A 72,089-nucleotide genomic window follows, 5' to 3' on the forward strand; every position below is an offset into this window, starting at 1 on the left:
GGGATGTTTCCCAGACCGTCGCCAATAGCCCATTGTGCAGCTTTAGTGCGACGTAAATGAACAAAACAAACAAATAATTTTGAATTTATGATTTTGATATTTTAGGAAAAATTTTTGTTGGAAAGAATATTATTTTAGCCAAATTGGCAGTATATTAATAAATTCCATTTGCGAACATAAATTTCTACGTTATTTGATTTTTATCCCCTTAATAAATAATGATTGAATGGTGAAAAAAAAAGTTCCACTGAAACTGGGGAATAATTAAGAAAAATATTGATTTGATCTGGATTTCATTATATTGTTTAAATGAGGTAAATTCACTTGAATATGTTACATCAGAAAATAATATTTTCTTTTTCTTCCATAACTTATTTTAATTATTTCATTTTTTATGTATTTTCTGTGTGAGAAATTCTGCTTTTACCTGTCGTTCATGAAGGTAAATCATGACGTTTTAAATCTATGTTAGACAGACGTACTTCCGGGTCAGGATGATATAAAAGCAGATAGTAGTTGATTTTTTCTTTGTGGTTTTGGATTTTACATCGAATTACTGAGTACATCAAATCTTTTCAACTTTTGAGTTGAATCCGTTCTTTTGTAAATAAATAGAGTTTTTCAACAATTTACGAATGGCTTAACCTTGGTTCTACTTTCTTGAATGCATGTTATTTTTACCGTTACGTCACTTTAACTGTACTCATTCAGAAATACATGTTTACGTAATATCGTGGAGTGCGCCTACTTTCAATGGTGAAATCTTTTCTGTTAAGTTAACCTCTTAATTGAAATAAGAGGAGCAATCTCATTTGAAAGTAAAGCTTCGTTTCGTTTTACAATCCTATGTTATTTCGAAATAAATTATTGAAAAATGGCTCCTATTAATGATCCAAAACAATTATTGCCGGACATTGATAACTACATAAACAATAACGATGTTATGATGTTTAGTAAAACTTATTGCCAGTACTGTCAAAAGGTATTGTTATTTATATGTCTTCATAATTTCAATTACTATAATAAACTGCTTTTTATCTATATTTCAATGTTATTATGTGTTTGTTTTGTCTTCATTTTCATGCTCTTATAATTACTCTAAAAATAATTTTTGGGCAATTAAAACTTGTGTCCTACTTAAAATTTAGATAAGTTCTACGCAGTGAAAACTTTATGTAGAAGTTATTTATTTGCTACACTATAAATTGTCAAGCTCCCTATACATTTAAATTCAAACTTTAATGATATGAGCCTACTTTTTCACATAAAACCAGTGAGGTAGTTATGAAATTTCTTAACATTAACTATTCCTTACATTAACTATTTGGTGCATTTTCAATAGCTCTGATGTTAATGAATTATAGAGGAATTTCTTTAAATAAAGTTTTTATTTTGGTTGTACATTACTATCTTGGAAATTATTACTGAATACATAAATTGGTATACTTCAAATAATGCATTAGTCAGTATTTTTCCCTAGTGTATTGTAAGGTCAGCCTAGCCTGCTTTTACTTTCATCCAAATAAATGGTCCCTTTTTATAAAAATAAGCTTCCAACCCTTAAAAACATTCTTTTTATTCATATTCCATTTTGAAAAAAAAATTATTCATTGCATAAATAATAATGACATACTGGTAATATTTATAGATTTAATTCTGATTACTAATACAAATATTTACTTTGTTGGGATTATTCTCAACTGGTTAAAATTTTATAAGTTACTTTTCTGGGAGGGGGGAAGATATTAATTTTATAGGTGATTTAGAAACTATTTTTTAAATAAATATCTTCTTTCTTTTTTTCTTTTTTTTAAATTGTCATCTAAATGTTTATTTTCTTTTAATTTTCAATTTAAATTAGAAAAAAAGCTTTCAAGATCAGTTAATCATTTTTGGTTAGTTGACTTATTATGAAGAAAAAAAAAGTGCAAAGAGATTGCATTTTAGCATGCTCTTAATTATTTTTAAAAACAAGGGGGGATTGGCCACAAAAGAATCCTCTTGGACTAAGTTTTGTCTCATTTAAAGTCTGAATACAGCCGTCAAATAAAAAAAAAAGAAAGCCAGAACTATTCTATTGTTTAAACATTTTGCTTTTTATCTATTGTAATTTTTTCCTTTATATTGTATCAAAATTGTTAATTATTTTTTTTATGAATATTGGTTACCTTGAGTTGAATAATCACATTTTTAATTGATTATCTGGATTCTTAGTTAAGGAATAGGTTTTCTAGTTTATAATCTCAATAGTTTAAATTTGGCTTTCAAATAAATTATACTTGGAAGGGTGGTATTCTACTTCTGCAGCATCTCATTAAAGCAACTAATGATTTTTAAACACTTGAAGTTATTTTATGTTTTTTGTTATAGTTTTTATTTGGTATCTAAAACAATGTATTAACTTTTACTCAACTCAAATGATATGTTTTTTACTAGTGTTCTGTTCCACTTGTGTTTTTGCTGCTATATTATATTTTATTTACATTACAGATTAAGCAATTGTTCAATTCTTTAGGAGTTAAATACTTTGCCTTGGAGTTGGACACTTTAGGTAATTCATTTGAACTATTTTTTAAAAGAAACAAATATTTTTGTGGTTAACATTATTATACATAAAAAACTTCTTTTTATGTACAATTTGTTTGTTTTTATAAATTTTAACTGGTCTATAAAATTATGAAAATGAAAATTAACATTATATTTTGATTTTTTTATAAATTAATTAAAATCCTTTTTTTAAACAGTTTTTTACTGTTGATAAGGTCAATTTTCTTTTTCAATAGACGCTAAAAATCAATCTTTTATTTTTTATAACATAAGTAAAATTGTATGTAATTTATATTTTTGAGTTTTATTGTATTTTAATCGCATAATTCTTACTTGTTCTGGTTCAGTTTGAGTTGCATAATGATAATTTAGTTTTGCAAAAACAAAAAAAGATTGCAAAAGCTTTATAGTATTCTACACTTTAAATAAAGAGGCATTGCAACAATGTTATTAAAAGTTATAGTTCATTTTACATTACTTTTTGCTTGTGAACTTTTTCCTTGAAATTTATTTCACTAATAATACTATATGAAACTTTTTCAATAAGTTTTTTTAGGAACATCCGAAGTTTTTTTGTTTTTTTATGTGATGAACTGTTTTACAAAAAGTTTGTACTTTCATGTTTTGTATTAGACGTAATTAATACAGCCAAAAAAGAAATATGTCATTCTTATTAGGAGAACAGATCTAATATTTTAGTAAGTATAGTTTTCCTTTGAAGAGGATCATAATTAGTTTAACAACTGGTCATGTGATGCAGCACTCTCAAAAATTGTCTCATAACATCTTACATTTAAAACTTTTAATACATAATAACTATGCTGGTTTTTCAGAGTTTAGTTTTTCTTGGAGCTGGAGTTCTAAATTTTCTCAATCTCTAGGGCTCCAGCAATTTCATTATATCCTGCATTCGAGACTCTTGATGCATTGTTCGTTAGTCAAGTTGCTCTAGAAAGATTATTCTCCTCATTAAAATACATTACATGATTTAACAGCAATTGCTAAATTCAATTTTTTAAGGATTAACTAATAATTCAACTCTGTATTAAATTAAATTTATATTCTGTGTAAGCTAATACTATATTTTTTTTAATGTTTCTTTCAAGAAGGAAGATTTCAAATTAAAATCTGACACTCAAAAGCTCTCATAAATGTGTGGTATAATTGTTGAGAAGCTTAAGCTTTATTATTTCACAGAGAAACTAAAGCATTCAAAATTTTTCTGCTGCGGGTCTCTGTAATAAATAAAATATTATATTAATGAAGCTCATCTAAATATTGTGGTTTTCAAGCTGTTTTTTTTTTAAATTTTTTTTTATCTATAAATGTATAATTGTTTGAGACATTAAATTTACTTCTATAATACATTAAGGTACCAAATAATGCAATTTACTGTAAAACTTTATAGTCCTCTTGTAAATATGCATCGAAAATTGCCATACATACTAGTCATTATATGTTGTATTGTTATTCATTTTATATTATTATATTGTATATTTCAGCAAAAGGTGAAAGTATGTAAATATTATTTTTTTGAAAATTACCTTTTTTTTCCAAATCAATAATTTTTAAGTTGTTAAAATATTATATTTCTTCATTACAACAAGTTTTGAATAATTATTTCAAGATTACTTTAGTTTTCACAGCAAATTAATTTTATAACAAAAGGATAAATATTTTTTGACATTTATTATTATAAAAAATAAATTTCTATTAAAAAACAACTTCATTTACTTTTTGAAATAAAAGTACAATTTGTCATTTAAAATGTATTAACAATTATCATTTTTTTACAACGTTTATCCTTTGATTAACGAAGTTCTTAGCTAACCAGTAAATTATGTCAGGAAAAGTTTGAAAAAATTAAATATTAACTTAATTGAATAATTTTTTTTAATGTTTTAAACATTGGCTTTTTTGATTTTATAGTGTAAATGAGGATTCTTATGATACTAGAAATGATAAAGTTCACAAGAAAAAAAATTCTTGCAATAGTATGCAGTTTGACTTTAAATATTTTAAGTAAGTTGACTTATCAACGTTTAACATAAGTGAGCACAACTGTAAAAAAGAATTTTTTTTTTTAAATTTTTGCAGGTGATTATTATTATTATTATTTTACTAATTAGCAGAATTTTGGGAATTTCAAGATTGTTGACACATGGGTTTCGGTGAATCAAAAATTTAAATTTCAGCAAAATTTTCTCAGATTTCTGTTATTCTATAGTAAGTTTAGTAATTAATAAACTGCCATTAACATGAAAATTATTCCTTCCCTAGTTGCAAGCCTTTTTTTTTTCTTCCAGAATTTTTGTTCCTGTAAGACATAAATTGTTTTTTTACGCAGATTTGTTGGCTTTGAACTCTATTTCTGACAAAGCTCTATATTTTTGAATTCTTCTAAAGTTTGTAACTGTTACTTTTGTGTAATCAGAAATCATTATCTGAGAATCATTATAATAAAGAATCATTATCTATTATTTAATATTTTTCATTTAATTGAAAAGAAATAATCTATGTACAAGAAAGTTCTTTTTTTGTTAATTACATTGTGAAAAAAAACTTATCTTTATGAAAATATCTAACCATGAGTTTCAAAAAGTTTCTTCTTCCAGCAATCACATCTGAAATAATATTTTTTAAACTGTTGTTAATCTTCATTCGTGTTGAATTGATTTAAGATTGATACATATCATTTTTGTATTTTTATTTTAATAATGCTGAATAGAAAATTTATTCACAAATGTTTCTTGTCAGCTTCGAAAAATATATAATTTTACAATCTATTTTCTTAAAAAAATAGTTATTTCTTATTATTTATAATTTTTTGTTTTCACTTTCATTTTAACCTAAAATTTTATGTTCGAAAAGTTTAATTTGTTTATCTTCATATGTTAAGAAGTATGATTTTTCCAAGGGGACAGAATATATCCCATAGTGCAAATGAGTTTCTATTGAAAATTCAGTTAGAAGTGTGAAAACTTTTGGTTTGGTTTAAGAGAGAAAAGAAAAATGCTAATAAATTTTTTAATTACAAAAATTTTCCCTGTAAGGAGAAAAACTTGTCAATTTGTTTTATATCATTTAGTTTATAGGGATAGCATAAATCAATATTTAAAATGAATTATTATTACTATAGGCTATATAGATTTTAAAATTCTGTATAAAAACTAAAATTAACAATGTGAAAATAAATATTTTTGGAAGAAAAAAATTATATACTATTAAATTTTATTTATTAATTCTTTTTTTTTTTAAATTTCATTTATTAATTATAATTATGCTATTTTATAGGACAATTTTATTAGTCAATTTAGTTTATCACCATTTTCTTTGGGTTTTTCCCGCTTTCTCCCAGTGCTCTGGAAGGAATGGGTTCCTTTTAATGGAAATCAAAACCATTAGCAATTTCTTCCTTTAAATATGCCAAATATACTTAAAAACCATTAAATTATTATAATTGTAATTAGAAGGAAAAAGTTTGTGAGCCTTTACAAAGAAAATAAATTTACCTCCATTAAACTCTTGGACAGGTGTGTGTGAGATATGTTAGTATGACTAGTGAATCTGCTATGCTTTACGGCACAATGAATCAAACTTTAGGATTTGGTTTGACGCAATCCATCACATTTTGCCTTTGACAATTATTTTTCAAACAGTACTTATTCTTATTAATAGCAACTTATAAAAATACAATTAATCCATATGTAAAATCTGTTTAATATTGGGAACACCCATAGGTTTTGAAATGGGTGTTTCTATTTTTAAAAATAATAAAAATTTTGCAAAGTATTGATAAAAGGGATTTAATTTCACAGCCTTTCATGGTGCTGTGGCATAAAGTTTTGGAACTTCTTGCATAGCATAATAAACCTGCTAAGAAAATAACTACCATGTTTATTATTACATAAAATTGTTATAGAATTTTTTCTCAAACAAATTTGTTATAATTTTTTTTCAACCTTCAATTAAAAAAAAAAATCAATTGAACCAATAGACTTTGGTAGACTTAATTAATTTTGTTTGTTTAATCCATCCATTTTATGTAGGTTTATAGGATATTATTGATTTTGTCTCTCTTTTATAACAAGGTTGTTACCCTAGGTGACAAGAGCATGAAAGAAAAGAGAAAAATCAATAATTCATTTCTTGGTGGCTACTTTATTTCATAAAGACTTCTTCCTTTATATAAAATTCATTATATAGCAGCTTTTTCATTATACTTTTATTTTTGCTTTTTCACCAAAAAATCAAATAGCAATGGAATTCTTTAGATTACCCTGTTGTAACATTGATGTAATAGGTTGTTAATTATAGATATTATTTTCATTAGTTATAATATATTCCTAAAAAGTTTATTGTTAGTATAGTGCTAATTATGATTTTTTTATACTTTGAGTTTTGTAAATTATACTATTTTACAAAAAGCTATAATGCAGTTTTCCCTTTCACTTCTGGTGTTGCCACTTAAAATTGTGTAATTATTCACATTTTTTTATCTTAAGATCTAAAACATCCATTGAATTAAAAAAAAAATTTTTTTTTTCATCTATATGTATGCATATTCCAGTTTTTAAAAATTTTTTTAAGTATTTACTTGGGGTTTTTATGACTTTTAAAAATGTTTTAATTTATAATGCTGGGCATAATGCTGCAAGTGCTATTTTTTTTTTTTTAAAAAAAAAAAGGTTTAATTTAGTTAAAAAAAAATTTTAAAATTTAAATTTTTTTTTTATTACTTTAGTTTTACAGTTCATCGTTTGAAAGAAATAAAAATTCTATCTTATTTTATTATGCTAATTAAACGGAAGTTATTTCTTAATTGAAGAACATGCTAAGTACTATTGTAATAAATTCAATGAAAGCATTTAAATGTATCAAAATATCCAAATGTAACTCTCAAAGCATCATTTCCCATTGAAACCATCTTATTTAAAGATAAGGCTTTTTTAAAAAAAATTTTTCACTTGCATTGGTCTCTGACCCCATAAAGATATGGCAAAAGAAAGAGAATGTTTTGAATTTACATTGAACCTCAATGCACCCCATTTTAAAGATATAAAGGGGGAAAAAATATTGAAACAAATGTTTCAAAATGTGACAGTGTTTATTTTTCTATTCTGCTAAGCTTTTCTATAATTATTTCAATTAGTTTGAAATAAGCATAAATTTTTTTTGTTTAGAATTCTTTAGATTACTCCAACAGCATTTATTTTTTTTTTTTTTCAAATTGGATATAAATTTTATTTTAAAAGATTTTTATTTGTTTTGGCTACTTTCATATTTGAACTGTGCATTATATTTATTTTATTTGCAGAGCATGGATCCCAAATGCAGCAAGCTATGGCCTTGAGAACAGGCCGGAGTTCTGTTCCTCAAGTATTTATAAAGCGAGAGCACATAGGGGGATGTGATGATACTATGGCAGCTCACAGCAGCGGAAAACTCGAGCAGTGTTTAGCCAAGGACATCACTGACGAGAAATATGATTACGACTTAATTGTAATCGGGGGAGGATCCGGAGGACTAGCTGCATCTAAAGTATACCTTATTCTACTTTATTTCAATGATCACTTTTGATTTTAATTATAATTGATTGTTTAGGACTTGCTACTTATTAAATATATTATCTTCCTCATTTATTGTTGCATCAAATTTAAAACTTTTAGATTATCTGATTTAAAGAAATAATTGTTAAATATTTATCATAAGAAAAATATTTCAAAAAAATTATCCAAGTTCACCTTCTGAGTGATAGTAAACCTCCTAAAAAAAACTTATTATATTAAAGATTAAAGATATATAATCAGAAAGATAACCAAGAAAAAAAAATGCTAAATGATATTATTTGATCATATATTATTTAATCAAATCATCAAATATGCTTTATTTAATCATAATTTTCTGATGATTCAATTCTTTACATTTATCTAATTTGTTTTGGTAGTTATGTTTAATTTTGAAATTCATTTAGAATAACAACTAACTCCTGTATCTTTAAATAATGGAACAACAAACTAACCCCTTTCTTTCTTGTTTATTTTTTTATTCCAATGAATTTTATTTTTGCTTCAGGCAAAGCTTATACTAATGTTTTATTTTGTAACTATGGGCATATAGCTGTGTTAAAGTAAAAGAAACTTGCTTCATATTTTCTGCCAGAAAAAAATGTTAAATTTCGAAATTTGAAATCATTTGAATTTTTTTGTTATTCATAAATATTAAATTAAAAGAATTAAATATTTAGAAAGATATTAAATTAGAAAACAAATTATTTTACTTCAATAGGCAGGTTGTTGTAAAGGAACTGGACAAATAATTTTTAATATAACTTTAAAATTAATTAACGAAATATAACAAATAATAATAAGAGTAGCCTCTTACTAATAAATAAGTTTAATTGGTTTCAAAAAAGCGAACTTTAGCGGCAAAGCAGAGGTGAAAATGCTTATTGAAATTTTTAAGCAATGATCATGACCGACTTTAGATTTTGCAATGTTCAATAATTTCTGAGATGCTCGAAGTATCTTCAAATCAGATTCTCTCGGAAGAAAAAAATTTGGCTGCATAACAACAGGCAATTATATATGTATATTGAGTATAATTTAATCTGAATTTGATGAAGATAATTTTTGAATAGTGTTCTAAAATTTATAATGTTTAACATATTGTTTTAAATGTATTTAACATATGTTATTTTAAATTAAAAATTGTTTGTTTTTTAGGAAGCTGCCAAATTAGGTAAAAAAGTTGCTGTTTTAGACTTTGTTAAGCCAACACCAATTGGAACAACTTGGGGTGGGTAAAGCTTCAGTTATTTTTTTTTTAATCAAAATTATATTTTGGTTTTTCGTTAATGTGTTATATTGATTCTTTTTGTTACAGGTCTTGGAGGAACCTGTGTTAATGTGGGATGCATTCCAAAAAAATTAATGCATCAAGCTGCTTTGTTAGGTGAGGATGACTTTAATGTTTTTATACATTAAATAAACTTTTTTAAATCATTTTTTTAAATACAATCTTGTACTTGGTATTATTAATTTTCATTGCAACACTAGCTTTTATATTTTTCAGGCCAATCTCTTAAGGATGCAAAGCATTTTGGATGGAATTATGGTGATAAAGGTATAAACTGTTAGACAATGTGTTTAATTTAAAATCATTACTTATATTAATACAAGATTTTACAGAAAATAATTAGATCAGTGTGCCTGCAGGAAAGAGTTTTATCAATCTAGAAAAATAAAGGATATATCAGAGAATTTTATTCAAAATAACCGAAAATCAGGATAAAATCTTAGTGTTTCAAATGTCCAGAAGTTTTTGAAAAAAAATTGTCAAAATCTTGAAAGAAATTTCTGGTGTCTAATTTTAGTTCCGTTTATACTAAAAATATTTATACTGATTTAGTTTTTTTCTTCTCTCCTTAATGTGTTAATATTTGGAAAATTACTTAACTATTTTATCAATGTTCAAAAATACATTCCTTCAACAGAGTGCATAGCATTTTTAAAAGGTACTTATTTTTGATTTTCGTTTTTTAAAAGCCCTTAAGAGTGCTTTTTTCATTGGGTGTTTTTAAAAAGTGCTTAATTTTCCCTTTTTCAAAATGAGATTTTTCCTTAACCATGTTGATTTTCGCTATGAATTATGCAAAAAGATGCATTGTTCTATTCAACGTTTTGACAATCAATTCAACCCCGATCTATTTTGGCATATTTTCAGTCCGTAGTGTATGAATATAGTCCGTAGTGTATTTTACATTATTCAAAATTGCATGATTTTTTACTATTGTCACAAACAATGCCAAAAGGTTTTTTTTTTTTTTTTTGACATGACAGTTAAAACAAGATAAAACCGTCAATTGTCAAAAACTATCCAATCCTGCCTAATTATGATAGTTTTTTGAAGTGCTTAAATATATTTTTTGAGTGCTTAAGAGGTGCTTATTTTTTATTGAATAATTTGGTTGCGCACCCTGTTCAATAATTAAAAAAAAAGTAATTCTTTATAGGCATTTATGTCAATTGGCATCAAAAGTTTTTCCACAGTTTTCTAGCTCTTTGTTACTGTTGCCTTTTTTTTTTTCTTCCTGCTGCTTAAAAAATGTGCGTGTCATCCTAATTTATATTTCTTTACTGCTCTTTGTGTGAATTTGTTCACATAATATTTTTGCCTTGTATATTCTTGCAATGATTTGTTTATTAAAAAAAATTGTTTTTAACTTCGCGAACAAGTAAAGTCAATCAACAATTTAATTATATGATTTAAACTGGTGACTGTAAAATAATATAAATGCTTTTTTTTTCCCATTTTTATTTTCGTAATTTATGTTGGATCTTTTTTTTGTGTGAATTACAATCGTCTCTTCTAAAATTGTATTGGAAACTCTTAAATGTGATGATTATAATGTGTCTTTCAGTGGAACATGTTTGGGCAACTATGCGAGAAAATGTGCAGAATCACATTGGATCCCTTAACTGGAATTATAAAGTGCAATTAAGAACTGAACAAGTAAAGTACTTGAATGCCTCAGGAGTCTTTGTTGAGGATCACAAAATTAAGGTAAATAAACTTTATCCGTGTCACATACAAAATAATGACACATATGACTTCCAAAAAAGAAAAAGTGAGGGTTTTGTGTTGTATATGAAAGTAAAGCTACAATATGCATGAACACTAGTTGTAAAAACAAACATCTACAGTTATGGTTCAATAACTAAGAATCATCCTCAGTATTGAAATGCAGAATAAAAAGGAAAACAAAGAGGTGCATAATAAAAGTTACAAACACGGATAAACTTCTTTAAGCAACAGGGAAAGGGTAACATGTTAGAAAAACATAATAAAACAAAGAGATGGGATATATCTGTTTTGTTTTTAAAATTGAAAAAGTCTGCAGAAATATTGCATAAATGGCAATCCTTATTTTTAACCTTACTTGTTTAAGTAATCAATGCATACATAACTTTGCTTGAAAACTTCTTGTTTTAATTTTTTTTCATAGATACTATTTGTTTAGCTGAAATTGTAACAAATTTTCACTCACTTTCTAACATACTAAGGCTCTGGAGTTTTCTAAATGATCCAAAGCAAGCAATTTTAATTCAAACTATATCCTCATATTAAATATGCAAAAGAAAAACTATGCAGTGCAATATTGCATTATTAATAATATGCATGCATTATTGATTATACAGTACAGAACCCGTTATCCAGAAATCGGAAAACCAAAAAACCGGAACGAAATTCGATAAATTTTCCTGCCATTTTTAAGAAAAAATTTTTTTTCCTCATAAGATTTTAGGATTTTTCTTTCTTTTTGGAAAGATGTTTACCTTAGCATCATTTTGAAAATAATCTTTAGTGTATTACTTCATCGTTTTTTCTTCTTTTTAAGATTATTTCCAAAATTTTTTTTTCAGTTGGATTTAACAATTAAAAAAAGGCATTTTGTAGCGATTCAGAAAACCGGAAAAATCAGTTATCCGGAATAGTGATGGTCCCGATCATTCTGGATAATCGGTTCCCTACTGTATTACATTATCTATAATGCATGCTCGTTGGAAATGATACGTTATTTTTTGTTTTAACAAGTTTTTTTTTTTTTAATGTCTCATAGGCACTTGTATTTTATTTAAATTATTAGTCATTATCTGTTGATTATTATTTTTTGAAAAAAATTTATTCTTTTTTTTGTTGTTAGGCTATTGACAAGAAAGGAAAGGAGACTCATATGTCTTCCAAGAATTTTATTATTGCCACTGGAGAGAGACCAAGGTATCCAGACATTGAAGGTGCCAAGGAATATGGCATCACAAGGTATATATTTGTGATTTGATCATTTATAATTATAATAGTGTCAGTTTAGCTTATTCAAGTAATTTCCTTATTGTATTCAAAAGTCAATTCAAAATTAATGTAGACATTCTTGGCAAACTTTTAATTGCATGTTTTACATTTGCTTGAATGCACATTGTTTAAAAAAAAAGAGATTTTCTCATTATATTGTGTATTAAATTTTAACTTCATCACAATGAAGCCAACCTATATAATTTTTAATATGAAAATATACTTATATGTTGAATAGAAATTTTTCCATGCTTAAAATAAAAATAAAAAATGCAAACATTTTAGAAAATAAAATTTATGACAGAAAACTAGGCAATCTTGATTATGTGGCACTTTTCTTTTGTCTAATTTAATTTTTAAACCTTTAATTTGTTTGTCAATACATTTCTTCAAATTATTTTGAATATTTTAATATCTAAAAATACACTGTTGCAATAGTGTTCTAGTTAGTACGCCAAATTATAGAATTTTTTTTCCTTTCCATTTTTGTTTGTCTATTAGCTATTATGCTCATTATGATATTAACATACTTATATGAAATGTTTATTGCTATTATTTTATTTCTTTGTTAGTGATGATCTTTTCTCTTTGGAGAAAAGTCCTGGAAAAACTTTAGTTATTGGAGCTTCATATGTTGCGTTGGAATGTGCTGGATTTATAGCAGGCATTGGGTTAGATGTCACTGTTATGGTCCGTTCTATCTTGCTTCGAGGCTTTGATCAAGACATGGCTGAAAGAATTGGCAACTACATGCAAGGGGAAGGCATAAAATTTCTTAGACCTTGTGTTCCTACAAAGGTATATACATACATTTCGATTTTAAAATTGCTTTTAAGCTTCAACAGTATTTGAAATTATTAAGTTTGTTATACAATTGTTCTGATACATTTATTCTTTTTGTTATTGATTTAATGGATTAATAAATTGATTTAATAAATTATGATTAAATGGTAATTTAGAGTGCGTACCGTTTTTAAAAAGTGCTTAAAGGTGCTTATTTTCTATTTTCACTTTTTAAAAGCCCTAAAGGATGCTTTTTTCCATTGGTGTTTTTAAAAAATGCTAAATTTTTCCTTTTTCGAAATTTGATATTTTTTTTTACCATCTTGATTTTTGCAACAAATTATGCAAAAAGACATTGTTCTATTTAGCGTTTTCATAATTAATTCAATCCCAATCTACTTCGGCTTACCACTGGTCTGTAGTGTATGAAAACATCATTTGTTTTACATGTTTGATGAAATACTTACGGGTCCGCACTTGCGTATACTGAGCTGGATTCAGTGGTAAAGATTTTTGAATCTCATGTGCAACCCTGCTGCATTTTGCAAGAGATTCTCTATTTCAGACTTTATTTTCTGACCTCTGTAATAAAATCAAAAAATCTCTTGAATTTTTCTGATTGCGAGGACCAACTAAACATTGTCAACTTTTTTTTTCTCTATCAGCGATAAGTGCTTAAAAATAATTTTTGAGTGCTTAAAAAGTGCTTATTTTAAGTTATTTTCATGTTCTTACTTCATGCTAGTATTTGATCCGTATCCATTGAATATCCGTATTTGTTTTGTTTTGACCCACATTTGTTTCATTTTCATTTGTCCGTTACGGACTAGAAAATGTTGCCTTAACAAGGTATTTGTCCATCTTACATTCAAGCTCAAAAAATTTAAACGTCTTACATGCAGAAACCTTACCTACGGTTAACACGTGGTTGAAGAGAAATGTGTTCTGAAAGCGTTTCGGGGGTGCATTGTGTTCAGCTGTTCGCACTGGTTCTAAACAATACTGATAAATAGGAAAGCTTGATAACAAGGACCGATGTTGAAAATAAGGAAGGATCAAGGAAGAAAAGTGAAACGGATTTCATTTAAAATAGCAGAAGACGAAATTTTTTCCAAAATTCGCGAGATTAGCTCATTTTGAAATTCATTAATAGAGTGCGAGAACTTCTCGCGTTAATCATTTTTTAATGCGAGAAAAGAAAAAAATATGCGAGATTCTTGCGCTGTAGTGAAAACAATGCATCATATTAAAATGGTATATAAAGCAACCATTTATTTTAGTTGAAATATTTTTATTATATTGTTAAAATATTTTCCTAAATTTGCTCCCTAGTTAAATCCTTAACAAGACTGTAATTTGATTGAAGCTGTAATTTTGTTGACTATAAGGATAAGGATCTGTTTCATTATCTGAACAAAATTTCATGTCCAAAGCTTAGTCTGCCAAATTCATAACTTTATGAAATACAGAGCAAGTCAAAACGAATGCCTGATTTCAGTGTTGTTGATTGAGCGACTAACTCCCAATTTTAATGAGGATCACCTAGAATTGTCAATGTTTCTCAGTCCAATTTTTCAAATGTTGCTTAGTAGGTCTACTATGCAACATGAAATAAATGTTTTCATAGACAATGTACATACATGGCGAAGTAATTTTGAATAGTGGCCAATAAATGGAAAGTCCAATCATCTTTAACAATTACTATGTGACAACAAAAGGGGCTGAAAAACAACTACAGTACAGAACCCGTTATCCGGAAATCAGTAAACCGGAAAGCCAAAAAACCGGAACGAAATTTGATAAATTTTCCCGCCATTTTTTTTTTTAAAAAATGTTTTTTTCCTCATAAGATTTTTCTTTCTTTTTTGAAAGATGTTTACCCTACAATCATTTTAGAAACAATCACTAGTGTATTACTTCGTTTTTCAAGATTATTTCCAAATATTTTTTTTTTTAGTTGGGTTTAACAATAAAAAAAAACGGCTTTTTGTAGCGATTCAGAAAACCGGAAAAATCAGTTATCCGGAATAGCAATGGTCCCGATCGTTCCGGATAATCGGTTCCCTACTGTATTAATAACCTGTTAATACAGGGCAATTTCAGGGCATCAGCAGCAATTTCCAGCATCGTTGCAGTCATGGGGCCCAAAGTTTGGTAAGAAGGATGTTTCAGACTTGATGTGTATTGTATAAAACATTTTTTTTTTACGCTTTGTATCTTGTACCTATGAAATTAGGGCATTTTTTTAAAAATTTTTATTTAATCTTTATTTTATAGAAATATATATTGTTATTCTTTCGTGTCTTATAATTTGTTTTTAAATTCTTTTTTCATAAGTTCAATGTACTTGCTCTTAAAAATAAGGATCATTTGTATATGTACAAAATATCTTGTTTCTCACAATGTTTGTAATTGCTTTCTTTTATAGATTGAGAAAAATGAATCAGCTGAACACATGTTAAGAGTAACTGGAAAAATGGAATCAGGTGAAGAAATTGCTGATGAATATGATACAGTAAGTAATCATGCTTGATTTCTTGATACAATTATGCTTTATTTTGTTATGCTTTTTGTAAATTTATTGCCGACAAATTTTTCAGGTATTATTTGCTATTGGTCGTGATTCCTGTACTACTGGAATTGGATTAGAAACTGTTGGTGTAAAAGTTAATCCCAAGTATGTAATTTTTATTTATTTTCTATTTCATGGCTGTATTTTTTTTATTTTTTTAAGTCCTTACTTTTTAACCTTTTTTTTTTTAAAGTTCTTACATCATATAAAATGTTTTTCATTGAATAATATACTATTTTCGCAAATGTTTTGCAATCTGAAAAATTTGTAAGCATTATAAAATTTTTAGAATTTCAACTCAAAATTGATGGAGTTCATTAGACTGCCAAATATTAGCATGATTTTTCTAACTGAAGCTTTTTAATAGCAATAAATTTTAAAACTTTGAAAATTTTAGAATTTAAATTGATTAAAATTTAAATCATTTATTTATATTGGTATGTAAATTTTTTAACTAATTATTTTTTAAGCAATTGATTTAAATTACTGACATTTTTTTTAAATAAACTGATTTAAATCATGATTTCATTTATGAATTAAATAAGAATGCTAAATCAAGCAATGCTTTAAATAAAATACTAAAAATGAATTTTAGTTCTAATGCTTTAATAATCATTAACATTTTACATTATACTTATTAACATAATGCTGCATTAACTTAAATAGTATATAATGAAAATATATACTATTTTAATATTCCCATTAATATATTCCATTATAGTTCTGTACTATTATAATTCTCAAAAGGAGTGAGTATAAAGTACTAGTGTAAAAGTATTCGGTATTGCACTTCATTCCCATTTATGCTTTTGATTGTAGCAGTCATAATGTATCTTTATCTAGAAAAAAAAAAGTTTCTTTCACTTTTTGTCTCAATACTATTTTGTACAATTCAATAACTACATTATTTCGATTATTTTTAAAACTATCCGAATATTAATTTGGTGACACTCTATTTTTTTAAAGAAATTTTAGACATCTTCTGTTCTTACTAAAAGTATTTTAATTAAATAAATAATGAAAAATTAAATTTTTGAGAGGTTTTTTTTTAAAAAAAGCAAGCTTTGTTTCTTAAAAAATTGAAACTTATTCGGTTTAAATCAGCCATCCTTACCAGATTATAATGATTTGTATTAATTTTTTCAGAAATTTTTTACATTTATAACTTTCTATTTTAGAAATGGTAAAATTCCTGTCGTGAATGAACAAACTAATGTTCCATACATCTATGCAATTGGTGATATTTTGGAGGGAAAGCCAGAATTGACTCCTGTTGCAATAGAGGCAGGATTGCTGCTTGCTCGTCGATTGTATGGAGATAGTTCTACCCAGGTATATTATTTTTCTCAATCATCATTATTTTTTTAAGAAATTGTAATATCTCTGTCCAATGTTTAGCTAAACATTATTTTATTAAATTGTGACTATCCAATTTGTATATTTATTCAACAGATTGGTACTGGTAGTAAATAGAGCTCATGTCCTGCATTAAACAGAACTAGTGTCCCCTGCAATTTCCTTCAATACCAAATGAGTGCTCACTTCCATTACCCTCTCTTATAAGAATATAATTTTTTTAAATCATATATAGCAAATATGGCTTTTTTTTATTCCTGGTTAGTAATGTACGCAAACCAGGAAAATGATGGGCTTAATAAGAGAATAGACATTATTTTATATAATTCTGTTTTTCTTTTGATAATTTAAAGATTGAGAAAATTTTTGTTTGTTTCATAAGAAAATTTTCTCATACCTTTACATTTCATATTTTTATTCCATTTTGTTTTTTCATTTTGTTTGTCTACTGTTTATTGATTGCATATGTTGCTATAGTGCTGACATTTTTCATGAAAACAAACATATAGCAAATGCGGGCATTAAAAGTTATCGAATATACATTCCAGAAATTTATTTCTTATAATTATTTCTAAAATCTATTTAATTAAATTATTTGGTTTTATACATTGTTTATATTTTTTATAAATATGATTATTAATAACTTCGACAAATATCATGTCAAACATGGTAATTTTGTAACTTTGCAGATTGTAATTTATACTGTTTAACCGCTCCCTACTAAAACACAAATTTTTAGTTAAAATTTGAGACGTGCTTTATAAGTATTTTATAGTAGTTGATTTTTGTTAAGAATGATGTGATCTATGATTCAAAAAGCACCAATTAATAAAGGAAAAGTTGAATATTTCAGTAAATTTTTGATTTATAAGTATGGTAATATGCTTCTTATACTGTCCTTACAACACACTAATGAAATGTTAATTAAAGAGCAATTGCCTGATTTTCAAAAAAATCACTTATTTGGCAACCTTGATTTAGCTATTTTTTTATTTCTTGTCTGTTGTATTAATGTGTAATACAACACAACTAGGTAATTTTTATCTTTAACATGTTTTAACAAGCAGTTGTTTGTTTAAAATGAAAATGGAAAACAGATTAATTTTTAAGTAATAGAAACTTAAAATTGTAGTATTTTACAGGCCGTTTAGCATTTTTAAAAGGTGCATAAAGGTGTTTATTTTCGATTTTCATTTTTAAAAGTCTTAAATGTGCTTAATTTTTTTTCTTTTTAAAATAAGATTTTCCCTTTGCCAAGTAAATTTTTGATATGAATTACACAAGAAGCTTAATTTCTGCAATGTTCTATTCAAAGTTTTTACAATGCACTTCAGTCTTCTGTTGCATTTATCTGCACCGTACAAAAGGGCAAATCCTTTTACGCTTTAGCGGCTACGGGTCTACTAAACAGGATTTGAGAGAAATGATTCCTGCACTCAAGCATCAACTGCATTTTGCAAGAGATTTCTGATTTAAGGCTTCATATTCTGTAAGATCGAACCAAAAGTCTCTTGAATTTTTCCTGATTGTGGGGACTAACGAAACATTGCCAAAATATTTCCCCAATACATTTCTAAATGGCAAAATGAAATTTTATTTCTTTTGTTCATTTCTTTGCTGCCTTAAGTGTCTTCAAGACTGAGAAGTCTATTATGTTCTTACGCTATTTCTTGATCAGAATCCTTAAACTTGACTAAGGGATAATGCACAAATTATGTGTTTTCATAAGAGGCTTGAGCAGTCAGCAATCACGGAGCTTCACCACCCAAAAATTTTTGTCTACCTTTTATTAGTTTTGTTTAAAAAAATAGTACAATTTAAGATCTTTTAATCGGGAGAGTTTTACATTAGGACCATCCACCAGACAAAATTCAGGGACCATGCACTAATTTATATCTAAAATGAATTTATTAAGTTTTTCTCAGTTTGCTTAATTTTGTAAACATCTTTATCAATTTAGTATGATCTATAATAGTAATCGTTTAAATGTTTTATTGAGTATATTTATTTTAAAATAATTTTCATTTAAATCTAATTAACACATTTGATAACTTTTTCATATTCAAGTTTAACTAATTGTAATTTTGAATTGAAATAAATTTTTGTTAATGTGAGTAAAGTAATTATATAAAAAATAGAATTAGTAACACAATATTGAATATATTTAAAATTATGCATAAAATGTTTCATGATGGCTAATGTAACCAAGAATAGAGTTATTTGAAGCTAGTTATTGCACATTCTCATGTATGAAATGAACTTTTAACAATAAGGAGAAAAAATACTATTAATGGTATACTTACATTATTTTTGATATTTTTTTAAGTACTTAAAATTATTTTTGAGTTCTTAAAAGGTATTTTTTGATGAAAATTTAGCAATATACGCTGTTTTAATAATGAAAAGGGAATGGATTCAAAACAGTGCACTTTCTCCTGCTGGAAAATTATGTAAGGAAAAATGTTAATTTAGACACTATGAAATATTGAATGAATGAGGAATCCATGATTTTGCTAGTGATAACTTTTGATTTTTACCAAGGTTCTTTCTTTCAAGGTTCTTGCATTTGGAACTTCTCGATAAGCCCATAGTACAAATGGTATATGTCGATGCCAATTTCTTCCTACTTCTCTAATAATGTGATGTAGCATATTTTTGAAAGTTTGGTTCCATCTTTCAATCAATCCGTTCCCTTCCGGATGGTATGGCGTTGAAAATCGCGGACAAGCTCCTAAAACCTTCAAAAACTCTTGCGTTAAACTTGCCGTAAAATTTGTCGCATTATCCACCACGATTACTTCTGGAATTCCTGTCCTACAGAATATTTCGAGCAGTGCTTCACATGTATTCCTTGCCGTTAACGATTTGAGCGGGACTGCTTCAGGCCATCTTGAATGTTGGTCCATCAAACAAAGGATATATTTATGTCCTTGTGCTGATACTGGATCTAGAGGACCAATTAAATCTACGTTCACCACTTGGAATGGAAGTTCAGGACGTGACACAGGTGTTATCGGAATTTTGTCTACTGAACGAACAACTCTTCTACCTTGGCACCCATGACATGAGCTACAATAAGCTTTAATTTCCTTGACCATCCCTGGCCAATAAAAGGAAAATTTAATTCTTTGAATTGTTTTACGAGCTCCTAGATGTGCTCCGAATACTGACTCGTGGGCAATTTCTAGTATTTTACCTTTTCTAATTTCGGGAATTACTAATTGTTGTATTCTATTCCCGTCCAACAGCTCTTCATGGCATAGTATATTATTTTGTATCACATACCCTCCTTTATTTTGCTTCCCCAATTTCCATGCTTCTTGGAGAGTATCGCAACTTTGTTGTTGTATCTTGACTCGTTCGGTTTCATTTCCATTCTTTTTATCACCGCATTCACCTACTGTTGGCTCCTGCTGCTCTTCTCCGTCACTTGCACTCATATATAACTGCTCCTTTCGGGAATCTGATCTTAGCTTCATAGCAGCAGTAAAACTGGGATTGTATACTCTTTTTTGTTCTAATAATGCCTCATAAGTTTCAGCATCCAACAAAATGTCAGCATTTAACCCATTGACGGCTGCTATCATCGTTTTAATTATAGGCGTAATATATCCTTCCGTTACCAAAGCGATTTCCACTTCTTTTAATTCAGCTTTTAGACTTTCGCCAAACGCAGGTTGTAGTATTATATGTCCTTTGTAATCCACTTCCTTACCCACTATATCGTTTTTAAATACACTTATTTGTGCACCAGAATCTACTACAGCTTCGTATTCATTTCCATTATATGAAATTCTAACTTTCTTAAGGGCAGCTATTTTTGGTTGAACGCCTTTACATTTTTTGTTTCCTATCATGACTTCACCGTTAAATCTTGCAGTGACTACTTTGCTTTCGATATTTCCATTTCTGAGTACCTTAACTTCGGATACTTGCCCTTCCGATACTTGAACCTCGGCCACTTTGCCTTCAATGTTTCTTCTCCTCTCTTTATTATCTCGACAAAATCGTGCCAAGTGTCCTACTCGTCCACAATTAAAACATGTGACTGGATTTTGGGAAGAACTCCGCTTATCAATTCTGCCATGGTTGTTATGCTCATGTTTATATCCTTCACCAAATGTATGATATCTTCTACTAACCATGTTTGGTTTTTCCCGGTATAAGTTCCTATATGGTTGAGAAGCAATGAATTTAGTAGTTTGGTTATATTTCCTTGCATTCTCGTACTCATCTAACTTCTCAGCAAGTGTGTCAACTGAGCAAATTCTACTCCACTCATCAATAAAATGATTTTGTATGTCTCCAGGTACTCGTTCTTTTATCTGTTCGACAATGACAAGTTGTTTCAGGCTGTCGAAATCATTAATTTTTAGTCCCGAAACCCATTCGTTAAAATAGTTCGCCAATTCAAATCCAAAATCTCGCCAAGTGCTCTCAGCCGCTTTACAATGTCTCTTAAACTTTATTTTAAATGCTTCTGGGCTCAATTTAAACCTTTTCAATAACATACATTTTACATGTTTATAATCATTTGCTTTTTCTTCAGGCTCCCTTGCAATTAAATTCGCCATTTCTAGAGGCAATAATCCAACAAGATGCGTTACCCAATCTTCTTCTTTTATATGGACTCTTCGTGCTTGTCTTTCAAACAATATTAGATAAAAACTTATATCACCTTCTTTTGGATCAAAAGTACGCATTAATTTTTGCAATCCACCAGGTACATGTTCTCTTGTTTCTTCATTTCGAGAGCTGCTCGTCTCTCCTATAGTACCAGTATGTACCAATGAAGCTTCTATCTTCAACCTCTCCAATTCATATTCCTTTTCTTGCCGCTTTAATTCATCTTCCCTTTCCTGTTCTCGCCGCTTTAATTCACCTTCCCTTTCCTGTTCTCGCCTCTTTAATTCATCTTCCCTTTCCTGTTCTCGCCGCTTTAATTCGTCTTCCCTTTCCTGTTGCTTAATTTCATATTCTTGTCGCCTAATTTCATCTTCTTTTTGTTGGCGCTTTATTTCTTCTCTTCCACTAACTATTCTTTTTAATAATTCCTTCACAAACTCCTCTTCGTACTCCGTACTTGCCAATATAATCTTCTTTAATTCGGTAACTCTCATGTCTTCCGTTGCCGTTTCTCCTAACTCTTCCGCCAAACACTTCAAATCTACTTTTAAAGCTCTTCCTAAAAATGCCATTTTTCACCTACTACTTTCTAAACTGCACCTTCTTACAAAAAAAAATGCCACTTCCTAAACCAATTTCAAGACAATCTAAATAACTCACTATCTTCCATCAAACAACTTGAAATTCATAGAACAAACAACTACCAATCTTTTATTTCGAAATCCATTGGGGTTTCCCCGCACATTTGTCAGTCGTAACCTTTTACAAAAGAAATAACGCAAAATTCTACAAAAACTAATTCACCATTTTATTATTCTTTTTCATCCATTGTTCAAAAAAAAAACAAAAAAAAAATGATCCTATCTATAATATCAAGCTTTTAGCTCGCAACATCAGAAAATGCGTGTTATTACATCACGTGACCCTGACACCAAGGTTCTTTCTTTCAAGGTTTCTCTTCTTTTTTTCCTTTTTTCCCCCAAAGTTATGCGTAGGTAGTAGAATTTAAAAATTACTGTTTTATAAAATCGTAACATTGCAGCAAACCTTTTATCCTTAAATTTCAGTGGTTAATTTTTTATGTAAGTATATAAAGCAGTTGTAGAAAGATGTAGAATAAATTTGCTCTCTAATATATTTAAACTGAGAAAAATTTCATTGGTTGTATTTATCAAGAAGATGCTTAAATGTAATATTAATTAAATTTATAATTATAAAAAATACTTTATGATTATTTTTGTATGACAATCGTACATGACTTATAAACCCTTGTGAATATTTTCAGGGTAGATAAATATCTTGAACTTTTATTTCTATGGTTTTTCAATTTATTTTGGATCTAGTTTCTTGAAATTGTATAGAAATAGTTATAGCTGGGTTAGGCCAAATATTAGTCACACCAATATTAGTAGACTATCAATAGAATAGGAAATTAATCATTATTTATTTACCACACAGTCAAATTATAATGGTTTGCAATAGTATTCAATTATTTTCCCTGCGTTATTTAATTTATAGTGGTCAACATAGAAGATAAATCTTAACGGGTTAATGTTGCAAATAATTTCTGTCTATTTCTCCTTTTTCCTACTTAGACAATAAAAATCAATTTAGACAAATGTATATTATTTTACTACATGAAAATCATTTTTTTTTTAAAATTTTTCTTTGATTTTTGATAGATTTTACTTTAAATTCAAAATCAATGTGTAACAGACATGTGTCCATAAATTCTTAAATTTCTTAAAGTATGCTCCTGTATATGTATTATTTATTACAAAATTTTTATGATATGTTCTACATATATTTGATCATGATCATATCTAATGTATTATTCGGCAAAAGGTTAAGGTAACGTTAAAGAAATTATTATTTATTTAAGAAATAATTAAATAGTATTAAACTTAATGTGAGCAATTCAATGATAAAATTTGGACATTAATTCTCAATTCCGTCTTTAAAAGAATACCATTAATATTTTTTGTCTGGTTTAAATGTTTTTCTTACTTGATTGTAGTTCCTTAACTTTTTGCATTTATATTTTAGTGTGATTACAATAATATTGCAACTACTGTGTTCACTCCTTTGGAGTATGGATGTATTGGATTTTCTGAAGAAAAAGCAATAGACACCTATGGAGAAGAAAATATTGAGGTACATGCTTTACCATTAGCTATTTTATTAACCAGCATTTACAGAGATAATTTTTTTCTATGTTTTAATTGCTACTTCTTTATTTATCTATTGGCAGGGTTGCTCCTTTTCTGTCCACAAGATAGTTTTGTATGATAGTGCTAACTTCATGATTAACAAATGTTTATTTATTTTACACAGGTCTACCATTCCAACCTAACACCTCTCGAGTGGACTGTAGCACACAGAGAAGGAAATGTTTGTTATGCAAAACTAATATGCCTTAAAACTGATAATGTAAGTCTTTATATTTTATTTTATTATTATAGCTGCTAACTCCACTAGCATTGCCTTTTTATATTAATTTTCAATTTAAATCACTCATAGCTTTTGTTTATTTTAGAAGAAAGTCCCTGAAATTTAAAAAGTATCTTAAGAAAATCTTTTTTACGACATGCTTTTTTCCCCCCAGTTTTATTGCTTCTACAGAGCTGCCAACTTTCTACGCTTTTAAAATTTATTTTAGTGGTAGCTAAGTTTAAGTTTTAGTGTATTATTTTTTATTCACTTAAACTTATTTTCCACACCACTGTAAATAATTTAAAAATTCATCTGCTATGCCACTTTGTTCCAGCTCTTTCATGGTGTGGCTTTTAAAATGTTGGCAAAATTACTCAAAAATTCTGAAAGCTTTGCATTTAAATTTCTACTACTCCGTAAAATAGTTTGAAAATCAAGAATAAAAAAAGTTAAGATAATTTATTCAAGGGTATTCCAATGAAGAACACAAGAAAAACAATGAACACAATGAAAACTTATAAAACATAACATAAAGCTATTAATTTAAAGGCTCCAAACTGTGTCAGATTCAATAATGTTATGCATCTTTATTTAAAGGCAAATGTAACAGAGAGAACTATGAGAAATATTTTTTTAAATAATTTATTTCAATAATTTTTTAAGTATTTAATAATTAATTTCATATATATATATTTAAATTTAAAAAATTTACATATTTGGTTTATTTAGCTTACCTTTAGCTAACATACCAGAAATTTGTTATCTTGTAATAAAAAATAGGATGTTTACTTATACACCAAAATATATGGTAAATATAAAGTTCTTGCAGGCACAAACATCTTATTTCAAGATTTTTTAGTGAATGTTCATGCTATTTTATGAATATTCATAAACTATTAACAATAATGCTAAAATCATAGTAGTTGTTAGCCTTTTGTGAGATAATTTAAATGAGTATTATGCACTATAATGAAAAAAATTTATGCTGCAAACCTTGGACCTTGTATTATATAAATAATTTCTTTTTTAATTAATAACCTTTTGAAACTTCCCTCGATAACATAGCCCAATATATATAGAACAATTGAATATTAACGTTTTAATACAAATTAATGCATGCAAAATAAATAAAAAAATTAGTTGCACACTATTTACTTCTAAAAGGAAAATAATTAAAAGTTCATAAAGATGAGAAAAAAAAAAACTTTGACATAACAATAAGTAACTAACTTTAAGTTCATTCACATATCTGGCAGAAAGAAGCTCTTTTTATAAACATAAGCTAATTATCAATGGAGATGTGTGCATGCTCTGAATATTTTTAGCAGTATATCAGGGTATATACTTTTAAAGTAATTGTTTAATTTCCTATTTTTTTTATCCAGATTAGAATGTGTAACATCAAGTTTTTTTTAAAAAAATTTTGTTTATTTTTGTATGCATTTATTCTTTAGCCATTTATATATACTATATGCCTATTATATATATACCGTTTAGTTTTGAAGAAATTAATTGTCGCATGAAGATAACTATAATTATCAGTTTTCTTATAACTTATTTTGATCTATCTTTATATTGAAAAATCTCAGAAGTCAAGAAAGATCAGATTCTGAGATTTGTTACCATTTGTAAGCATTCCTGATATTGCACTGTTTTTTTTAAAGACATTTTTGATAATTTTTTTATTTGAAAGTGCTGATTGTTGCCTATTATTTCTTTTTTAATTTTGTGGGGAATTAAAGAAATATGCTGCACAAAACAAACATTTTAAAATTGATTGCACTATTTTTTTTTTTTTTTTTTTACCCTTCATATAAAAACAATTTAGTATGTATTGTATTAGAAACCGCTGTGAGTTTTTTAAAAATGTGACTTTATTTTAAATCACTACGAAACCTGAGATCTTCTAGCGTTTTAAATAACAAAAAATTCAGACTGATATTTAATAATATACTTTTAAACTTATTATAATTAGTTTGAAACCTTTCTATGATTTTAGACCATTTTTATTTTTATATTAATTCAAGAATATTTAAATTTTGTTTTGTGAGTTTCTAACCTATTTGTTATTCAAGAATATGTTTAACAACTATCAAAATTGAGTTTAATATATTCTGCAACTTGAAATTGTGAATGTAAGAATGCAGTAAACATGGTGGGGCACTTTAACTTACTGGGTACAATGTTGCATTATGGCAATAATACTGTGCATTGTCATATTTGCAGTTAAATTTATTGCATAATTATTATTATAATTATAACTGGTGGGAAGTAAACCTGAAACACTTCTAGGCCCTTAAGCGTTGAATTTCTAGTAGTTAGTGTAATACAATTTTGTATTTTATTTTCTCTATTAGTCATTAAAAATTTCTATTAATGGAATGTTTGATAAATTGTGAACTAATTGTTGTAAAATTTCCATATCATAAAAAGTATTGTCTTTTTTTGTTTTTGTTAGCTATGTATATTCTACATTGTTATCTATGTAATTGTATTTTTAGGAAAAGGTAATAGGATTTCATTACTTGGGACCAAATGCTGGAGAAGTCACTCAAGGATTTGCGTTAGGCATGAGATTAGGTGCTACAAAAGCTGACTTTGATGCAACAATAGGAATCCATCCAACATGTGCTGAAGTAAGACTTGACTATTTATTGCTGTGTACTCTTTGTAAACTTTTTAGAAATAAGTTCAGGTTTTTGTTGCACTGAACCTGAAGATTTGTATTTTGAGCAAGCCAGAAAAGATGCTAGTTTTTTTAAAAACTTACTTTGATCGAGTGAGAATTTACTTCATATACTTATTACTTTTGGATTAATTATTTTTTATAGTTAACTATTTATTAAATTCTATTATAACTTTTGATTACTTTTAAAAATAGGGTATCAAAAAATCAATGCACATTTCTAATTGTATTTTGATAAAAAAAAATTCCATTTTAAAGTGAGTTGGAAGATATAAAAAAATTGCCCTTTGGAACAAAAACAGACAAATAATTAAAAATTTGTCCCAAAATATTAATATTTATTTTTAAACTTAAAAATCACATGTTATTTATTTGATGTAAGTATATTAGTTTTCCCCCCTGTTACATAAACATAATTATGCATTTTTCCCTTTTTGTTTGTCTGTTCTTTTCAAAAGTTTTATCTTCAATATATTTTTTGACAGTATGCAGAGTATTTTGAAACTCACTTTCAAATATTTTAAAGGCAAATGTGATAAAAAACATCTAAACAAGCATTTTTCACCATACAATGCATTGACAAAAAGCAAGCAGTGGATCACTAGGTTACTGTCACATGGAATAAGGAAATACCAAATGAATGAAAGAGGTTCTAGATTAATTTTATTGACAACATTTGTTCGAACATTACAGAAACTGCAGAGTAGTAATGAAGATGTTACACCTGTGACGTTATTGGTGGCGCACATCATTTAATTTTCGTCCAGCTAATTAAGTATCTCCTCTATTCATTTGGTTTTTCTGTGACTGTAATGGATACATCCTAGTGTTTCACTGCTTGCTTTCCACATATTCATTGTATGGTAAAAATTGCTTGTTTAGTTGTTTTTTATTCTTTAAATTTTTGCCCATAAGTTGTGAAACACCCTATATGTATTTATATTTGTTCTTACAAATACATATATTGTCAAAAAGCTCAACAGCTAATAGCAATTAACATGCTATTAGCTGTTTAGTTAATTTCCATCCATCTTTAAGCAGCATCTACTGTTAATTAAAATGGTGCAAGATTTCCAAGTTAAAAAAAATCTACATATTTTAAAAAAGAAAAGCGTGTGATATCTAATAATAACATATGAAAAGTCTCTTCATCACTACTTAATTAAGACTGGTACAAACATATTGAGGATTATTTATTGGTTTTATTGATTTTTCTTCCAAGTGAAAAAAATCTTCTCATATTGGTAGTCTTTTTAAATGTTTAAAAAAGTTTTTGAAACTTTTGGATTCTTAGAGAAAAAAAAATAATGATTTATTTCTAGATGAAATTTCAATTAACTCCTCAAAAAACTGAGTTAATGTGTAAAAAAAATTGGGAAATAAATCTGGTTAAATGTAATTGAAACTTTCAAATATGCTGATCCCAAATAAAAATCTATCTAAACTATATATTGTTATATAAATTTGTATGCTCAATTATTATTATTAGTTTTTTTTTTTTTTTTTTTGAAGTAACATACTAAGTATTCTTTTTTCATTGATTAAATTCTAAGTAAGCAAAATTATTATTTTCTTTTTAGATATTTACTACAATGTCAGTGACCAAAAGCTCTGGGAAATCTTCTCTTCAAGCTGGTTGCTGAGGTTAAGTCCTACTGTTGCCTAAAGAAGGGTTTTTGTGGCTCAAAATTGTAGAATGTTTTTAACCGTGCGAGCATTCTCTTTTACGAGTGTATCAGCAAAACCCTTCGGCAGCAGTAGGTGATTAAGATGCTAACTTATAATGAATTAGGATTCTTAAAATGTTATGACGGCTCTTCTGCAAACCATTGCATTGGTGGGAAGATGCTTGATGTTCCCTAATTTCATTATTAGTTTAAAGATGTAAGTGATAAGTACCTGTTTGTGATGATTAGATGCAAGAAAATTTTTTGTCATTAAATGTGATACATCTATAACTTAATTCTTAAATTATTTAGTAATTTCCACCACTTTTTATTTAATTCTAGCATTTGTGTTGTCTTCTTGTTAAAAAGTTATTTTGTAAAATCAACCAAAGTTTCATATCTTTGTAATTGTTAGAACTCTTTGCAACCTTTTGAATTTTTGCTAAGATCATTGTTGATTAAATAAAATCTTTAGATTTTTACTTTGTATTTCATTTTTATAGTTTAATGTTTTTCTTTAAATTTTTGTTATCCAATTTTTTTTAACACAAGATATCTTATATACTGATAACATTTTGTGTGTAATAAAATAAATAATTTATGTTTTTACAAGCTTTCAACTTAACTATTTATAAAGAAGATCTTGTGAAGATAAGCGGTGCAGACAATAATTTACTCACTATGTCAAAATTTTGATATATTTTATGTGACTTAAGTAAATATCATTCAAAACAATAAACTTTCCTATTTAATAGCATGAAAATAAATGTATATGAATGTGACGATTTAAAAAAAATCAAAATCTCCATAAACCTAAATCTTTATTCGTGATCTAGAAAAACCTAAATCTTCAAGTTAAAACATTATTGTTTTTACCCAAGTTGCAAGCACTAATGTCTCATTCGATTACTTAATTGTAAAAAAAAAAAATTGTGGAAAAATTCATATACCTGTCCTATCATGTTGGTTTAAAGTCAGGTGATACTTTCACTTATGCACCCATCTCAAAATGAAGTCAGACATATTAGATATAAAGTTTATTTTTAGAAACTTCCTAAATTACATTCAGACAAAAATTAAGAATAAGAAAAGTTAAGATAATTTGGTCAAGAGTATTTCGAAATGTATAACGCAATGAAAACTTTTAAAACATGCCATATAACTATTAATTTAAAGACTCCAGAACATCATCAGTGTCGGATTCAATAACGTTATGCATCTTTATTTGAAGGTAAATTTAACCATACAAATATACAGTAACTATACAAATATAACTATACAAATATGACAATGTGAAATATTTTTAACTTAAAAAAATTTTGTAATATTTTTTTTAATCTGCAAGTACTTAATTTCGTTTTTATTTTAAATATTTTCTTATTTGGTTTCTTCAGTACATAATTTATACACCAGACAGTTGGCTATCTCATAATCTCAAATTGGGGGTTTACTTATATGCTGAAATATACATTAAATACCAAGATCCCACAGGCACAAACCTTTTATTTCAAGAAGATTTATTGGTAATTATATATTCATGGTATATCTGTTAAATATTCATAAACTATTACAAATGATACAAGAAATTTATTTGCATTATCTTTTAAATTAATTTTGTGACTAAGATGAATTAATTTGATTTTGAAATTAATAAATTGGGTGATAATTTATAAATATATCGGGTAATAATTTATTAATTTTTTCTTTTGAAATCAGTTTCATAGTTATCTGATTTTCAGTAATTTTTTTTTTTTTTTTGTCAACAGTTTAATGAAATATAAATTAAAAAAACTTTCTGAAGTTAAATTATTTTTGTTATAAAACGTAATTTTAAAAATTGTCATAATTAATTGAATAATGTTTTTGTTCCCTTACTCTTGACTTCACAAACCTGGATAAGTAATGAGACTTGACTTCACTCAAACATCTATCTACGTTCTGCTACCATCAGCATGAAGTTTAAAAAAGCAAATAAATTTAGAAAGTGATAAAGGTAAGGGGTGAGTTGCATTGAGTGACTACTGTATCATGCTCTTGGAAATTGGAACAATACTCTGTTTCACATTCATTACCTGTCTATGTTAATTTCGTTGTGATAAAAATCTTTTTTTGAATAACATCCTACCAATATCATTTGCTTCTGTTATTTTAAGTGTTTCAGAACTAAGTTTTAATGTTGGATAAAAAAGTCAGGCTTTTCTATGTTCATTTTTTTTTTCCTTCTCATTTTAGATTATAAATATGTTTGGTGATAAATATAAGCACAGACCCATTTTATAAAGAAAAAATATATTTTTTTTCTTCCCTCCCACGTGTTTCATAGTTCAATAACTCTTAGTTTTTCCGTTTCTTCTCTTATAGTCTTTCATGTTGGTTCTGATTGACTATACTGAGGAACAAATTTTTTTTCTCTGTGTCATGAGGATTTTTAACAGATCTTGCATACTTTCGTATCATTGATTTCAAATCTGCTATCTGGTTTTTCTCTCCAAGCTAAAGATTTTTTCCCTCTTAAATTACATTTTTGGTCTATTTTTCGTCGAAATGTAACGATTTAAAAACGATATCTATAAGAGGGAGTCACCTAAATGCTGAGCCAAACTTCTACGGGAACTTGGGCATACTATCTGGAAATAAACTGCATACGAATAAAATGTTATACATCACTAGAGGAGCTACCCTATTACGAACTCTTTCTTCCTGTGCTTCTTCACAGGTCACAAGAGAGAAGCGCCTGGGTGGAATGATATTTCCGATCCCCATTATATACAACGCTTTTGAACTTCTATTTTTTGAGAAAAAATAGAGGAGGCTGGAAGCCCACCACACGTTTTGATCAATGGATTCCAGATTTCAACTCTTTCTATGTTTTTGTGTTAAACTGATTTTTACTGCAACCATTGATTAACTTAGCTTGCTTTGAGTATGTACTGCCATTTATGCTTTGTATAGTCTAGTACGCTTCGTACGGGTTGATTTGAACTAACATTTTTTTCTTTAAATGAAACAAAAGACTGAAATCATTACTATAAATTTTAGCATATTTACAAGCTTGTGCAGTAAGTTGCACATCTTCGAAATCTTTCCCATACAGAACAGATATTCATAGTAACTGCCTACTACATTTGTTCTGATCTATGCCTATGTAAATTAGATATTTTAGTATCAGCCCCGCTAACTTCTTTGTCTGAGTGAGATTATTATATGAATCAATTGTATGTGGGAACTTTTTCTTATCTGAATATGAAACATCCTTTTATAACGCTAAGACATTGACGTCATATCTTCTGTTAGCTTCTTTTTTTACATCGAATGCTTATATATATATCTATATATATATATATTTTACATCGAATGAAGATATTTGCCACCAATGATGTCTGCTAGATCAAATGCGAGAGTAATTTTCTCATTGAAAACCTCGTTTTTTATTGAATATTCTTTTTGCTGTTGATAAAATTAACGTTATACTTATTAGCAATTAGGAAATAAAGTTGTAGTTTTAGGTCGCGCTATAGCTGCGTAATGGGCTATTTACTTCGGTCTGGAAAACATCAAAGAGGATGACATGAAGGCATGTCATATATAATTTTAATGCTCAGCGGAGGTGATTTTCCGCAGTAGACTGATCTTAAAAAAGACGGTCCACAGTAGAACACTGAAGTCAAGCATCATTGTTTGCGGTCAGTAAGCTAGTATCTGACCACTTTTATCAAACTGCGTAGTGACCGAGGGTGAGTGTTATCGGTCCTCGTTAAAATATTCTACCGTAAAATGCTCGCCATCGCACGCAGGTTATCGAAGCGAGGCCAACATCCCCCCTGCAGAGGATAATAATTGTGATGGCATGTCTTCAGATCATCCTTAGGGATGTTTTTCAGACTGTCGCCAATAACTCATTGTGCAGCTCTAGTACGATGTAAATAAAATACCTACCTGCACAGGTGCTGGCTGGGATTGGAGCCCTTTCCGGTAAAATAGTTTAAAGAGGACCGATATAACGCACAATTGGTCTCTTCGCAGGCTAATCATTTTAGTCACCCATTTGCTCCTTGACCGCCACCCAGAGCCGTTTTTATGTTTATAGGGGCCCTGGGCCTGTCATTATCTGGGGGCCCTTTATGAGTAAATTTAGAGAAAAAAAATTTATTTTGAATAATTTTTTTTTATTTTAAGAGTAAAAAACATATAAATTAATTATAAAAACTTATATACATTATTTTTTATCGAAAATTTAAGGTAACAATACTTTTCGCGCTTTTTGAGAGGCGAATCTTCTATCGCATCATCAAAATCAATTTCCTGTAAGACATACAGTTTGCTTTGCAGCTCAAAATCTGTAAGACTTAGAAACATCAAATTATGAAGGTGTGCAGAAAATATGCTAGGAGTTAGAAAGAATACAAAAAAATACAGTTTGATTATTAGTTTTTTTTTTATAATCGTTGAAAAACTGACTCAATTTTGAGCCAATGTTTAAAGCTACGTAATGCTACGTAGCCTTGAAATTTTAAAACCAATCCAGAAGACAAGGAAACTCCTGGATCTGTTCGCAGAGGTATTGAATTGTCATAAGAACTTGGAGGAGTTTATGACCCCGACAGATTTAACATGCACCAGTCACCATTTTATACATGGGTATTATTCGACCGGCTGAATTCGAACTTCCGTTCTCACGAGCAGGAGTCCATAGCCCTACCAACCAAGCTATCATGGCCAAGTTATTAGTTTATTTTATAACAGCCCAATCAATTTCGTGTTTACGACTACTAATGTTCAGCTCCGTAGCCTTGTAATTTTGAACCCAATCCATCATACAGGAGAACTCCAGGATAAAGTATTGGAAGAAATTTTTGCCTTCATGGAGGACGTTATGATGGAACTAACCCGCATTTACGGTACATAGAGTGGAAGAACACGAGTGCCTTTCACGGTTAGCCTGACGGTAAAGGGACTCTAACCCATGATCCGTCTATAACAGAGAATATTTCACGTCAGCACTGTGGTCGGTAAAAGTTGGGTGTGAAATTCATATCAACCAGCCATCACTGGGATTCGAACTCGGTGCACCTCATTCAGAGGAGAATGCTCTATTCCTTGAGTCCATCTTCATTGAGTAATAACTCTGCGGCAGGTGCCAATTTTCTAATTTTATTAATTGGTACCAATTTTATTGATTTGCCGAAATTTAGTCATCTTCAAAATATAAATGGTAATTCAATCGTAATTTTTGTAGGAAAAAAAATGGAAATAAACTGTTCTTATCCATCTGTTCTTAACTTCTTATTCTGCAATAAATGCAGAAGCAACTACGAGGGTTAATGAGCAAAATGAACAGGGAGCGGAGCCTTCTAGTTTTTCAAATAATTGTTAAATTATTAGTTTTTAGCATGCATACTTAAAAAAAAAATAAGAAAAACGTTTTTCAGTATTAATAAATTGTAATTAAAGACTGTCATCAGATGGAATAGAACCCACGATCTCACAGTTTTGTGTTAGATTTCATAATCATCAGCCCCAAATATACACACCTGCCTTGCGGATATTTTTTTAATAATTTTTTTTTAATTTAATAAATTAAGTCATTTGAATATTTGACATTCTGGAAAAATGCTTTCCAAATTACAATTTTTAACGTTTATAACAAGTATCTTCAGTTCATTTAAAAGTGAACCATAATTCGGCTTATCTTATTCATTTTTAGCTTATGTATATGCACCAAAAATAAATTCAAAACTAGACTAGATATAACACAAGGACTGCAAATTTAACTGTCGGATATAAAACCTTATTTAAGATTGATAATGATAAAAAGATGAAAAATCTACATTCCTCTAATTAAATATTTTAAAAATAGTCTGCTTTTAGGTTATAATATTAATTACCTTAATCGTAATGTCGGGGTTCCGCCGATAGAAGACATTTAATATATCAATGAAACACACTAAAGCTTTATATCAGTTAGCAATTAGTTTTAGAATTACAATTATAGAATAATTATTTTTACTATAGAATGAAAGGTTTTAAAAGACAAATATTTGTTAATATTTAATCAAAGAAAAAACATAACCCATATTGAAATCTAACGAATAGCCCCTGATAAATTTTGTGACTAAAAAATATTGAAACCTGATTGATTTCCGGATTTTAGAAACACCTTCTAGTTTTACTATTCAATCAAATTGGTTTCGATGTCTTTCATCTCACCTATCTCATTAGTGATTCAGCATATTTTGATATCATTTTTGTTTCGTTCTTACTTAATATTAATTTTTTTGTGACAATTATTTTTTAAACACATTTTTGCGAGAAGCTTAAAAATATAATATTGAGGGCATTAACTGAAATATTATTATTATTATTATTTTTTTTTGTATGCTTCTTTTACTTATATCATCCACACCGACAAGTAATTGTCTGCTCTAAATACTGTGATAATGTAAAATGATATAGCCAAGCAAAACGTATGGAGTTATTTAAATTCATGTTCAAAAGTATTAATTGTTTTTTTGAATTGACAATTTCAGTCATCTTTTAGGCATTTAAAACTGCAGCATATCACATGAAAGTATTAAATATATTACACAATAAAGTAAAATAAAAGAGAATTCTGATCCTTAGGAACAGATATTAAATAGTCTCATCATCGAATGATGGAGCACAATTACCTTTTAAACAAATTAAAAAAAATTTTACCTTTTAAACTAAAAATTTGCTTATTTTTAAATAATTTATTAATACTTAAATTGTTGAAAAGATGATATGATAACGAAGCTTTTTATTTTATTCAGGCATTTATTTATATTTTTTTCATTTATTTTTATTTTATTAAATTAAATGCACACGTTTAAAATTAAAACAAAGCTGTCAAAATTTCATATATAGTTTCGATTTACAATTTTAAGAAATTGTTTCGACCTTGATTTGGAAATTTAAAAGTCTTATTAATTAAAAATTTGAGAAGCCTTATTAACTTTAGACACATAATAACAACAAAAATCAGGGAGTTAAAAATAGAAACGAATATGATCAATAAACAATAAAATCATAAGCAAACTAAATAAATTAATTTTGTGTACGAAATATAATATTACAAATTAAACATATTTCATATTTAGGGGAAACGTGGAAAATTTGGTCATACAGGAGTTTTAAAAAGTTTTTTTCTCGTGTTTAAACATTTGTTTAGTTGATGATCATTTGATTTCATTGCTCGATTAAACAAAATCCTATGTCGTTTCTGTCTATTAGCAGTAAGTAAAATTTAAATAAAATTAAATTTTTTATCTCAATTTCATCCAGAACAGAACAAATCAAGAGTTTTGGCAGACAGGACAGTCAAAGAGGGAATTGAATATTGGCCGGCCATTTAAATAAATAAACAAAAAAATCACAACGTATATATAAAAAACTGCGCAAACCTTTCATGTTTTCCCTAACCACAACCAAAATTGATATAATAAAAACATTTGCTTACCTCCAACGTGAAAGATTTATGTCTTCTTAATATCCAACGAAAATTTGATGTAGAAATTCCAATTCATGGATTCTCTTACGATTAATTTGAAAAATAACAAAATAAAATCAACTAAGTTAAGCAAATAAAAGTATTAGGCTAGTTGAAATATTTAAGATGATTAAAAAAAAAAATGCTTTTATAAAAAAATATATACATTTTCTATGAAAGAAAATTTAGAATTGAACGAGGCCCAATTTAAAGGCACTATGGAAATCTCAAGACAGAGTGACCCAATGGAATTCTAAGAAGACTCTCCCCCTATTTACAGCCCAAGAAATTTTTCTTCCTAGAAATTTATGAGCAGAAATCAGACAAAGGGGTGTTTCTGTGGATATCTGATATTTTCGAAGTTAGGAAAAAAGAGCCCCGAGGCAATATAAAGAAGCTAAAGACATTTTCCCACAGTGTAAGGTGAGAAGGCTATTTGACAACTCTGTGGGTGGTAGCTATGAAAGTGGGGATATTTTCATTAGTGGAAAGAGCTTTTTATTGCTCTTTTAGTTAGAAAAGTGAAGAGTAACAATTTTATATTTATAAGCACTGCGATTAGATTTTGAAAAGAATCCAACAGTGTAAGAAAGAAAAAAATATGTATATTATGGGCTTCAGAGGGCCTCAGCTCTGAATAAAACTTTAAAAAAAAGAAGAAAAAAGTGGGGTTTGGGGGCCCTCTTAAGTTATAAATAATAATTGAGTTAGAATTTAAAAAAAACAAACAATTAATGCAATGAGATTTTAGACTTTTGGGGGCCCCATTAGAACTCGGGGCCCTGGGCCAGGGCCCACTTGGCCCATCCTTAAAAACGGCTCTGCCGCCAACAGAGACGTTTGAGCTAGTGGGAATCATGCGTTACGGGCCATTATCACTCTCACTGCATGCGGTGCATGCTATTCCGATTGCTTTTGAGGAGGAAAGAAAGCCTGATTGGGGAAAAACATTTTCCCGCTAAAACTTATCGCTAAAACTTATTGATCTTTCTCGACAACATTTAAAAGAGCAAAAGCTCTAGTGAAAATAGGCTTTTGAGGCTCCTTCCGAAATTTATTTAAAGTTTTTTGCTCTCTATAACCGCATTCATAAAACTGTCGTGTTCGTCGTCGTTCGTGTGTTGTTTGGGAAATCGAAAGTTAGGCAACGAATTCTTGATGGAAAAATAATCATATGGCGCCTTCTTAGAGGAAAATTGAATGTGGAATGCTAAAACTCTTATCAATCTTAGAAATTTCGGTAGAATTAATTTTCTTGGTAGAGTTGTGTTTAAATATTAACCAAAAAGTCAATTAAATCTTGTAGAGTAAATTATTGTCGGCATTTGTTGTGGTTGTTGAGCTGACAGCACTTCATGATAATTTTTATTTTCTTCATTTAAACTTGGATCATTTAACATGTTTTCTTTGAAATCTGAATATTTGGTCTAGCAATTTAAATTCTAATTTTGTTTCAGTGCTTCTATATGTTTATTTATTATCAATGTTTTGCAATCAAGTAAATGGTAGAGAAAATCGGTATTTGAACTTATAAACTATTAATTGCGTATTTTTTCTTTGAAAATTTAAAAAATAAAGAAACCTTGAATATTTTTAATTTTTCTGATTTTGTGTTATGCAATGCTGTTTCATAAGCAAAATCTTTACACTAATCGTCCTAATATAATATAAATATATGTCAAAATAAATTGCTGTGAAACAATTTTTGTTATTTAAATAATTTGTTTACTATATATTTGGTAAAGACTACCATATATTGATAATTTTGTTTAATATTTATAATTATCACTAATTCTAGATTCTTTTTAAGTAATTGTTTTAAGAAATATGATGAAATACATTTAATCAGTTACATGTTCTTCTCTTTCACCATTCCAACTACATCCAGTAGGTTCTTTAAAGAGTAAAAAACGTGAGTCTTCTTTTTTCTGTAGGTTCTTGCATTTCTACATAACAAGACAAAAAATTCATAATTTTTTAGTTAACCTAAAATATGGTCATAATTGCGAGTAAGTAAAAGCGAAAAAGTAATTCCGACCATATACTATCATGTAACAAATTTTAATTTAAACAGAAAATAATTGACCTCAGCTCTTTTTTCGATTGTTAGAATAATTGAATCAGCTTAGAACCAAAGTAGCTTTTACAATGTTTGCATACTTTTTTAGAACAAGCATTGGAAAATATTTATATCTAAGAACTATGTGGAGGAAATAAGTAGACTCGCTTCTTATTATAAAATATAATATATTAACAACTTTGAATAATAACAATAACGTACATATTAAAAACAGGAGAATTATCAAGCAGCAGCAGCAGAAAGAAAAACATTAGTATTCTTTTATTTGTGTTCCTCGTTGCTATGGGATACGAGACTCGCAGCGTTGAGTTGTAGTAGGCAGGTCACCACAAACTATTTAAATAAAATGTTTCTAAAGCAAAATTTATACGTGAAACTTGAGAGAACATAGTTTTTAAATTCTTGATCTGGACAAGTAGTTTTAAGAATGGCATTGGTTACAATTATCTTGTGGTTATAATTACCTCACTTGTCCTTTAATCTTGTTTTATTTATCTTGTTTATTTAGGGGTCTATCCAGGCAAATTCAACTTTAGGAAAAGCGGTAGTTTCACAAAATACTTTTTCTTAAAATTCCATTTTTGTATCCCGTAAGAAACAATAAATCCATATTTTTACCACATATTTGTGTTGATTTTTTTAATGTTTTTAATTTTCACAAATTATGTCTAAATTTTCACAAAATAGGTACCTCTCTGGAAAACTTAGATTTACCCCTGTTATTTAAAACTGTGAGCAACCATTATTTTCATCACATACATTCTTTAATGTTTTTTTGACTGAAAACAAATTGCAACAATTATTATATATTTGACTTTTTATATTTCTTTGAGTTACATGTTTAATTTGACCCATTAAATTTTTGCTTTTAGATACATTTAATTTCTTCATTAAGAGAAGTATTAGCCTAGATTCAAGATCCTTTTCTAGTCGAGAGACCTATTCCATAAGCTTGAGCGTCATGGAGGAAAATGGAAAAATCGAGTCACTCGCTTCAGACCCAAATAAAGTGTCTTATGCTAGTATATTGGCCAAAGGCACTCTTCATACTGATGATCAGTCCAATAATAATCCAGATTCAGAAGGAGGTAATGAAAACCACCAAAACTCCCCCACAAACTCTAGTGCCATATCGGAAGAAAACAAGAACAGTTTCACACCAGATTCTTTATCAGATAGCTTTGAAGATGCTGAGGAGGATCAGTCTAACTTTAATTCCTTTTCTGCCAGTGACAGTATCCTGTCTAATGGGACTCTAACTAAGGAAGACACACCATCATCTTTAGTGACGGAGTGCAGTAGTGAAAATCAGTGTAATGATCTGGACGTTCATTCTTCAAGCTCTGTTGGTGAGTTGAACAAGAGATTTGTTAAAATATCTTAGGTTTGCAACTCAGCCAGACTTGCTTATCATGATTTACAGAATACATTAATTGAACGAATATACTCTAACTATATGTTTAATAAGTTTAAAAGCATTTGTGTTAAAAAAAAAGCAATAGATATTATTAAAATATGTTTATTGCTAGCAAATTATTTTAGGTTAATGACAAATTATAATTTGTAAGTTTTATGTCATTCTATTAACATTGCTAATATTATTTAGTGAAATATAATAATTTACATACCAGGGGTCTGTCAAATCCGAATTTACTACCGTTTAGCGGTACCTTCACAAATTCAACTTTAGGAAAAACTGTAGTTTCACAAATTCAATTTTAAGAAAAACGGTAGTTTCACAAAATACTTTTTCTTAAAATTTTATTTTTGTATCCCTTAAGAAACGATAAATTCATAATTTTGTGTTGATTTTAAATATAATTTTTAATTTTTCACAAATTATGTCTAAATTTTCACAAAATAGATACCTCTCAGAAAAACCTAGACAGACCCCTGCATATATCTTAATTTGTATATTCTCATTATTTAGTTAGATAAAACCATCATTATCAATGAAATTGGACTTTAGACAAATCACTGCCCAAAGAATGTATTTGTAATTATAAAAATGTTTTCAACTTAATGATTTAGTTTCTTCAAGAAATCAATTATTTAAATGATTGATTTTTTCAACAAAAAAAAAAAAAAAAACACAGTTAATTTAGTTATTTTTTTGAAAATCAAGTAATTTAAAAAAAAAGTGGTTTATACTGTGCCAACCCTAACCACTCAGTCATATTATTTCTATACTTTTATTCTTTGAAAGTGGATTGTTTTGTTACCAGTAGTTATTATACTTTGGATTCTCAAGTTGTTCATAAATTTATTCCTTATTTATTTAGAAAACCCATAGAAAATGTAGTTTCCAGTGAATCACAACAATCCATTTCTGTACCTTTATTTGTGATTAATTTGCATTGTTTTTGCTTTATCCTATCGGATATTGATTTATATTTGACTATTATTAAATATTATATTAAAGAGCATTCAACATAGATTAATTTTAAAACTGTCCTCAAATTATTATAGTGAAAAACTTATTAGGTAACACTACTGACAAATCTTTCCTATGGGTTGAATTATTTATAATTTTTTGTTATTCAGGAGCAATAAATTTGCTAAGCACTTTAATTAGATTTATTTATTTTAATATTTTTGACAATCATATGACCATCTTTAAAAAAAATATAAAACTTAAGCATTTTAAATTCATGCGTTATTAAGCAATTGCTGATTAGCTTGAATTCTGATGTTTGCTCCCATTTCATGTCATTAAAATTGAATAACCTTTTAAGTCCCTATTTTTTTTTTAATTTTTCGTCTTTTTCTATATACTCAGCTTTGTGTGTGGAATATACAACAGTAAAAAAAAAAAATGCTGAGAGAAGCTTTAGTTTTTTTTATCATCTTCTAAAAATATCCAGATATTTCAAAATTATTTATTATTCTTGTGTAATTTTTCTGGAATGCCATTTTATGATTTGTCATTATGAAAAATGAGAATTCTAATTCATTAAGATGAAATAGCAGAATTTTGTCAACTTAAAATCGATATTTACTTATTTTTATTTCCAATTTATTTGTGATTTTTTGTTCCTTTTTCTATAAATAATCATCTAGATCTGTTTGCTTAATCTAGAAGAGATAATCTGGAATTTTTTTTTATGAGAATAGTTTTTATATAAAATAGGGTTGTAACGAATATTTGTCCACTATTGGTGTTCCGCCTTTTTGTGGAATATTCGATTGGTGAATAATATTTGTCGAAGTATTTTTCTACTAAGTTTTTTTCCTTCCTTTTTTTTTCTTTGGAATTTGAATAGATTTATTATAGAATAATTTAAAATCTTATTTTTTTTACTGTGCATTGTTAGAAATAATTTTTACACATATTTGTTAATTTCTAACACTTGCACATCTTGCAAATTTATGTTCTGAAAGACAAATAAATTAGAGGAATCGAAACTTTATACTGAATCACAAATTTTGAGGTTCTCATTTTTTTTAAAAATATATTCAGGCAAGTCAATTTTGTAAATTTCAAAATGTTTTGTTATAAAAATAGAGTACGTTTTTTTTCCCATTTTGGCTGGTTTTATTTTGTTTCGCATTTTATCTGATTATTTCTAATGGACTTCTTTCTTTTATTGTCACGGTAAGAACCAGAAACATAACAAATATTTTTTAATTTTTCAAGGAATATATAAAGTTGAATTCCGTTATAGTGAGCTGTCTGCAGACCCAGTTCACTATAAAGCGTGGTTCACTGTATCCAAATATTTGAAAAATCATTTTTTAGTCGAGGGTGGTGTATTGTTTAAAATTATGATTACAATGGTAACTAATTTTTTCTATAAATTTAATAATTGATTAACTAGATTATAAATCAAATATTAAAAGAAAAATAAATAATTTTTGCATTCAATAAAGAAATTGGCGATTTCGATTGACTTTACTTCATTTTTATGGAGAATCCACCAATTTTCAAATCAACTATTAGTAAAGAATCCAGTATTTTTTAGGCCTCATTTTCTGCAAAAAAAAAATTTACTTTCAGCATAAATTGTGGAAATTTCTTGATCGTTTTCAACATGTAGATGAGGAGCCAGAAAAAGGATTTGCTGTTTAACAGCTTGTTTGCCTTAGTTTGAAAGTGAAAAATAAAAGCAGAAACTAGAGAAATGAAATTAAGTGTCCACCATAAACAAACTACTTGTTTTCCATTATAAGCATATAAAACAGCTTTAGTACCTTGCATCAGAAAGGTTCTGGGTTCGAATCCCGGGCAAGGCATGGACGTTCTTTCCTTCTCTGTACTATCTGTCCTGACTGCGGGAGCGACGTTGGCCAACCTAATATGGTGCCCCTGAAAGAGAGGCCAACAAAATCGCCCTGTAAATGCCTGAATTGACGGATGTTAGCACAGGTGGGCATTGGAAAAGAAAAAAAACTTTAGTTTAATGGGAATTCAGAAGGGACCACTAAAAAAGTTCATTACAATCAAGTGTTCACCATATTCAGAGGTTCATTATAGTGTGGTCTGATGGTATATATGGGTCATTCTCACGAAAACTGTCATTTTTCAGTTCATAAAATCCCAAAAAAGTAAAGTGAATAAACAGCTCTGAAACTTTTCATATTAATAGAAATATGTAATGGCATTATAAAGAAAGTATATATCCTATAAATTATACCTAATATTTAAATTAATTAATTTTTTAAATAATTAATTTATAATTAATGAATTAATAATAATTAATAACTAATTAATTAATTTAATAAATAAATTAATTAATTTAATAAATTAATTTACTAATCTATAAATTAATTTTTTTTAATTAATAAATAAATTAATTAATTTCACTATTTAAAAAGTGAGGGAATGATATTTTATTTTAATACATGTTTTTATCTAAGTTACGTCCTAAAGTTTAAAAATGATAACATACTAAGTATATCTAATATTTATTATAATTTAGTTTTATATATTTAATAGTTTTTACAGGTTTGGGAAATAAAATTGGCTGGCACGATTGAACAAAAAAAAAAATTTAATATACTCATCTTGAATCATTCCCTCACTTTAGCGTCATTCTCTCACTTTATACACTAGTGAGGGAATGACAAATTTAATAAAATTTAAAAATAACAGTTAGGCCTAATTAATTCCTGAAGTCAATCACATACAATTATATTCATACAAGAAAGCAACATATAATTATTCACTTTCTTGATGAAGTTGTATTTTATTTTACTCTAAAAAATGACATGAGGGAATGACAAATGTAAAATTTTTTACCTGGTTTGATTCATTCAAATTTATTCCATAGTAAAGCTTCTTTAAGTTGAAGATGGAAACACACTACAATTTTATTCTATGATGCCAGTTGTTAACTGCAAAAGTTTTTATTAGAATATTTTTATTCTAAGAAGATTGCAGGTGATAAGAACATAGTTGTGAGGGAATGATGCGAAACACTGAGACAAAGTTTAAAATAGTGCTGGGTTAATATTTTTATCAGAAATTAAATTTAAAATTGATTTTCTGAATTCTATATTTCAATATTCTGAAATAAAAAACACGAATTTGAAAGAAGAAAAAAAATTATTTCAGAAACAATTTTTTTCTTTTTTTAAATCAGCAGTGGGGACAAGTGAGGGAATGACATATTGGTATATTTTAATTACCTAAAATAAATAAAAAATAAAAATTGATAATTTTATTTTTATTCTTTTGTTAGCATGCATTCAAGGATACTTTCCCTGAAATTTTTTTTTTTCGTAAGTTGTAAAACAAACATAAAATATACTGGGGACATGAAAATGACTGTTTTTGTGAGAATGACCCATATATAAAAAAAGGCTCTGAATCTGAATTCATATTCAAATGAGGGGTATATTCCTATATCTATCAACTTGGAACTTTTTTTTTCTTCTTTACAGTTGTGTTTTAGATTTATTAAAAATGTTTATTTGTATTTTCAACAGATGAAGAAGAGAGTGAGGATGAATCAGAAAATGACCGATCTGGTTTTGAAGATACGCTTTATCCCACTGCCATGAAATGGAAATTCCGTTCCACTCAGTCCATAGAAGATCTTCCAAACACAGTCACTGTCCTAGAGACGAAGAACGGATCAAAAGTGTTTGTGGTGGGGACTGCTCATTTCAGTTTAGAAAGCCAAGAAGATGTAGCAAAGGTTAGATAAAAATAATTTGTAAATTGTATCGAATTAAATTTTTTAAATAATATTCTTAAAAGTTTAAATAGTATCTAATTATAAAGTATCCATGTGTGCTCAATTAAAATTTCAGTTTGATTAAAGTAATTGATTTTAATTGTTTGAAAGTTTATCATGATCAGCTATCAGTGTAGAATATACTAACTTTTATAATTGTTCTTTGGACAAGGTAGTTTTGTAAAAAAAAACATATTCTATAAAGTTTTTTTTAAATTATTTTTTTTTTGTTATAGATTCTGAAAATGATTTTCTCAAATTCGTGCATTTGTTTTTATCAAGTTCATTAATACTTGCAGTAACATTGTGTTCCTTCTTTCTTATCTTTTTCCTTTTGTATGATTTTTCCGCTTTTTCTTGTGCTTAATTCTTATAATTAAAAATTCAGTACAATTCTTGGAAAATTATTTATTAAAAAATAATTATGAGTGAAAAAACTTTGTTCAATAAAATTAACTTTATTTTCTAAAAATAAATAGCATTAGTTTAATGCTTAGAATTATTTTTTTTTATCATCATCATCATTATAGTTGGCCAGACAGCCCGATGTGAGCCAATGCCTTCGTCTGAAGATTTTTCCACGACAACTTCCGATTTATCTTTGATCTCCAATTCTTTTCATTAATTGTGAGAAAATCAGGCTCCACTGAGTCAGCCCATCTCAACCGCGGCCTTCCCCGCTTTCTTTTTCCAGTGGGTCTAAAAAGCTGTATCTTTATTATTGTGTTGTCGTCACTCATTCGAATCACGTGGGCAATCCAATTCATTCTATTTATTTTTATGTATTTAATAATATGTTGTTTATAAATCTTGTACAGTTCAAAGTTAAATCTCCTTCTCCAGTTATTGTTTTAATTTATTATTCATTATTGTTTTCATTTTTATTATAATGAATGCATTAAAATTTTTTTTGGCTCTAATGTGTAAGTACAGTTTATCTATGTCAATCAAATATTTTTTTCTTGGCTATAATGTGAGTATGGCTTATCAGATGCCTTTTATTATTTATATTTTATCAATACCCATTATATATTCAGGGCTGATTGTGCTCCGGAAAAAATCTGGATTTCCGGATTTTTTGCTAACCGTGATCCGGAAGTTTCCGGAGATCGAAGGGCCAGATTTTTCAAAAAATCATTGATCACAAAAGTTTCCGGAAATCAAATTTTGAAAGGTGGAACTTAAAAACACAGTTTATTTTATTTGTTTGCAAGTGAGAGCCAGATACTTTATAAGCTTTATATTCAAGATTAATGTTAATTTTATGTGACTATAGTTATTATAATCATAAACTCAAGAAAGAAAGATTGTAAATTTCAATTACTTCTCCAGGTTATCATAGGTATGTATAAATGGTGTAAGTATGTGTAAAATTTTAACTATATTTTAAGTAAACTAAGAAAGATTGAGAAAAAGGGCAAAACCTTGTTTAAATTTTTCCCCCATTTAAACTGTTTTTTTTTTTTTTTTTTTTTACTCAGGAAATTTTCTGGAATTTTGACTTGGGCTCACAATCACCCCTGTATATTATAACATATGCCTATATTATAACTGTTATGATCAAAAACTACGAAAAGCTTTTTTTTTCTTTTTCTTCATTATTTCTTATCTTTCAATGAACGATTCTAAGACTTTAATCATTGTCTTGTTTGTAGACCATAAGAGCGGTGCAGCCAGACATAGTTGTGATTGAATTGTGCAAAAGTAGACTTAATGTTTTGTCGTTGGATGAAAATACTATCTTAGAAGAGGCCAAAACATTAAACTTCCAAAAAATTAAACAAACAATAGCTGAAGTAAGTATAGTATAATATTTAGTAAAATCTGAATTGTATAGATTATTTCTAAATATGATTGTCTCTCTTTTGTTAGAATGGTGTCCTACAAGGAGTGCTGTATTTCCTTCTTTTAAGTATGTCTGCTCATCTGACAAAGCAGCTGGGCATGGCACCTGGTGGAGAATTTCGAAGAGCTTATGAAGAGGCAAGTTTTATTTTTCCTTGATCTCTAGGCTTTTGAAAAACAATTTTTATTTAATTTATGAGATTATATTTTCCATTGGCTATTGTTTATTTACTGTCAGTTTGTGGTTTACAGGGATTTTGGAAACTTACAAAGCTTTTGAAACTTAGTTCTGCATGGAATAAAATAAATTTACAAACGATGTTTTAAAAATATTTAAAACCAAACAAATTTTTCTATCAATTATATTGGGTTGAGGATAAATTCTCTACCCCTTAAAAAAAAACATGCCTCAAAAAGGAACAGCAACGTAATTTTATACTCAGAATTATTTCTTTTTCTCCTTTTGATATTGAAACAGATTTTTTTTAAAGTTTTGTTTTTATTCTGTTGGTGCATAATTTTTTTGTTTTTCTGTTGTTGAATCATACATCCCTGAGGATGTGTTTATTATCTTTAACTGATAAGCAGATTAGCTACTTTTACATTATAGCTAATATTAGGTATTGGATAATATATGATAATTTATTTATTTATAAAGTGATTAAAGCAAGTATATAGAGTTATATATAAGCAAGTAATGATTGGCCTGTGTTAATTAGAATATGAAGATTTTCACTAACAGATAGACAATTAAAGATGGTTATTAATATTTATTACAAATAAAGATAAAAATATGTAATCTAAAGTTTGTTATTATCAAGTCTGACACTGACAATATATTAAAACACTAATATATTGTCTACTAATATAACTAATTATAATTTATTTTTGCCTAAAGTTAAATATTTCTATTTATTCATCAGTTTATGGCAGTGTTTGCCAAAGTGTGGTACTCGTACCACCAGGGGTACTGGAACAGTTTAGCGGGGGTACATGTTCTTATGCAAAATGTCGTGCGTGCAACAAACGAAAATTTCAAAATTTTTTATTTGAAATTAAAGCTAGCCATGAAAATTTACGGTTACGTATTTTTCTATTGGCTATTTTTTGCAGAGTTAACCGTTAATAATTGGTGGTATCAACAGCCAGTTGTGATTTTTAACTTTTATGCAATTTTTTTATAGTGAAAAATATATTCATTTTTTTATTAGTTGTACACAGCGTTACGAAAAATTTACTGAGGGTACACAAAAGTCATAAGTTTTGGAAACACTGGTTTTTGGCAAACATAATATAAAAATTTCCAAGCAAAAAATTTTCAGAACATTAGTTTAAAATGATCATATATACTTAAATACTTATAAAAATATTATAACAATGTTCCAGTTCTTTTTTTTTCTTAAAAAAAAGTGCCAAATTTTGTGCTATTTTTTGCTTCCTCTTTTTTTATGAAGACAAATGTTTACAAAATTACTAGATTTTTTAAGATTTTGTTATAAGATGAGACACTAAAATGGTGGGAAAAACATGTTCCTCCAAGATGATAAGTTATACCATATGAAATACCATTTTTTCTTAAAGCTACAAATATTGTTCTAACTTGTTCTATTTTTTTAAATAACAAAACTGCATTTTTGGCATCATTAGATTAAATAAGATTTTCATTTCTGTTTATGATTGTTTCTGAATTCATATCGATAATTTGATACCAAAGGACCAGAAAAGTTTTTTAATATATATGGGTACACCTTGTGACAAAATTTTGGTGTATCTGCCATATTGTCTATACTCCCGTGAGCCAAAAAGCATGGCAGTTCAATGAAGCAGTCAATTTTTTTAGGGTTTCTATTGCTGGTTTGTGATTTCTATTTGAAACAAATTTCCTTTTCGATCTTATTTTTCACATCGCATATAATTCCCACCTGTTTAGCTATTTAATGTTTCATTTCCATACTTAATATTATTTTTGTATATTATTTATGTTTTTTTTCTTCATTCAGGCCAAACAGATTCCTGGTTGTATTGTACACTTAGGTGATCGTCCTATCCATATAACTTTACAGAGAGCTTTAGCAAAGTTATCTATGTGGCAAAAAATTAGAATTGGCTGGCATATGCTGCGTTCCAAAGATCCTATAAGGTAATGAGTAATCCTCATAAATATGTGCAGTGTGTCTTGTCAACCGTCCTTTTTTAACCCCTAACTCTGTCCAGTAACAACCATGTTAGATCACAAAATACCATTTTTTTATCCATTTGTGCTGTTTAAGGGAAATAACGTGCTAAAAAAATGAACAAAAGGAAAAGTTTAGCATATATTTTTTCTTTTATGAAATCGTAATTGGTGGTATTTACTTATATTATTTTTTACTAAAAAAATTAATTGCATCTTTTATTTTTAAATAAATCCTTGAATTTATACTTTTTTATAAAGACATTTAATAATTTTAAATCTTTTGGCATTTTTTTTTGCTAAGGCAATTTTTTTTTCAGAATTTATTAATGTAAGTTTAAAAAAAATAGTACTTTTTTTTTGTAAATTATATTTTCAGTTTATTTTTGGCGAGAAAGTAAGGGCTGCACATTTTTACTTGTGAATTATATTTGTTTTTCTGACTGTTGAACCCTGTTCCTTATTTGGTCTTGTCAGGTTGCACACACCAGTACTGGCTTATATTGTATTATATTTATTTTTTGCCTTATTGTGACATCTTAAGACCTAATAGAAAAGTGTCTCGATTTTAAATAAATATTTTTTATAAACAGTGAACAGTATGATTAATCTATTTGCCTAACTCTGTGAAAACCCCCCAACTTGGCTACCTACAATGAATTGAGGAGTTTACCCTTTTTTCTCTGTTGGATAATTTTCTTTGGATAAACTGTTCTTCAAAAATCTTAAGGCACCTTTGTCATCCTTCCTTTCCTTTTCTGTTACTCTCTAATTTAGTTTATAACAGTTTTTTTTTGTTACCTCTCTTTGAGTATGTACTATTGTTTGTTTAGTGCATGGCTATTTATTGTGATATTAAACTTTACATTTCATCTATCACTACATGTTCTTTTTTATTTAAATGATTTTCAACGTTATTTGTTTTACAGTAAAGAGGAAGTTGAGCGTTGCAAGCAGAGAGATCTTTTAGAAGAGATGTTGGCAGAAATGACAGGAGAATTTCCTGAACTTAGTCAAGTATTTGTGAAAGAGAGAGATATCTATTTGACATACTCATTGCAGATGGCTGCCTCTCCCATAGTTGCTGCTGCTCAAAATAGTGATAGTTAGTTTCTACTTTCTACTTTTATTTTACTTTTATCTACTTTTACTTTTATTTTCCATGATCCAAGGGTTTTGTTTTAATTTTATGATTCTTTCTCTTGGGTTGGCAACTAAGTCCCCACCGTTTTTTTTCTCTTCTTTTTTTTAAAGTTTAAAAAACACTTAGTTTTTGTGGAAAAATTGGTTTAATCACTCTGCATTGAACGAAGTAAGTTTTTGCGATCAGGATTTCCATTTTTAAACTTGGCATACCAATTTCAAGAAATTCTTTCAGCTATGATTTTTGATGAAAATCTTGGTTAAAAGCAAAAAGAAAAAAAAAAGGATCATCATAAATGTTTTATCTCAATTTGACTTTCGATTTGAATTATCTAAAATTTAACAAAGTAAATAAATAAAAATTCCTGAAGAATAAAAAACTTTTCTTAAAATTATGTCAAAGAACATTTAATGACATTAAATGTTTTTGGCATAATTGTTAAAATTTAAACAAAATTGGAAAACCGGTTAGTTGCCGATCCATTATATATCTCCTGCGCTTTATTTATTTACAGCTTTTTCTGCAATAATATTTTAAAATTTTATGTTTTGTACGTAGGTGGAAGAGACATTTTTCTCTCCTTTGATGAGAAATTTGGTCACAATCATAAAATACAAAGTTTTGTTATTAAAAACACAGTGATATAAAGTTAAAAAAATACCTGTTTCGACTTTTGATTTGTTATTTTTGTAAAACTACCATATAATAACTTATCCAAGTATATTTTCTTTCCCATAATTTAAATGTTTCTCCTTTTCTTTGTTTATCAGATAGTGAACTAATGTAGTGCATTTAATTTAACTCACAAGTAAAACAAAATTTAAATTGAAGTAAGAAATTTTTTCCAGAATTTTAAAATATTAGGAATTTTTTGCTTTTATTTGTAATTTGGTACACATGGCATGAAAAATATTTTAACTTATTTATTGTAAAGTATCTATATTAATTAAAGATTACATAATAACCATTAATTTTTGTTGTTGTTGTTCAGATTATTTTTCATTATTGCCTTTGTGTGAAGTTATAGAGAAAGAAATCAACAAAAGTCTGCTCATTGTGTTTTACTGGAATTTGATAGTTAACAAATTAATTTACAGAGAAGGATTATTAGATTTTTGTATTTCAGGTTTTTGATTTGCTTATGTATAATTAATTAATAGTACAGTATCTGATAAAAATATCTTTTGATAATTATTAGCTTTATACAAATAAAAATATTTTAAAGCATATTATTTTTTTAAAATTGTATTACTATATAAAAAAACAATTAATTTTCATGAGATAATTATTAAGCAATATATATATAAAAGTTATCTGAATGAATGGATTTCTGAAAGAAACACTTTTAAATATATAAGTTGTATTATGATTAGTTATTTTTGAATTCTCCAAAAATGTTCAGTTCTTCTTTCTTTTCTTTTTTTGCAGCACTTAAGATTTTTTTTTTAGTTATTGTAAAATAGTTAAATATTTATTTTTCTGAAAAACTCACTTATTTTTTTCATCTGAGATTGGGCTATATTAGTTAAACTCTTGATTCTTTTTTTTTTTTTTTAAAATATTATGAATTTCAGAGTCTTAATATTTTAATTGTAAAATCTGAATTTTATTCAAAGTAGGACTTTGTACCTCTTTTTCAATTGTTCAGTTCTACTCTCCAGTTTATACAGGTTTTATGCTGTACTCTTCGTACATTATTCTGCTTCCTATGTCATTGTTTGATGGGCTATAAAAATAACATATTCCGATAATATTAAATTATCCCGTTTTTTACGTTACCATTTTGAGGAAAATTCCACTTAATATACTTTTTTAATTGATCAAAATGCAAAAACCGCACAAACTTTTTCGAATTTATTCATTTTTTTCCTAAGAAAGATCTGTTTATTAGCTTTTTTGAATCTGTTCTGGCATTTTTTCTATTCTTAACTTGTCCTTATGTCTGCGAAAGGTTTTTGACTCATATTCAAAAGGTTGGTGGCATAGACAAAGAGTACAGAAAGATTGGTTAAAGGAAGTATGTGAAAGAGCTTAAATTGTAAATTTTGTGAGTGGAATTTTTCATGGAAAACTTTTGAACGTTGGAGTAATCCAATTATTTAAGGAACATTACACTAAGCTATTGGTTAGGTAATGATTGTTTTTTTTGTTTTTGTTTTTAATAATGTGTAAGATGCTTCTAAAGCAAAAAGAAATGTTCTAAAAGCTTGGAATTTGATTTCAACAATGTTGAACAGTGTCAACTAAAATGGATTATGAATAGATTTCATAAAGCAGGCATCTCTGTATTCAATCTGGAACATTAGCCCTTCGGAATAAAATTTTGTGGTTGAAGATATTCTGAAGTCTATGATGTGAATAGTGACTGCAACACACATCCCATTACTTTTTAATTCTTTCAGTATCTGACTTAATGCCTGCTCCCAATGTTAGTAATGAAAACTATAAAGAGGTGTAAAAAAATGTCGGATATACCTCCAACTGATTAACAGTTGCAGATCATAGAACTCTAAAGCAATATTTATTTGCGGATGTTAAAACAAAAAGTAAATTTTCAAGCAATAGTAAGTATTGAGAAGAATATTTTTGAAATTGTATCTAAAAACAAACAAAAAACTGATAAAGATAACACATTTTTTTCTAATAGTCCATCTCATGTCAATCTTTGAAACATATATAATTCTCTATTTTGCTTTATTCAGAGAATAATCTTTACATTTTTAAATATTTCATTTCCTACATATTAATTTCAAAAGTTGACTTTTAATTATTTAATTCAGAATTAATTAATTTTAATTTTTGAATTTACTTAGTATAATGATTTTGTTTTGCTGATTGTGCCAACATGGTTATTATTCATTACCTTTTGTTTTGCAGTTCCTGGTCCAAGTTATGTTGTTGGTGTGGTTGGTATAGGCCATGTTCCTGGTATTCAAGAGCATTGGGGCAAAATTACAAATGAAGATATACCTCCTGTTTTGTGGTAAGTTTTTTGAATTGTTATTTGATCAGTTGGCACTATTTTGCATACATTAATATAAATTATAACTGATATTATCAGCATTGCTTATGTTTTCAACTTTTTAAAATACTAAAGTAATATATGTTGGTAATAAACAAAGGTAAACAACATAAATATGTAAATATTTTACTTAACCTTTTTAATAAGTTTTGTCGGAGTGCTTGGAAATGATTGCAGAAATATGCTAGATGTTCAAGTGTTTGTTTTTCGTTACAGTATTTACATTTATCGTCTTTGTTTTAAAAAAAAAAAGGAATTTTTTAACAAGGACAATAAATGTAAATACTGTAGCGCAAAACAAACACTTGAACATCTAGCATATTTCTGCAATCATTTCCAAGCACTCCGAAAAAACTTATTCAATGATAAAAATGACCAACAAATTTTTGCAAACAATAGATGTAGAGAAATAATCAAAACCGCTCTAGAGGATCTGCTGGCACAAGTTTTTAACAACTAATTAATATCTCCATTTCCAGATCAGCTTGAAATTTTTATATTATGGACCACGAACCAAGTTTTTAAAATGTATTTATACAATTTTAGACCCCCTTTTTACTCTGCATTTTTAATTGTTTTGATATTATCTTGCCTATTTTAAGCTTTAATGTTTTTTTAGTACAAATTTTTAACGTTCCTTCATTGTACTATTGTTTTATTGACCTCGTGTCTTTTAGTCAATGAATTTTAACAACTTTTTCTTATTAATGTTAATCTGTTTTTTACATGTTGACTATTTTATGTCAGTCTTTTGTGTTATTTTAACTGTACTTCTCTTAATCATTTTAGTGATCTCGATGTTTTTACTTTAAGTGCTATATTCATTTTAATGTTTTAAAATTTTTTTATGTCTTATTATATCAACTTTGAGAGTGCGTTCGATCTTTTACAAATTTTTATGTTGAATTTTTAGACCCTTTTGGTCAATTGTATAATTTTAGCCTTTAACTTCATGTTTTTTTCCTTTTATCAATTGTCCCTTATAATCTTTTTATAATTTTTCCTGTATTTTAAACTTTAAATTTTTAAACCACCAGTTTTCGGTCATGAGGTTTGACCAAAAATATTTTTCATGAAGCTTGTACAAATTCCATTATACTTTGACAGCTCTCACATGGTAAATTCTGGGTCTCACATGGTAGATATCGTTAATTTTATTAAATTTCAAATATTTATAAGGGTCCGTTGAACAATTTATAAACTTAAATTTAAATTTTTTTTACATATATTTTATTGTAAACATCAATCTTTAGATGTTTAATTTCACCTCATATCTGTCCACCTCCGGCTGTGCAGGAGACTCAAGGCGACAAGTTGAAAATTTATAACTGAAAATATACTGATATATAATTGAACTGATATATAATTGAAAATTTATATTTATAATCCTAATTAACTTTAACCTTTTTAATAAATACTTTATGAAGGAGGAATATTTTGTTAAAAATTTGCAAAGTGTTGTTAAAATATTTCGTCTTCTTATATCTATATTTTATATTTCAGCATTCCTGAACCCTCAAGGTCATCCAAGTTCATTCGCTATACAATACGTTACTCTCTGTATGGATTAGGATTGTACGGTATTTATAAAGTGTTTCCCCGATCATTGTTGTCCAGCAGGATCTTGGATGTTATAAAAGAGCCTTTCAGACGTTAAACATATTTATTTCTTCAAATAATAAGAGTTTTGGTTCATATCTGTGGTCCATATGGCAACATTTTTAGGGTGTCTGACTAGGTACTGTTCAGAGAGTTGAACTTTTGTCATGAATAGTCATAACTGTACCTGTATGTTATGAATGTTACATCTTTGAGCCTGTATTACTTTTTTTATAATTTGGCAAAATTTACATGAAAATTGTTTTATTGACTGGTATTACAAATAAATAGTTTACAGATTTTTTTAAATCTATTTTGTTTACTTTCAATATCTTAATAAAATAGCATTGTATACTCTCTTCAAAAGGTGAAAATATTGCATATAAAAATTAGAATTATTTAATTTGAGCATTCTTGGTGCATGCACTGTTATACTACTCAGTTCAGTTTAACCTTGGATCACAAATACTTATATGTCTCACTAAACCGGGTTTTATTGTTTTACTGAGCATTTATGATGCCTAAAGACATTCTCTATCTTTTTTTTTCTGCCAAGAAATCTGTTCCCCCACCTTTCATCCTCTTGTCATTTAATGAGAAAATTGTGCATTGAGGATAAATTTTTATACAAAAATGTGTGAATGTAAAATATTTGGTCTGTTTATTCCTAATTTTTTAAGTTTTTTATTATAAATAGTTCTATAAAATGTTTTTTGTTTAACTATTTTCATTTCTGAGGTTATCTAACCTATTATCTTACTTTTCAAATTACAGTAGTTTTTTGTCCTTTATAAATTATGATGGAACAAAAAATTTTCTTTTTAGATATTCGTTTATTCATTCCTAAAAATGATTAAAAGTAGCATTTTTTCTAAGTAGGGTATTTTTTTTCTGTAAGTGTTATAATGAAAGTACAAAAATATTTATCTCTCTTAAATTAATGTATGAAAATTTTCTTGAAGAATTTAAGGTAATTTTTAACATATTTTAAGCATAGAAATTTTATAAAATGTGGTATTCTTTTCATAAAAATATGCTTTAATTACATTCATCAAGACACACAAAAAGTTTCATGCAAAATACTTTATTTGAGAAATAAAATGGTGCATTTATATCCATTGGCAAATCATTTTGTTTCACTAGTTTTTTAATACATTTTTAAAAAAATATTGTTTACATAACTTGTAACTTTAATCCAATATAAAAACATATGATAAATCTCAAGTTTAATTGTAATCAAAAGTCGAATTTGACAACAACTATTTCAAGCTAAAAAACTAATGTAGTTTGAAGGTTTCTCAACAAAAATGTTTACCCCAATTCAATTACTTATTCAGACCCCTTTGAAGTGTCAGAAAAATAAAATTAGTAAAATATGTGTCACAGTGTTAATAAAAAAACATTTATTAAAATAGTGTATTTACATACCTTTGGCTTAAAAATCCGTTAAAATGAAAATTAAAAATGAATTTATGATATTCATTTTACATAGCGTTGTTAATATTGGCAATATTTCAAAATATATATTTTATTTTTGTTTATGAGGATGGCAAACTGCTTTCTTCCAATATTTTGCTTGAATCTTCTATCTCACAAATCCTGTTTGTTTCATTAAAATAAATTTTACAAAGAAATGCAAGTACATTGCATATTAACTAATTTTTTAATGTGTAGAAAATATAAAAAAATTTGGATTTAAATACAGTACAGAACCCGTTATCCGGAATTCAGAATACCGAAAAACCGGAACGAAATTCGATAAATTTCCCCCCTATTTTTTAAAATATTTTTTTATTTCCTCGTAAGATTTTAGGATTTTTCTTTCTTTTTTGAAAGATGTTTACCTTACCATTATTTTGGGAATAATCATTAGTGTATTACTTCATCGTTTTTTCTTCTTTTTAAGATTATTTCCAATTTTTTTTTTTTAGTTGGGTTTAACAATAAAAAAACGGCCTTTTGCAGCGATTCAGAAAACCGGAAAAAACAGTTATCCGGAATAACGATGGTCCTGATCGTTCCGGATAATCGGTTCCCTACTGTAATTTAAAAACTAATAACTATTTTACGAGAAAAAAAGGTATGAGATTTTGGAAATGGTACTATAATTAACGATTGCTGTTTAATTTTCTTGTTATGCGAACTGCAATCCTAGATTTTTATTCTGGCTTCCAGATTTTAAATAAAAAACATTTTAATGTGCAGATTAGTGTTCTAATGTTAATAGAAATATTTAGTCATATGAACACTGTAAGAAAAAAATAGTTCAAAGATTTCATAGGTGGAGTGAGATTAAAAATTAGACTAAACAAAAGAATTGGAATTTTTTATTGTTTATTGAACACATTTTCATTAAAATAATATTGTAACCTTGTTTCTTTATATATTACAATTAAGATTAAGTTAGGAAAAACTCCTTTGTTACATACTTATTAGAAAATGACAAAATGTATCAGATTTTATGGTACAATTTCTCTCCGTGCCATCATGGAAAACTTTTTTTTGCTGTTAAATTTAAAAAGTGGTGATATTTTTAAGTTTGCAAACGCTGTACTGACTTAACTAAAGTTAGAGGATGAAGTTAAAAGTTTGAGTTTGTTTGTTTTTTCCATCAGAGAATCTTGAAAATTTTTAATTTCCTGATCCTTATTAGCTTCATTTTAAATTAATGTGCATGTTATTCAAAATTTAAGGGTTAATTTTGGAATGAAACAAATCTTTATATAGTTCTTTAAATAAAGTTGTTAACCTCTTCTGATTACTGTTGCAACTTTTGTAAAAGTCTTCTGTTGCGCCAAAAAAAAAAAATAATGGAAAAGACCACACAGAATGACATTCAATCTAATGATTTGATTATCACGTACTAGGCTTAAATTTTAATGATTATAAGGCCTAACTTTAAATATCCTAATTTATTTTTACAAACAATCTTTTAAGTTACAAAATCAGGTAAAAGTTTCTTACAATAAACACGCCCTTTTTAAGTCATTTGGATTCTCGACTATCAAAATATGAAGAGAAAGCTGGAAAGTATGATCTCAATAGTTAAGTAAGGAGAGTGGTTGGAAGTTTTGACCGCTTTATGTTAATTTCACTTTTGTTTATTTTGTTATATCTCGGAGAAATGAATCCAAAATTATTTTGCCGTAGTTATAAAATATATTCTAAAAAAGATTATATTTGTAATTTTTTTTATAATGGTTATTTTTAAGTGTGCAAATTTATACACCAATTTTAGCTACGTAATTTTAAGCCGCAAAATATAAAATTTGAGCAAAATTAGTTGAATAGCTTCTGAATAATAAACTGTCATTTAAATAATCATATTTCAAAATGATGTATAAAAAATTTACCTTTAAAATTCAAATTTTTTTGACCATTATTAAATGTTTCTGTAGCTTAAAATACTTTTGCACAAATTAATTTGCTTATTTAAGGTTTAATTAGTGAACAATTAGGTGGAGTCCTAAATTCCTATTATTAGATGAAATATTATACACTGTACACATTTTTATTCCCCCAATTGTACATATTTACAAGTATTTATCATAATTTACTTTTCTTAGGTTGATAGTTTTCATTCAGAAAGTTTTTAAGACTACTGTATTGAAAGGAAATATTTCTAAAAGATAACGCAGCAATGTGCATAATTTTGTTTTTGTTAGTTTTTGTGATATATAGTCTTAAACTTATTCCTTCCTTTTTACTATAAAATAAATGTTTTATTACAGATTATTTGGAGTATTTCTAAGTTTCTAACTTATATATTTTTTGACGTGTGCATTTTATTATGATTTAATTGACTTATTTATTCATCATCAATATTATGTTTAATAAATATATGCTGTTAATTTTTTTATTTAAAAATATTCTTCATGTTCATATGCATATCACAAGACAAAAATAGTTCGTTAGTATCTAGAATTCTACAATCTCATATAGTTGAAATTAGAGTTCTTCTATCTAACTCTAATTAGATAGAGGAACCTAATGAAACCCTAATTCTAATATCTAACTTCATTAGATATTAAGAACTCTGGCTTGAATCAGAATGTTGTTTAAATTTTGTTAAACTTTTTTTGTCTTCGATTTTTGAAGTGAGAGACTTTTACTGTATATGTGAGCTTTTCTACTTTATGTTTATCTTGTTTTTTCTGTGTAAAAGTGTTCAAGGAAAAAAAATAATAATAATGAAAGACTGCTTGCATAATGTATTTTTGGAAATAAATACAAACATATTTGGTGGCCATTAATAAATGTGTTTTGAAAACGAAATATGTATATTTTTTTTATTGAATTTGCAGCAATTTTTTAAAAACGGTATTTAATCGTGGAAATTAGTTATAAATTCAATTATTTGACGATAACTCAGGCTATATAAGACTGTCCTGTAACTTTCTGTTGACTGCTGTCTTGTTTCTTTTTCCTATCATAAAATATTTCAATAAAATTTTATGTATGGAGAACCGCATAAAGTTGAGCACAGGTAGTTATAATTTATATTAAGATTTCTGATTTATTTTTATAACAATGCTTAAAAGCACACTATCCTATATTGTTTTATTTAACTGTTTCACTTTTTATAACTGTTTCACTTTTTATAACTGTTTCACTTTTTATAACTGTTTCACTTTTTATAACTGTTTCAACTGTTTTTATAACTTTTTTTTAACTGTTTCAAATTTTCACTTTTTATAAATTTTATTTGAATATCTCTCTCTTGAAATCTTACTCTTTTATTTCCCTAAACACACAAAAATTAAATTCTAAAAATATATGTATATATATTTAAAATTTCAGTTTTAGTCTTACTTTACAGTAGCATCAAATAAATAAAAAACAAAGTGAATGTAAAAAAAAAACAAGAATGTAAAATTTGGTAAAACCAAATGTGAAACAGTAATGTGACATCGCTATGTATCGAAACATCGCGATATTTGAGTGGCGATGCATCACGATGCTGAAATCTTAACATCGCCCAGTCCTAGCCGGGACACGACACGAGCACTCGCTGTGACGCACACTACATAACGGCACTTACTTAAGGGGGGGGGGACTTCACCCTGAATATTTCAAAAATTCGAAAAAATTTTATTGCATTTTTCGAATCTCTGCACCCTTCCTAATGTCTGTCTAAAACGTTTGGAAGTTATACCGGAAAATAGAGAGTCCCGGTCGGCCGGATTAGGAGGGGCGACATTCTTTTTGTGTCTCATCCATTCTGTTGACGGAGAAGATATATGGACCTGGAATTGCAGAATAAAGGTTAGTCATTACTAATTTAATAATTTACTAGATTGAACATAAGTCAAAACTCTCAAAACGCTGTTTTTTGTCCTGGCCTAACGTTTTTCTTATTATCTATACAACGAAATAAGCTGTTCTTTATTTTAAATTACGTAAGAATATATTCTTTAGAAAGTAGCATAGGATTTTTTTTGATATTTTTATATTAGTATTTTAATGAAAAACTTAACTTTTTTTTTAAAGTTGCCGCCATCAAAAAACCGCTGTGCTACTTTTTAGATAATGTCTTTATGTTTCAGAAAATTTAAACAAAATCGTTTTCCGATGTTACAGGACTTCTAAATCCATGAGGCCAGTGAGGTGCTACTTTTTGATGACCAGCCACACCCCCGGAGCTGCCACCAACTTATTTTTTAGTATTTTGTAAAAGAAAAGATTTTAAAATAGACTTAAATTGTAGCTAAATAACATAAAAAAAAAACAAGTAGTCTCTATTAAAAAAAATTCAAGAAAAACGTTAATATTTTACCATCTCAAGGTGGGATTCCCCCTTAAAAAACAATCGTCATATCTCAATGATAAAACTTCTTGTAATATCGAGCCTCTTTACACATAATTTCATAAACTTTGAATGATAATGGAAGTTTTAAAGTTTTGGTTTTGAGATTTTATTATTGTTTTCACTCAATTCCCCATACATGTCGTCCTAAAATATTCATTTTTGAATCCTAGTTAAAATTGAAGTCAAAAAGTGTACACATTAGGAATTGCGAATTGATATTTTAGCAAGGAAAAAATGATTATGTTATTGAAATTTGAAACATCATCGAGAAACCCAATGTTTAGAAAATATCAACACCTGTTTGATTTCCACGTTTAAACTTAAAGGTGTTTCTACTAATCATTTACTCCACCCTGTTTCCCAGCCAATCTAGTGATTTTTTTTTACGCCTGTTTTCCTCGACAGTGATTGGTCAGATTTTGATAGCTTTTTTCACTCCTGGGTTAAATATTAATTTGCGCATTCAATGTATACACTTTTTTGCTTTTTAATTTTCACCAGGTTTTCAAAAATATATTTTATGAGCAGTCACAATAAAATAACATTTATAGTAAGTGAACTTTAACAAGATATTTATTCCTGTCGAAAAAAAATTTATTCAATAAAATCTTAAATTTTATAATTTTTAAAAGCAACTTGTTTATGAACTTAACTGAACAAAAAATAAAAATATAGGAAAATATACACTCGGGTCCAACGTCATTACTTTTGTCAAAAGATATTTAGTGACATTTAAATTCGCTTTATTCAAAAGTTATTTAGTGATATAAAACTTGATTTTGTTATTAATATTTATCTTAATTAACACATTAAGGGCCGACGTTCCCATATCCGTTTTGAACTACTGTTACTAAAGTGGTATCTAACTCTAGGCAATGTCCGATTTGTATAAGTATGCGTTTCCACAACGGTATTAATGGGTTCAGCAAAATATTTTATAATATATTTATAAATGCAGGGTGATTATAAAATCATTTTGACTCCATGGACCCCCTGGAGAGCATGCCGTTTCACGAGTGAACGGAATTTTTTTTTTGTGCATATGCGTTGTAATATATGCGCTCAAGAATGACGTTAAAGACGATTTTGTAGCTTTCATGATTACACAAAATTTTTAAATGACAACAGCCTCTTTTTTTTGAACGAAACTTAAGTCCCGCAGTGGACTGATCGTTAAGACACGGTTCCCAGCAGATCACCGAAGTCAAGCATCACTGGCTGCGGTCAGTGTGCGGGTGGGTGACCACTTGGATTTGTCTTAGTCTGCATAGGAACCGAGGGTGCGCGGTATTGGTCCTCGTTAAACTGTTCTACCGTAAAGTGCTCGACTTCGAGAGCAGATCGTCGGGCTACCAAAGAGGGGGAGCCATCCCCTCTGCAGAGGATCAAAATTGTGATGGCATGTCTTTGGATCATCCTCAGGGATGCTTCCCAGACCGTCGCCAATAGCCCATTGTGTAGCTCTAGTGCGACGTAAATAAAATACCTACCAAGCTTTGTAAGCTAAACCTGGACTCGTCAGAGAAGAGAACAGCCGTCCAGTGGAACGGTTGTTACGCCCACTTCCTTTCCTTACGCCACTTTCCCACGTTCCTTTTTATGGCACGATGAAAGTGGCACACAAGTGGCTGGTCGCCTCACGAATAGCCTACGTTCGTGAAGCCTTTTGTTTACGCACAGTAGATGTAAACATTAATCTTCGGTGGCTGCACTAAAAAAAAGGATCTATTCCTTCGTACTCATAATGATAAATAACAGTCATGCGTTGTTCGTTGTAACATTTGGCCGTCTTTGGTTAAACCTTCTGGACACCGAACCTGCGGTGAGAAGAAGTGGCTAGTCACCGAACCCCAGAAGGGCTCACATTTAGCTATTTGGTCCATTTCTATCTGACTTTGATCTGTTTTTGACCTGCCTAGTCTTCCAATAGATCTCCATCCAAATGATGTCTAGAGGGATCATTGTTACAAATTGGCTTTCTCAAATTTCTAGTTTCAGAAACAGCAAAATTCTCATACTTGTGATCAAACATACAATTTTATGCTCCTTGCAGAGGACGTCATTCCGTAGCAGGTGGGTGACCACTTGGATCAGTCTGCGTAGGGACCGAGGGTGTGCGGTATTGGTCCTCGTTAAACTGTTCTATCGTAAAGTGCTCGACTTCGCACGCAGGTCGTCGGGCTACCAAAGCAGGGGAGCCATCCCCTCTGCAGAGGATCAAAATTGTGATGGTATGTCTTCGGATCATCCTCAGAGATGTTTCCCAGACCGTCGCCAATAGCTCATTGTGCAGCTCTAGTGCGACGTAAATGGACTACAACTACAACAACATTCCATAGCAGAGCTGCTAAATTGTATATCGTCTAAATGTCATGAAACATAATGTTTCATGATAAAGTATGTAAATTAAAAATTAATTAAATTCGCCCTGCATAATTGCTCTGGGATATTATACTTATTAGATTAGATTGAAATAGTTTCAGTCTAATCTATCTGATTAGATAGATTAGATCTAACTAGATAGATTAGATTGAAATGGAACTCAAAACAAAATTGTACCGAAAGTGTCATTTAATGACGTAATGTTAATAGCACTAAAATAAACCCGTAACGCTTGAATTTAGTCATCAAACACTTAAACAATGGCATCTTACTGCCTCTTAATTGTGCAGGTCGTCGGGCTACCGAAGCGGGGGTGCCATCCCCTCCACAGAGGATCAAAATTGTGATGGCATGTCTTCGGATCATCCTCCGGGATGTTTCCCAGACCGTCGCCAATAGCCCATTGTGCAGCTCTAGTGCGACATAAATTAACAACAACAATAACAACAACAAAGCCTCTTAATTGTTCCCAAATTGGACAGACCGACTTATCATCAATTTTTGAAGCAAAGAGCTAACATAAACACAATACTAAAATAACGTTAACTTGCGAACTTCTTTGCTCCAATATTGCTTGATAGGTCAGCTCTGATAGTATAGGATCCTTAGCACGTGTTTTTCGCACGTGTAAAGAAAATTGGGAACTTTTCTTTACACGTGCGAAAAAAATTTCATATTTATTTTCCATCTGACGTAAATAACCATTAGCTTTCTTTAATCAGTAGTCTTAACAACAATTTTCTTTATTGTTCGCCACTCCTCATAATGCTAATGATTTTTATCAGTTACGGTCAAAGCCAAAGATCACTTATTGTTTTAGAATCATTGCTTCAGTAGGACTATTACGACCTGTTGCGTATTTGCTGGTCATAAAACCCTCGTTCGAAAGTGTCTAGCAGTGGTGCTCAGATTACGTTCTTTATTGTTATATGAATATTTTGAAATATTTTGTGTTCGAATTTGTTCTATTTTTAACACATTCTTTGCCGAGAGAGCGTAAATGCAGCATTTCATAGTGAGGAGAAAATTGCAGTTATGGAGAAAAAAAAGTAGCAGAACATTTGTACTTAGAGGAAGTGGTCATTTTCTTTTATGAACTACCACTTTCACGTTTCAGCTTTAAAAAATTGCTATGACATGTTTTCAGATCGATATAAAGGTATATATAGATGTTAATAATGTACTTCGGACGACACAATCGTTTTAATTTTCCAGAATAAATGCAAGGAAAGAAGTGATTAAGTTACCAACCAATTACCATCCAAACGAACCAATTGAAAAAAGAGGGAGTTTTCTCGAAATGGGATAAATCATCGCCCTTGCCAACAGGCTAACCGTTGGAGGTTCTCGTGGTTTTCTGTCCACATAACGTAAATGCGGGTTAGTTTCATCAAAAAGTCCTCCACGAAGGCAAATTTCTCCCAATACTTGATCCGAGTTCGTTCAAAGTTGCGTTCAAAGCTACGGAGTTGAACATTAGTAGTCATAAACCCAAAAATTCGGCTGTTCAACCACGGTCATAAAATAATGAGGTGACCCGACCCCTGGTCGCTTAGGGAATAGAGTGTTCGCCTTCTAATGAGTTAAACCGGGTTCGAATCCCAGCAATAGCTGGTCGATACGAATTCCGCACCGACCACAGTGCTGACGCAAAATATCTTCATTAGTAGACAGATCATGGGTTATAATCCCCTTGACGTCAAGCTGACGGTGGGAGCTTCTCATGGTTTTCCTCTCCATGTAACGCAAATGTTAACGGGTTAGTTTCACCATAAAATCCTCCACAAAGGCAAATCTCTCCCGATACTTGATCCAGGAGTTCTCTTATGTTCTGGATTGGGTTCAAAATTAAAAAACAACGGAGTTGAACATCAATAGTCGTAAACCCAGAATTGGGTCCGTTGTTCAACGACGGTTATAAAATGAAATAAATTAAGGAGGTGACCCAAGGTGACCCAACTCCCGGCTTGTACCCACCATAGAGCGGATATAAAAATATTTGCAGTGGTAGACAGATCATAGGTTAGAATCTTCTTACCATCGGAGTAACCGCAGGAGGTTTCCATGGAGGAGATTCCTTGTCTTTTGGATTGGGTTCAAAATTAAAAGGCTACGAAGATGAGCAGTGATAGTCGTAAACTCAGAATTGAGTCAGGTGTTTAACCCTTTAACGGACCCTTTATTTCTAGTAAAGGTAAATTAAAGTATTTTTGGAATTGAAATTGTTTTACGAACAGTAATTGATATAAAAAAAAACTCATTTAGTTTATAAAAATGCCATTTTTTTTGGTGGTAAATATATTTAACATGACCTATTAGGAACTTTCTGACTTTTATTTTTCTTTATTTATAAAATAAGTTCCTTAAATGCTACAAACTTCAAAAGGAATTATGTATTTATAACTTTCATACGTTTTTTAAAAGTGACAAATGGTTACCAATTTTATTAAAACTCACTTCAAGAAAGCTGAAGTTATTGAAAAAGGGAAACCTAAATTAAAAGTGGTAAAACGTGGTGGTAAGTATACTTACCACGACCTTAAGAAAGGTTAACGCCGGTTATACAAAAATAAAAGTAATAAAATATAAGCAACAAAGAAATTGAAAATTGAGATTTTTATATATCTTTACCATTTTTGTATGATTGCAACTTACTTAATGCAATTTTTTTAAAAAAAATAAATTTTGCTTAATCAGTTTTACGAAATTCTATTTTAGCTCTCATAATTTTAGCAACAGAAGGAAAATAGTTGTCAAGTCACTTTTCTCGAAATCGAATGTGTAAAGCACTTATGTTGGTTTTTCAATTGCACGGAAATGTTCGCTGTGTACACACCAACTCCCGTGTTTGCTTCTTATACAATATTTACCCCCCCCCACCCCTTAAGAGTTTGATAAAAAAAAGATCATTTTGTTTATAAAACCAATTTTTAATATCAAGTCAAGCGCAAACTTATAAAAGGAATAGCTCGAAAACGATAATTTTTTCCCCACAATTAATAAATAGTCATTGTTTAAAACAAAACATACCCAAAAAAAAATTACGAAAAAAGCACTTAAAGTTGCCTGTGTAATTTCAAGTTCCTTAGTCTCATATAATTTATTAGCAACAAAACAAAATGTGACGTAAAGAAAAAAAATAGAAAAAGTTTACATAAAAGTACTTAAAACTGCAATAACTTTCAAACAAATTGGAATTTCGAAAATAAAATAAACACGTATTAAGTTTATAAATAAAAATGGCACCTTCAGCAAATCAAATTTGAATGAACAATCTTCGAAAATTGTTGGTAATTAAAAAGGAAACTTACTTCTAGGAACCAAATGAAATTTGACACACTACCCACATTTTGAGAAATGCTCTCCATCCTTGAGTAATTGTGACCATAACTGGATTAAATACACAACCCCCTTTTTTTCCCCCTAAGATTTCAATTTTTAATTTAATGCGTTGTATAAAATTAGAGCAATAAATAATCTGAAATCCTTTTATCAGAAATTACAATACGAGACTTCGATAAAAATATATATTTTTTTTTTGGTTTTGTTCAGGCCCCAAATCCCTTTCTTCGTGTCTGAGTATATAGACTCAATGACTGCTTTCCAATTAAATAATACGAAATTATTTTTCGAACGGAAGTTTTAATAGATTAATAAGTAGTTTCTAAACAAATGACATCCAGTTGCCGTTCGTAAATGACAAATTATTGCATAATAAATAACAGTGACATTTCTCAATGTTGGTCAATAGGAATTCCTTATTTATTTAATTTTTTTTTTTACTCTTCTGACGAAATGGGGATCTTGCTTTCCTCCAAGGGTGGAAATTGCATGGACTTCCTACACCTTTAGGTAACTCGGCAGTTTAGATTCTTGTAGTCGATTAAATTCAGACTTCTCACGATATTTTCCATCATCGAACCGGAACCAGTCCAATCGTTCAAATGGAATAAACAACCGCCAAAATTACACAAAGGAGTTATTATCTCCCTTGCTTGTTAGATTTTCATGTGTGTGAGATGAACTGTTTTGGAACTAATCCCATTCCATTGCTGATCAAGGGACTCTCATCGTAATAGTTTATTCTTTTTTAAACAGGTGATTTATCAGCGCTGACTATTTCTCGTTTTCGTCGGAAATGAGGAAAAAGAGTAGTGAAGCTTCGATCGCTAACCATAGTTTAAAAAAAATAGTACTTCCTTATGCATATTAAATGAGAATTCAATACGTTATTAACTTTTTAACCCCATTGTGCCTTTCGTCCTTCTAAAAAGACTTTTCTTTTTCCAAAAAAGTAAAATGGTGTAGCATAAGTGTTACACGCTGTTTTAAGAAACCACCATCGTCATATGAAATAATGCTTTTTTTGTGCAAATAATATGCTATTTTCATTACTTTTGTCAGTTTGCAACAGTTACTCACGACTGTTAGTCTAAGTTTAGCCTATCCAAAACCAGCGCTGTCTATGCTTTTTCTGAAAAGGGTACGTCAATATGGAGCGAAGTCACAATTTTGGGAAAATGAAAAGCATTTGTGGTATAATTTCTTAATATTTAATAACTTACTGCAATTCTACATTATCTGGGGGCATAAAACGTTGCAAAAGCTGAGAATAAGGCAGTGAGTTTGATAATTTACACATCTACGTGGTAAACTGTCGCCAAACTGACTATTTTTATAAAGTTTAATAACTTTTTTAAAAGTTTAATAACTTTCAAAATATTAAAGTTATTTGCCCGTTCTAAAGTCCAGATAATTTTTCATGGCAAGATGATATATATGGTTTAAACCATATATATGGTTTAAATCACCGCTTTGCTTCTAGTTAAGGCCTTTGCCTTTTTTATATTTCTTAGTGACAGATCTTGAGAAACCATATTAAGGTTTATTTTGCAAAAACAAGATAGTTTTGGCCGCCATACTATCAGACCATATCATTCGGCGTAATGACGTCTTCTCCCCCCCCCTAAAAAACGTTATTATGTTATATTGCTATCTTGTGAATAGAGAGAAATACAGCAAATATTTAGTCGTAAGTAGTAAATACGGGAATGATATAAAAAAACAAAACAAATATTGGTGCCTATCAATAATGCAAATAAATCCTTATTTTTTACTTTCATTTACTTCTAAATAATTTAAAGGCTTCTGCGATATGCCGCTTCGGTACACTTAAGCCTTGTTGAACCCTTTAGAAAGCTGGCAAAATTAATCGAAAATCTGAAACTTTTAGTTTGTTGATATCAGCAGTTTTTTAAAATATTTTATCGAATCCGGAGCAGCTGGCAACTCAATTGTTCTCACGTTATGAATCTTTTAAAGTTTTAATAACATTAATCCAAAATCAGCAAATTTATTCTACCACGGCTTTTTACTAAAGCATTGTTACAGTTGGAATACCTGATTTCGTGAGGCTGCTGGAAAAACTGCAGTAAACGCTGAAAAATCACAAATATTAATTATACAAAAAAGAAGAATTAAAATACTTCCACAGCTTCAACCAAAAATGTTCAATATACCAATACCAATAGTTAAAAAAGCAAATTATCTTGGCCTTCTAATCAATAGCAAACTCACCTGGAATGATCATATCAAAAGCACAATAGATAAAGCAAATGCAGCAATAATAGCCATACAACCATTAATATATAATCAGAATATGTCACTTAAACTGAAGAAGCTACTATATACAGCAATGATCTGCCCAGTACTTACCTATGCCTCACCTGCCTGGACAACAATACCTCAACATCTACTGAAGAAATTAAGCCAATGCCAAAACAAGATCCTTAGAAAAAATAACCTGTGCAAGATGGTTCATCCGGAATACCAATATACATGCAGACCTCAAAATACCAACTCTATCACAGCTATATATACAAGCTAAACGCAGATTTTTTCGGTAAAGCCATAGAATATAAAACAGCAAATTTTAATGAAATCTTTAAATTTGAAAATTATATCAAAGATAAAAACTACAGACCAATAGCTACACATTTCCCCTCCGATAACTCATATCATAACTATCAAAACAAATAATTTCATCAACCTTTCTGAAAATAACGTTTCCTCATGCTGATACAATTCTGAGCAACTCCAAAATCAAACAAACACAACTATAGAGCAAAGCTGCTCATTTTATTTTGTGATTCCTTTTTAATTATTGAAGCAAAGGGCTTGAAACATTCATAAAAGCAACTCCACTTCCTGCTTACCTCAATGCTCAACCAAAACAGTGTTAAAATTCTAGATGAAAGGGATAGGGGTCGCTTCGCGACACAGGTGCCCAATAAAATCAAAACACTAGAGCTAGGTGAGGATGCTGGAAGTTCTAATTTCACTTTAATTTTTAGAAATTAAGTTGGCTAGTTTTAATATTTTTTTAACGGCAGGAACTGAATACTCGTTCTTTGCCAAAGGAGTGCTGCGCATTCAACGTTACCCGGTGGGCACCCGTGAACTTAAGTCACGGAAACGAGCAGCATTACCCATGCCACACTGCCACAGATATTCGTTCATAGGTTGGGCCACGTTCATGTATCACCCAACAGAGAACAACACGCAGAGTCTATACCCTGAGCGGGATTCAAACAAGCAAACATTGGCTTCGCAGTCAGGCACGCTAACAGCTCGGCCACCTGGTCGACTATCTTAATATCTGGATACATTACTTTTAATTTACTAATATAATTTGGTTGATGGGAATGAGTAAAAACAATTTGTTTCTTCATTTTTTTCTTACTCTATCACCGTTAAAACATTTCCTTGATATGACCAATCTACGTAAAAGTTAGAAAGTTGGCGATGTTTACTTATGAAGGATTATTTGGTGTCCACTGCATACAAATCTTTGCTCACAAAAAATGCTTGTCAGTCACCACTGACACCTATAAAATACGTACCAGCCAATTTTTGCTTCTACCAGGAATATTATTTCCAAATGGGAGTGAAATGGAAACTGAGAAATCTGTCCCACGCATAACTATTTCTATACTTTGCCTAAACTTAAACATATCATCATTCTAGTAACAAGCATCATTCAGAAGGTTGGACAAAATTATGCAAACTATTAACTCTATGTAAACATTCTTTCGTTTAGAAGAAAATATTTTGGATTATTTTACACGAAAAACTATTGGCACAATTTGAACGATCATGCTTGTAACTTTTAGAAATTAGGTTCTTTTCACCCTTGCAAAATTTGCAGAGACCAAAGTGAGCGTAGGCAGTTAAAAGAGTCTTTCTTTTTTCAATACCACTATAAACAAAAAAGCATTTTAATATAAATGTTGCAATTCAATGGAATGAATTTCAAAATTGTTGGTATTAAAGCTAGAAGTAAGAACTTCATCTTCTCATGTTTATCTATCCTAATTTTGCTTGGGTAAAAATGATATCATTTCTTATAGCTTCAAACATGGTCTTTTAAATTGTGCCAACAAGTTTTGCCATGTAAAATCTTCAAACAATTTACTGCTGTAAGAAATATTGCTTACATAAAGTTAGTATAAAAGTGTTTCATTAATTTTGTCCAATCCCTGTACATATTATACATACTACAAAAGCTGAGCAACGTCAGCGGGGATTTTATTAGTTTTCCTTGTCCCCTGTTCTGTCAGAATGCGTTGTGTAAGCGTTATAGAATTTTTACGAGCTTAGTTCTTTATCGTCTGCCAATCGATGTTACGAAGAATACAACTGCCAAACATATTTCATTGTTTCCAAATGCGGCAAATTATTGTAGTTTTGTGAGATTCTTGCTACATATATTCTATATAATTAGTTTTAATCGACATAATTCTTCGGACGACGAAATAGAATAATTACTTTTCGACGGTCGAATTCAGGGACCCTTAACAATACATCTTCTTCGCTTCGTTTGTTTTGTTCCATTTTCTCCTAAAAAGGTTAAAGAAGGCCCGGAAAAAATGACAGACGTCAAGAAAGAGTTACACGAAGAAAAAAAAATGGCTAGAGTTGTCTTTAAAAACTCATTTGCGGTATCCTTAGCTACATTTTTTCCCGTTTGATTTCTCAATATTAAAATAGTAGTGTATGATTGGTTGTATGTAGTAAGGTGCGCGCTACTCTATTTCCGCGAATATTCGTTTGATATGTGTATTAAAAAAACATTAGACCTCGATTTAAATTTTTCTGGGTTATAAGTTGTCTGAGTTTTTCTTGTTTCTCATTTTTGTTTACTTGAAACATTAAGTGATATCTCATATAATTTATTTCAATATAGTTCATTTGAAGTAAAGTATTCATGTGGTAAATTGTTACTATAGTTTTCAAAAATTTATAAAGTTTATTGCAGTTTTTTTATTAACGCATTACTATTTTTCAACGATTATTAAGATTTATTTCGTTTAACGTTTCAAGAATTATTAAAATTTACTATAGTTTTTAATTAACCTATTATTATATTTTTCAACAATCATTGAAATTAATTTAAGTTTTTTATTAATTTATTACTGTGCTTCTCAACAACTATTAAAATTAATTCCAGTTTTTTATAACCTATTATGACACTTATTAATAATTATTAACCTAAATTTTAATTTTCATAAATCAATTTTTATACTTTTCAACAACTATTTATATTAATTCTAATTATCAACTAGGTTGTTTAGTTATTTACCATAAGAGTTGCGTCATAACACGTAAATTAGCAAGAATAAATGACATAATTTGCATTTTAGAATGTGAGGAAGGCATTTTTGTCTCACAAAAAACATATTTAATTGGATTTAAATGACTAAAATACAAGTTTTATAAGGTGAGGGGAGAAAAAAGAAAATACATATTTATACTATATCAGTATTGCTACACCCCGTATGCTTTTTTAAAAGCAACAATGAAAAAAATGCTGCTATTTTAAGCAAGTCGTATCTGTAGAAAAGGCCCGGCATAGCCTGACTGGTAGGGTGTTGGGCTCATGTCTGAGAGGTCGTGAGTTCGATTCTCTACAGGCCGAAGACTCCCCGTGTACAATACGGTGACTGGTGCAAACTAAATTTGTCAAGTTCACAAAGTCCTCCAAGTTCCTTTCACAAATCAATACCTCTGGGGTTCTTGGATCGGAGATCGGTAGTGCTGTGGTTCAGGTCAAAATTACGATCTGAGGATGGATGGATGATGTGTGAATGTGTTCTCCCTGTAAAACGGGATGTGAGGTATATATCAGGATCATCCTCATGGATATTTTCCTGACCGTCGACAATACCCCATTGTGCAGCTCTGATAAGACGTAAAATACCTAGCAGTCCGTACCTACAGAAAAGGAAAATATATATTTGAAACAGAAATAAATTTAGTCTATCGAAGAGAGAGTTAAAACTTACTCATGAAATGCCACTTTGCTTAAAGTGGTGTGGCCTTTAAAGCATTATAAGAATCAGCCGAAATAATGAAAAAATCAGTGTCTAACTTTTTACTATTTTATTAATTCTTTTGCCCAAAACGAAGCATCCCTATAGATAGGAATGCTCAAGTGCGATCTCAATGTAAATAATATTTGGCAGTTTTGCAAAACCTTAGTTACCACATATTCCTTTTTTCCAGCAAGCCAATTATAATTTTCAAAGAATTCAATTATGTCAGTGCCCAACGACAACACTTTTCGCAAAATATTTTATGGAGTGGTAAACATTTTAAAACCAAAGCTTTCAGGATTTTTGGTAATTTGGCCAACATAATAAGAGCTTCACCACGATGTAGTATAGCTGAAACAAAGTGGCGTTGCATATGAACTTTGAAATCGTCTATATATAGTGGTGTGGAAATAAAAGTTCGAATGAATAAAACAGTTTCGCTTTTCGAAATCA

The 72,089-nt window shown here is 28.8% G+C and overlaps 2 protein-coding genes across 7 annotated transcripts; both read left to right on the top strand.

The window, feature by feature from the left end:
* Positions 1-419: 419 nt before the first annotated feature.
* On the top strand, positions 420-29,004 carry LOC107443032 (thioredoxin reductase 1, cytoplasmic). Of its 3 annotated transcripts, XM_071177348.2 has the most exons (17): positions 531-982; positions 2,491-2,551; positions 4,477-4,569; positions 7,865-8,088; positions 9,273-9,345; positions 9,433-9,501; positions 9,622-9,672; positions 10,970-11,112; positions 12,254-12,369; positions 12,972-13,197; positions 15,611-15,697; positions 15,783-15,859; positions 16,933-17,086; positions 23,783-23,890; positions 24,071-24,166; positions 26,671-26,805; positions 28,436-29,004. In XM_071177348.2, exons 3-17 carry the CDS (start codon positions 4,482-4,484, stop codon positions 28,502-28,504), a joined length of 1,716 nt encoding a protein of 571 aa, XP_071033449.2. In that variant the 5' UTR covers positions 531-982; positions 2,491-2,551; positions 4,477-4,481; the 3' UTR covers positions 28,505-29,004. The 3 variants fall into 3 exon arrangements, with proteins under 3 accessions (XP_042901591.2, XP_071033449.2, XP_087013249.1); XM_043045657.3 differs by lacking the exon at positions 4,477-4,569 and having other exon boundaries at positions 420-982; XM_087157123.1 differs by lacking the exons at positions 2,491-2,551; positions 4,477-4,569 and having other exon boundaries at positions 710-982.
* An 8,110-nt stretch (positions 29,005-37,114) lies between these two features.
* LOC107443033 (traB domain-containing protein) lies at positions 37,115-55,816 on the top strand. Of its 4 annotated transcripts, none has more exons than XM_043045653.3 (9): positions 37,115-37,269; positions 38,982-39,458; positions 44,038-44,249; positions 45,944-46,084; positions 46,161-46,271; positions 48,134-48,273; positions 49,236-49,411; positions 52,328-52,433; positions 53,976-55,816. In XM_043045653.3, exons 1-9 carry the CDS (start codon positions 37,230-37,232, stop codon positions 54,127-54,129), a joined length of 1,557 nt encoding a protein of 518 aa, XP_042901587.2. In that variant the 5' UTR covers positions 37,115-37,229; the 3' UTR covers positions 54,130-55,816. The 4 variants fall into 4 exon arrangements, with proteins under 4 accessions (XP_042901587.2, XP_042901586.2, XP_071033469.2 ...); XM_043045652.3 differs by having other exon boundaries at positions 37,122-37,287; XM_071177368.2 differs by having other exon boundaries at positions 37,157-37,317.
* The last annotated feature ends 16,273 nt before the right edge of the window (positions 55,817-72,089 follow it).

This window comes from Parasteatoda tepidariorum, chromosome 2 (genome assembly GCF_982258835.1).
Source record: "Parasteatoda tepidariorum strain Cologne lab strain chromosome 2, Ptep-v5.0, whole genome shotgun sequence".
NCBI lineage: Eukaryota > Metazoa > Arthropoda > Arachnida > Araneae > Theridiidae > Parasteatoda > Parasteatoda tepidariorum.

Coding starts and splice junctions, on each gene's coding strand:
- LOC107443033 (XM_043045652.3), top strand. CDS start 37,230: ATGTGGAATGCTAAAACTCTTATCAATCTTAGAAATTTCGGTAGAATT. Junction 46,085..46,160: donor TTAAACAAACAATAGCTGAA/GTAAGTATAGTA, acceptor CTCTTTTGTTAG/AATGGTGTCCTACAAGGAGT. Junction 49,412..52,327: donor TGCTGCTCAAAATAGTGATA/GTTAGTTTCTAC, acceptor TTTGTTTTGCAG/TTCCTGGTCCAAGTTATGTT.